Raw genomic sequence first — 72,089 nt, forward strand, 5'->3', positions numbered from 1 at the left:
AGGCTGGGTAACTGGAGATGGGAGTCTCGCAATCCACGTCCCCATAGCTTAAGCAGGCCTTTGATGGTACTGCTAACTGAGCGGGTCCCAGAATTACTGAAGGACAGATTGGTGGAAATCAGAGCGAGAGTCTGGTCCAGCTCATCCCTCCTACCACTCCCCACTTTAAATAAAGACGCTTAGTCCCAGAGAGGTGAGGTTTCTTGCCCAAGATCACCCAGGATGCCCTGGTTGGATGGCACTTGTGTGTAGACTTAGGGCTGACCAGCAGGCATTGGGCGTCTTGGAAGCCAGGCTGGACAGGCCCTTCAGTGGCTTCTGAGAGGATTCCTTTGAGCACGGCAGTGCTTTTGGTGGGGGGTGAGGGAGGTGCTCACCATATTTGCCTGCTGAGCAGAAAAACCTGGAGCCAGTGCAGAAGGAAATAAAGAACCACAGAATCAGGCCCCTCCTGGAGCCCCCTTGAGAAAGTTCTGAGGTGGAGGCTGATTTGTTCTAGGGAGGTCTGACCAGAAGGAGCAGGACCCAAGAGCCCGAGGGCCTAGATAGGGCCAGAACTATAGAAGGCCACCCTTAGGCTTTATCAGGCCTCAATCACAGACAAGCCAAGTGGACATTACATCCCCATTACCCTGAGCTCAGCCTGCAGAGAACCCAGCATTCCTTGGGGTGGCCCTGCCCCACACAGCTCTGATTTTTGCCAAAGGTGCTCACCTGTGTTCAGGACTCAGTCCTGGCGGCCACCTGCTACCTGTACTTCTCAAGCCCTGGAAGCCCTAGGCCCAAGAACCATGCAGCCACCTAGGCCTATGCCCCCAGCCTTAGGACAACACTCCACAGGCTTGTTGTGGGGATGGCCCTGTGAGAAAGACAGGGTACAAGCCTGGGCCCAGGTGCTACTGTGCTCATTGGTAAAACTTTTCAGATGCCTCCCTCTGTGTCTCAGTCTCTCTCTCTCTCTCTCTCTCTCTCTCTCTCTCTCTCTCTCTCTCTCTCTCTCACACACACACACACACACACACACACACACAACTACCATTTCTCTCAAGGTTGGTACAGTGCGGCTAAGATGTCCAGCACTCCCCTGTGCCCTGTCTGGCTCCCCAGGACAAAGACCAAACTCTCCCTTTCTCAGAAAGCACTCTCTGGTTTCTTTCAGGGGCTTTCTTAATTTACCTCTGTCAGAGTCACCCAATTATCAGGACCCCCCCCCACCATTCTTAAAGTGTAATGGAAGTGTCTTCCTCCCTGGGGCTTTATTTTCTTCTTCTTTTCATGTGGTTGGTGGGTCCAGCTAGATATGCAGGACAGGAACACAGCTCAACGCTGCGTTAGGCAGCACAGATCCCCACCTGGAGCCCAGCAGAAGCAGCTCCCTGGCTGGCTCACCACAGTGGCTTCAGGGCGAGGAGTGGGGCAGGGAGGGTGGCGGGGACAGAGGTCTGTTCTCTCTCCGGCAGTGTCAGACCCAGGTCAAATACCTGGGGGCCTCAAGGAAATAGCCCAGTAGTTACTTTTCTCTAAAGTCTTTATTAAAACTGTTGGAGATCAATCTAAGGTGGGGTTATAGTGTCAAGAGGAGGGATATGAACCCCCTAAGGACCATGGAGCCGTGGGAACAGCTGTCCATGGAATCCTTTTCAGAGTCTTCCAAACCACACAGGGCAGAGGTTGGCATGGAGGAGCCAGGAGAGCTGAGCAAGATGGAAACCCGCAGGAGATGGTCCCTGGCAAGCCACTGTGCAAAATGAGCCTTGTCGGGAAGGCCTGTCCCACTAGAGACCATGGGTGTCTGTGGCCATGAGCAGCTGGTGTCTGTGGACTGACTGTGAGTCAAGAGGCATGGCCTGATAGAAGTGAGCAGGAAGTGCCTCTGGGACCCATCTGGGTGGCCTGGCAGAAATGTGCTTCCTTTGAGTCAGAGGTCCCCAACGGGCAGGACCTGGCTCCCAGCCAGAACAGCAGAACAGTCCAGTTTCCCTTAAGGCTGCCCTGAGGCTCAGCTCTGCTCTTGATATTCAAGATGCCTGAGCACTAAGCCTCTTCTGAATCCTAATGTTACTTCATCCCACTGTGAGATTTTTGAGGTTCATCCCTGGGTTTAGCTAGTAGCTAGGGTCTTGATGGTCTCATTTACCTTTTTACACACAGTTGCTATGGGATGATACAGACATGAACAACATAAGCATAGAGGGGCTGCTGTGGTCTGGGTTATAAGGAAGCCAGGTCAGTGAGAAAGGAGGCCCCCAAGGAGAGGAGGGAGCAGAGGAGAGGAGCAAGGCTGTTACAGGTGGAGGGGACCAGCCAGTCTTTGAACGGGAGATGTCCAGTGTGGTGATTCACATGGCCAGACAATGCCTCTGGTGTGGCCATCTGCTGGAAACCCTGGTCCTGGAGCAACTCCTTGGTTAACATCTTGCCTTTATCAGGGAAGAACATGGGAAGATCAGAGAAGGCCCTGGGGCCAGCACAACGGGCAGTCTGTGCAGAGGAGAAACAGAGACTTGGAGGAGGAGTCATGATCCTAACTGATGACCATCAGCACGTCTGGCTGTCCCCCAGAACCTGCTACCTGTCAGGTAGCACCGGAGGCAGTTCATGCAGTGACTTATTTAATCTTTCTTTTCAAATATGTTTATGAGTGCATTATAGTTAAACACATTAGTGGGGTTCGTTTTGACATAATCATACATGCATGGAATATAATTTGCTCCATTTCAGTCCCCAGTACTTTCTCTTTTCCTCCCCTTCTCCCTCTCCCTGTTCTACTTCTTCTCCTCTACTGGTCTTCCTTCTATTTATTGATTGATTTTTTAAGTGGTGCTTTATAGATAGACACAAAGGTGGAATCCACTATGGTATATTCATATGTGTACATAGCATAATTTGGTCAATTTCATTCTGCAGTTCCTCAGTTTTCCTGTCGCTCCTTCTACCCCCTCAGTTCCCTTTGTCTGCTCCACAGATCTTCCATTTCCATGGGATCGCTCTCCCCCCAACCCCCCACTTTCCCCCCTTATTTTGCTTTAGCTTCTGCATGTGAAAGAAAACATTCAACCCTCAACTTTCTGAGTCCATCTTGTTTCACTTAGCATGATACATCCATTTACCAGCAAATGCCATAACGTTGTTCTTCTTTATGACTCGAGTAAAACTCCCTTGTGCATATATACCACATTTTCTTTATCCATCCATCTGTTGACAGGTACCTGGGCTGGTTCCATAATTTAATGATTGTGGATTGCACGGCTATAAACGCTGATGTGCTTGTATCACTATAGTATGCTGATTTCAGTTCTTTGGGATAAATACCAAGGGATGGAAATTTTATTATAAACCTGAGACACATACAAATACTTTCACTTTTTTCTTTTTGTAGATGGTGAAACTGAGGTATGGAGAGTCTAAATAAATTCCTTAAGACTCCAACAGAAAATGGTAGAAGCATATTCAACCCAGGAGCCTGATTAGAGTCCAAGCCATACCTAATCTGACCTTTAGAGGATCATAGAGCCTTGGGAACAGTTGTCCATGAAATCCTTTCAAGAAACTTTCAAACAATAGGCCTGAAGCAGGCTTGATGGAGCCAGGATAGCTGAGGGAAGATGGTTCCTGGCAAGCCAGGCTGCAAAATGAGCCCTTTCAGGGAGACTTCTCCCACTAAAGGTCATGGGTGTCTGTGGCCATGAGCAGCTGGTGTCTGAGGACTGACTGTGAGTCAAGAGGCCTGGCCTGATAGAAGTGAGCAGTATGTGCCTCTGGGACCCATCTGGGTGGCCTGGCAGAAATGTGCTTCCTCTGAGTCAGAGGCCCCCATCGGGCAGGACCTGGCTCCTAGCCAGAACAGTCTAGCTATTGGGGCTAGAAAACAAATAGCCCAAAGTGAAGGCCTGGGTACAGCCTCTTCACCCTTCTGCTCTCCTGCCTCTAACCCTTGATTCTGCCCAACACAAGTCATGGAGACTAGAATTCCTCTTCCCCAAGGCAGGTCATAGAAACCAGAACCCCTTTCTTCAAAGCTAGCCACAAAACCTAAAAATATGACTGTAACTTTCCCCCAACTGTCAGTGGAAGATCTGGCCATAAAGAAAGTCCCTTACTTTGTTTGGTTATAGGTTATAAAACCCTCATTCCAGAAAGAATGCTGCCCCATACCCTGAGGGAAGGGATGCCACAACTCAGGGGCCAAGAGGAATCCCAACAGACAGGCCTTGCTGCATTTTCCTGCCTTAATCTATTGCTGTTAGATCACATTCTTTTTGTGCAATCTTTTTTTTTTTTTTCTATATGGTTGTCCATGCTCCATGGAACCTAAGCATGAAAACAGCTTGGATCCAAAATGTCCCCGCAAAGGCCCATGTGTTCAAGCTGGCTTCCCCATGTGTTCAGCTTGGCTCTGGGGAGGTGGGGCCTAGTGAGAGGTCTTCAAGGATTTGGGGGAGGCCCTTGAAGGGGAGAGTTTCTTCCTCTCTCTTTGGCTCCCACATGACGTGAGTGGTTTTGCTCTGCCATGCAATTCCTCCACCATGTGCCTCCTTGTCACAGGCCACAGCGACAGGACTAACCATTCATGGACTGAAACTCTAAAACCATAAACTGAAATACAGCTTTCCTCTTTATAAATTGATCATCTGAGGTATTCGGTTTGTTGTCGTTGTTTTGTTTTCAAGAAAAAGGAAAAAGAAGGTTTATCGCTTTTCTAGCAAAGGAGAAACACAGGGGACTCCTGTCCCAGAGGCTGTGATTCTGCCCCTCGGCAGGGGGGTGTTAAAGAGGTGATTCAAAGGCTACATTCCACGTGTTCTCATTTCTGAGATCTTCTGGTGCCATCCCTAAGGTCTGGATCACTTCATCCCTATGGTGGGTGTGTGCTCAGGGACAGATAAATCTACCTTGGAGGGGGAAGAAAGGTGGTCCTGTTTCCCCTGAGATTAGGGAGCGGGAGAGACTAGGGAAGAGCAGAGAGAGAGGAAGAGAAAGAAACTGCATTTTAAAAATAAGTGGCAGTGGCAGAGAAGCAAGGGTTATATTCAAAGCATAAAGTGGACCACTGCTACATTTACCCACTGTCAACTCCTACATTCCATTTCTATGGGAAAATGGGTAACATTTCCAAGCTTCTTCCTGCTGAAAGAGTGAAGTTGGGGGGTGTAACCTAAAGTCCTTGCTCTCTACCAGGTGGGGTGTGGACAGTTGAGAGTATTCAGCATCAGAGCAGTCCAGATGTCCACAGTGGCAGATGGCAGGTGACTGGACAAGGCATACATAGGGCAGGGATCATGCAGATGGCCAAGGGTATCCCTATTTGCTGAGTTCAGTTTACTTTTTTCTCAAAGTGAACTAGGAAAGAGCAATCCGTACCATTCAGGGAGAGAAGGTGGGAATTCCCCAAAGAAAAAGGAGCTTTAGCAGCTGCTGAGACGAATACCTCAGTCCCTTCCTTTACTCACAGGAATAGCTCCTCTGGTTCAACCCTAGGCAAACTCCTGTCCCTAACTCCCATCTGAGGTATTTTTATAGTACCGGAAAGCTGACTAACACAGATAGTTCATTCTGGGTCTTTGGGTCTTCAGTTTGAAGGTTTCTACGTCATATAAAACCATGATCAAATAAATTTGTTCTGCTGTTCTCTTGTTAAGCTGTCTTTTGTTAACCTTTATGATGAACAAGAAAGGGATCACCTCCTTCACCAGTAGGCCAGTCCAGGACCTGGTTGGAGGGCTCTGGCCTGAGGGACAGAGTAGAGAGTGCACAACAGAGGGACAGATGCAGCTTTTCCTTTGGGACGTTGAAATGGATGCTTTTCACATGGATGATTGATTTGGTTCCACTCAAGGCTGGGCCCTAGAAATGCAAAGATGAACAAAAGTCCCTAAGAAAACTCTTAAACTTGAAACAAGTGTAGCATCTATGATTAGCTATTAATGTAACACATCATGTTCTAGCAGTACAAACACAGGCCTGTGGGAGTCATGTGTGGGCAGGGACTAGGTGGGCAGACCAGCACTTACCAAAGCCTGCCATGACCTGCAGAACAGAACACAAAAGGGGTCCATTCCAGGTCCAGGCTTGGCGAGCCCAGGTAGAGGTACAGCATGAGGCAATGTTCACAGGACTCAGAGACCCAGGTATAATGGGAAAATGGCAAATCCACAGTGTGGCTGGAGGGAAGGTTCTGTGAGGGGAGGGGATCAGACACTGATGCTCAACCAGAAGTTTGGCCTCAATTGTGAAGGGCTTGGGCCCAACTGTGCAGAGGAGCCAGGGCAGTGGGTGGATTGGATTGGGGTACCCTGGCTGGGGGATACACCAAAGGGACAGTGTAGACATCCAGCTATAGATGACACAGGTGGCCTCAAACAGGTGGTGGGGGAGGGAATCTTGGGGCCTAGGATATGGTTGTAAGAACCACATCCAAAACAATGAAGGCAACAAGGGAAGGGCAGTGAGGAAGAGGGAGAAGCCCGGCAGAACTTCCAGGCTTTTCAGCAGGGTAAACGGTGATGTCGTGAAGCAAGATGGCGGATGGGCAGAGGAATCCACGGGCCCTTGCAGGTTTGGTTCCTGCCTTGCAGGGTGTGGAGCACATTTCCCTTGCTTGGCTCCCTTACTGTTTCCATCATCACTGAAGTCATCAGCCTTGTTACAGATGCCGTTTCCTCAGCCCCACTCAGAATCTCTGGAAATAAAAGGTACAGTCCTAGAATTTGTAAAACACCTGGTCTTAGAGACTCATGAACTCCTCCCTTCCCTACTGTTCCCTTCCTTTAAATTTTGACATTGGGAACACAGGAAGAAGAGCAGGTTTTAGATGAATGTTTGCAGATATCCATTTGGCAATTAGGTATTCAAAGGTAGGGTTCAAGAAAGCCATTGGAATTGGGGTGGATAGATCTTTAGGAATATACGTGCAGGGATAGTTGAAACTATGCAATTTTTCTCTTTTGTCTTCATGAGTCTATGACCTTTACTCGTAGACTGCCCCAGGCAGCATATGTCTGGAAAGAGATTAGTACTTATTTCAGAAGGACTGCTTAGAAAAAGGCCAAGTTTATATCTGACTTTTATGTTCAAAAAAAGATTAAATGGCAAGAAAATAGTCTTTATTATGAGAGAAGATTCACTAAGTTCCTTTACTTGCCTCTTCCTTTACTTATCATGAAAAGCAAGCCCCCCTGAACCTTTTCTTTTTTCCCCAGCACTGGAGATTGAACCCCGGGGCGCTCTACTATTGAGCTGCATCCCCAACCCTTTTAATTTTTCTTTTTATTTTGAGATGGGGGCTCACTAAGTTGCTGAGGTTGACCTCAAACTTGCAAATCTCCTGAGCAGCTGGGATTACAGGCGTGCACCACTGTACCCATTCCTTGCCCTGTCTTTAAGGCTCTGGCAGAAACTGGAAGAGGGTAGCTGCGACATAAAGAAAAGTAGAAGAAAATTTGCCTCCTTCAAGGGAGAAGAGAAAGCTGAAGGATATAGGATGGGGCAGGAGGCTACCAGCAGTTAAGGTGGGGTCAATCACCCAAGGAACTTACCAGGCCCAGAATGAGCAAACCCTAACATAGACAACTATGGGTTCTAAGCCAAGGGCCTTAAAGCACCCACTGAAGAGGCCGGCCAAGACCATCTGCCTGGGAAGGAAATTGACCAAATTGTATTGTTTTATCATGCGCATGTACAGATATATAAAAATGAAGCCCACTATTATGTATAATTATAATGCACCAATAATAATTTTCTTTAAAAAAGACTACCAGTATGGAAAGTAAGGCAGCCTTTCAGAGGACTAGACAAGCACACCCAAGGCCAAAAGCCTCTCCTACAGAGCCAGGGCAGGTCAGCTGAAAGGCCAATCATCAGAATCCAAGAAAGATCCAGAACCTAGAGGACTTTATATAATGCAAAATGATAAAATTTCATTGGTTATAGGACCTATTTTAAAATTGTGCTTTTAATCTTATACATTCCAGTCATGATATGAGTTAGAATTTCAGTGTCACAGAGGAGTCACGTGGTAGAGCATAAGATGTGGGGGTAAGGGGAGGGACTAAGTAAGGAATGTGAGAAGGAGGAGAGCTATGGGCTGCAGAGGCAAGTGACAGGAAAAGCGAAATGCAGAAAAGAAGGTCAAAGCTGCAGGGGGAGAGAGTGGAGGGCTGGGGAGGGGAAGCCTGGAAACAGGTTCAAGAGGAAGATGGGGAACAATACAATTTCATGTTGTGAGAGGCAGGAGGACAAAGAAGGAGAAAAGGTCCTTTGCACAGTAAAGAGATAAAAATGACATTTAAGAAGCTGGATGAGGGCAGTGGTGAACCCTACCAGGTAAACCACTGGTGTCAAGAGTGGGTAAAGGACCCCCCCCCCCCAAAAAAAAAAGAATTTCCAAATTACCCATAAAAAAAGTGGGCAAAGGGCTTCTCATTGATGTTAATGAGAAATAATAAGTTAGATGACAATTTGACAATCTGAGTGGGGAGCATGGGGACCAGGACATGACTGTGGATGCAGAGAAGAGATCCCACCAAGGAGTGAGGAGTGAAGATGCTAGGGAAAGAGTGCTGTTTGAGTGTGGTGGGGGTGTTACTAATCAGCCCAGTTCCTTTGATCAATCTGCGGCAGAAATCGCAAGGAGGCAAGCAACACTACACCACTGAGGCTTCTTTGGGGCTTGTGCAGAAGGGAGACCGGCTGTAGACAGGGCCGCGCTGGGAGACCGGCTGCAGACAGGGCCGCACTGCGTCTCCAAGGCAGCTTTAGGCAAAGCTGTTATAGCCCTGCTGCTCCCTCGTGCAAGCCTCGTGCAAGGTGGCTATTACACATAGCCCTGCATTGCTGCACACGTCCAGCATTCTGATCAGGTCACCAAGTTTTGGATGACAATTTGCTCACTTGCATTTTGGTCTTTCTACACTAGGCTTGCAAAAGACATTAGAGTCACTTCCTACCGCCACTCTGGGAGGGTCATATATAGGGATCAAAGCTGGATATTCTGTGCATGTGTGGGTTGTGCGACAATATATGATGAGACAAAAGAAAATTTTGTGGAGTGTTTGGAGCCCTTTTTCCTAGTCTATCTCAGTTGAGTGGGACATCTAGTGAAGAAGAATGGGGGTGACGAAGAGATCCGATCGATAGAGGGACTGGCATTGTGAAGGAGGAAGGGAACTCCCTCCTTACCGAGGGCACGGGAGGACACAGGTGTCCTCAAGTGGAGACAAGGGTTTATTAATAGGAGACAAGAGATTGCCCCACCCCCTTTTATCTTCAGTAACTAACAAGTGAGGTTGTCTGCAAATGCCACAGCCAGAGGACAATGCGCATGGATGATAAGCAATGCATGTGCGGAACGGGCACTACTTCTTGAGGAATGAGCATGCTCCGTGGGGATGAGGCTCGTTTCAGGCTTTTCACAAAGGGCTGGGCCTTCTGAACAAGTGGATTAAGCAGTATCAGCAGGAAGACAACAGCAGAATTTTATAAATCAGAGCTAAAAAGAAGCTAGGCTTTCCCCAGGAGCAATTTCTGAAGCTTGTCAGCTTAATTCCTTGTTGATATAATTTTATTAATAGTTTTCTACTTACTGACAAAAGAACATGGTCAAAATAACAAATTTTTTAAAAATCAAGTTTTTTTTTTCTTCCATATTTCTTCCCAATCCTAGTGCTAATACTCATGATTTTTATCACATACCCGACCCTTAGGTTGCATTTTCTAAAAATGGCCCCAGCCACATTCCAGTCCTGCATGATCTGCCAGAAACCCAGTACCTGCCATCATAAGAAGGCATCATTTTTCCTTCTTGAAAACCAGAAGGGACTTTGTGACTTTCAATGAATACAGTTGGAATTGAGGCTGCATAATTTCTAAGACTGGGTCACATGGGGTCAATGTACTTCTGCCTAGCTCTTTCTCTGGAGACTTGCCCTGGGAACCTAGCCACCATGTTCTGAGAAAGGCCAAGGTACACGTAATATCCTGGCTGACACAGTGAGCCAAGATCTCAGTCAATGCCAACATCAATTGCCAGGAGTTCGAGTGAATGAGCTTCAGATGATTCTATCCCTAGGTGAGGCCCCAAAATTGAGGGGCCCAGCAAAGCCATACTGCTGTAATCTGTCTGAATTCCTGATCTGTAATAAATGTTTGTTTCATGGCACTGAGTTTTAGAGTCATCTCAAAGGCAGCCATAGTAGCTGGAATACACATAGCGTTCTGTTTTGTAACTTTTGCATTTATTAGCATGAGCATTCTCATGTTGTCTTATAATCATCATAATTATTTTATTGGTTGTGAAATATTTTGAGCTGATGTAGTATAGCTTATTTAAATATTGTGCTATTCTTGGCTATTTAAACAGCCTCTCATTTTTCAGCATTAAGTAATGATATTAAAAAGTTTGCATAAGAAATGTTTCTTTTTTTTTCTTCAAACTGCTTCATTGGGACACATTCCCAGAAATGGAATTACATTTGAGTATGAACATTTTTATGGCACCCCAAACATACTACCAAATTACTTCTCAAAATTGCATCAATAGATTCTGCCATCAATTGTGTTTGGCAAGTTCAGCACATAAAATCAACTCAAATTTGTTTTGAATTGAATTTGTGCATAAATAACTATATTAAAGAAAAACATTCATTGTATTGTCATCTGCAAAAGACAGTCTCATTAATTTTAATTTTTCTAATTTAATCTGTGGAAATTGCAATTTGTCATTGTTTAGGATTTCTATGTCTTGGGTGAGCACTGATGTGATTTTTTTGGGAAATTGTTTTTATTCCTATCTGAAATATCTTCATATATTCTTTATCCAATAATGTATTTATCAGAGCTCTTGATATCATTTTTAATTGTAAATCACAATCAATTAGTAAATTCTGAAATTAAGTGGCTCATGACCAGCATTAAAGAGAAAATTAGAATAGAGTAGAATAAAACAGAAATATCAAAGCATTCTGCACTTTGTAAGTTTTTTTGTGTGTAAAACTTTTGTTCCAATGTAAATGTGTATTGGGTCATGTTGTAAAATGTTTTTCTCAGTGCAATGAAATGTTTTTAAAAGATCAGCCTTATAAAGCTTATTTTAACCTTTTTTTTTCATATTGATGTAAACATTTCCCAAGTGGTGGCTTCCCTTTTGAATTATCTTTTTTTTTGCACCACTTTAATTTTTCATGCGGTCAGGCCAAGCAATCCTTTGTAATTTCTTATTTTAGTTAAAAACAGAAATTCATCTTTTTTCTACAAAAGTGATAAATGATCCATCCTATGTTTTGTCAACTCAAGTCTTACTGAAGCATTCTCTGATATCCCAAACATAAAAATTTGTGTTGGCTTAGCAAAATGCAAATGAAGAGCTCTGGTGCAAATACTATTATGCAGTGGGTAAATCGAGACTCTTCGATGATCATGAGAGCATGTGTCGTGTCCCTGTTCTCACTTTCAGTTATCAGCTTATGTGGCCTCAGCAAAATGAGTTCTGGTGCAAATGCTAGATAAGCAAATATTATAATAGTTACCCAAAGATAGCTACAGAATGATGAAAAAATTGAAGAGGAAGTAAAGTTGAAAGTTCCAGAACACATAAAAATACTCTAAATAAGACAAGAGAGATGAATTTGGGGACAAAACTGTCCTAGCAGAGACTACTCAAATGATGATAGAATTTTTTTTTTTTTTTTTTTTTTTTGTACCAGGGATTGAACTGAGTGCTTAATCACTGAGTCACATCCCCAGCCTTTTTTTATTTTATTTTTTTTATTACTTTCAATTTTGAGACAAGGTTTCTCTAAATTGCTCAGGGCCTCACTATATTGCTGAGACCTCCCTTGAATTTGCAATCCTCTGGCCTCAGCCTCCCAAGCACAGGGATTACAGACATGAACCACTGTGGTTGGCAATAATTTTCATTTATCATGTATTTACCAGGCTCACTCACCATCTATGGGATTCATCATGATTTCCATTTTGCAGATGAGAACACTGCTGGCCAGAAGGCCCACATGACTTACCCAAGGTCACCCAGGTGCCTGGAATTTGAACTTCAAGCCTATGCTTTTTACAACTCACCAATGTTGACTCTCATATGAGAACTAAGGGTTGCAGCTGACAGAATAAGGCAAACTCCTGGAGACAGAGATACTTATAATTTCAGAGTCTTTGATTTTTCTGTGGGAACCTTCCAGATTGCCCCTTCCACTGTAAGTAATTTCTTTCAAATAACTAGATTTAATAATTTAGAATAAAAGCAGTTCCTACCAAGATAAGGCTGATTTTGGCATTCAGTTCGGGAAAATCCCTCACATGATGTGATCTCGAAGAGATAGTGGCTCAGAGCACAGATTCTGCAGCCTGCATGTGTGGATTGGTTGCCCAGCTCGGCCTCTGTCTAGAGGATGGGGTGTAGGGCATGATTTCCTCCTTCCTCAAGTGAGGATAATACAGTCTCAACTTCTGAGAGTTGTTGTGAGACAAAGCCTGGCCCATAGGAAGGGGAGAATGAGTACTAGTTGTTGTTGTTATTATTATATGCTTTTGAAGCTGATATATTTTATATTAGTTATATTTGTTATTCCCAGTTGGAATTTCAGAGACAGTTTCAGCAGCAGCATATTTACAGATAGGATGAGTTTTTTTTTTTTTTTTTTTTTTTAATGTTGATTCTTGCTAGTTACATTTAATCACCTAGCGATTTGTAATCTGTTTCTTCAGTTTCCAGATTATGTGCTAATTGAATGGGTGGCCAAGATTACTCATGCTATCCAGTGTAATTATTAGTGATGCCCACTTTTGTATCCAACAATGTCCTGGCTGGGAAGTTAAATCACCATCGTCAGTCTCTTGAAAGAATTGCAAACCTCCCACTCATGGTTTCTGCTACATTACAAGAGGAGGGTCAGAGACCTAAAACTGGAATAGGATCAAGGACAGTGGCTTCTGTTATTTTGTATGCTAGGACACCTTTGGCAAACTGCAGAATCCTTTGGAACCCTTCTAATAATAATGTTTGTTAAGTGCATAAAAATCAAATGCACAGAATTACAAAAGAAGTCCATCATTTTGAAAAGCTGCCATCAAAATATTGAACAAAAAACAAATTCATGATCTAATAATAAATATGCTTTTATTAATGATCAAATAACAGGTCTGCTGACAGGTTTAATAACTATTATAATTTGAAAGCTGTAATAAGTATCAGAGGCACTTTGAGGAATTTGTAACAAGAAAACTGTGACTTAAAAATAATTGTGAATTCCTATTAGTGACAAAGTTACAGGCCCTGTTTCTGTTGGGTTTTGTTCACCAATGTTTTCCCATGTCCACATTCACACACCTCTTAAATGTTTGTTTTTTTGTACCAGGATTGAACCCAGAGGGGTTTAACAACTGAGCCATATCCTCAGCCCTTTTTAAAATTTTTATATTTTGAGACAGGATCTCCCTAAGTTGCTTAGGGCCTCACTAAATTGCTGAGCTGACTTTGAACTTGTGATCCTCCTGCCTCAGCTTCCCTAGTTGCTGGGATTATAGCCGTGCACCCTGGCACCTGCTAGACCTTTTGAATTCTTTACAGATCTCTTGTGGTTCCCAGTTTCAGAACCACTATATAAGCCTGAACATTCAAGACAAGCAGGAGAAGGGCAAATTGCACTGAGATCAAAAGAAAAGAGACTAAAATTAAAAGCATGAACCCACATTTGTTGCCTGTCACTGGAAAAGGCCAATGACTCATGGACAAGTTGATAGACAAGAAAAAAGATTTACTGGGAAATTCAGCAGACCCAAGGAGATGGAGGCCAGAACAATGACTATTTTGCTTAGGAGTGTAGTTACAAGGTTTTTATAGGTATTTTGAGGGAGACATATCTGATAGGCAGGAGCCAGGGCAGGTATAAAGTTCAGGTAGCCTACTTTAATGACACACTGGCTGCTGTTATCTGCAGATCACTGGAGGTTCTGGATTCTGTAAATCTAAAGAAAATTTCCTGATGAGCAGGTCTTACGACCCACGTCATTTTTCTTCCTTCCCCAAGGATAGTTAACTCTGCAGCTTATCATCAGGAAACAAACAAACAAAAAATCTTTCCTCAAAGAAAAAGGGAAGATAGCAAAAGATAAATATCCCTTTAAGAACAGGGGGAGGCAACTGTCTTCCAGGAAACAGGGGGAAATATCAGAAAAGCAACTGACCCCAGAAAGATAGTCAAATGAACCTTTCACATAGCAAAGCTAGTGGGAGAGTAATAATGTATTGCTCAGCTGAATGACCTCCAAAATCAGTAATTTTAAAAAATGCTTAAAAGCAAATGGAAATAGGAGGTTAATTTGGGTTTTCTCCCAGTAACAGAATGGTTGTAAATTTGATGCCAAGGGGACAAGAAGTGGGAGGAGGAAAATAATGTGGGGGGTTGCTCACATGTGGGTGAGCAACACCCAGGAACTTCCGGGCTGTCTGATGTCTGTCAGCACAGGGGTATCCCATTAGGATGAATCCCATTAGAAATATGAATTTTCACAGGGGCTCATAACATGGTCATTGAAGTCTGGCACAACTGGGTTTGAACCCCATTCCTGCCATTGACTTGCACATGTGTATTTTGCACAAGTTTAACTGCTCTGTGTTCCAGTTTTCTTCTGCTTGGTGGGAGCAATGATACCTCCCTCACTAACTCACGATGAGAATTAAAGACAGTGCAACCAAAGGCTTAGCCCAGTGCCTGATATATTCTAAAGCTTTCACTAGCCTCTCTGGCCACAGTGGTGTTACTATGAAGGTCCTCTTCCCTCTAAGAAGCAGACTCCTGATCAACCAAATTTCACTAAAAAAAATAAGTATTGATCAGCAGGGGGCAGCATAACACCACATTATAACCTCAGGAGGCTGAGCAAGGGAGTGGGGATTGTGGCTGCACACCTCTATGAATTCACACAGCCTGAGCTTGAAGATTGAGTCTTCCTTGGGTCTCTTTTCTTGGGTCAGAGTTCCCCAAAGGACATCCAGTACCCTTGCTCTTGGATGAAGCTCACTGAGACCAATGAGACACTGTTAGATGTGTTCTGTTGAGGCAGGTGGGCAGGCCAGGGAGCAGCCAGGGACCTCTGAATCTGTAACCCATTCTATTCCAGCAGAATTTAAATCACAAAAGTAGACAGAGCCTGTGTCTGAGGAAGAATTCTGCAGCCTGCAGTGGAGGTCATACTTCCTCCTTAAATGCATGTTATCTAATAGTTCACCTGCTTTCTTATTGGTAGAAATACTACCTGTCCTCCAGGTAGCCCCAGGAGCTATCAGGGATTATACAGGTTGTACCTAACTCAGGAACTCTAGATCTGAGAATCCCATTTTTCCCTCCTCCCACCCACCTCTCATGAAGCAGTTATTGCCTCATGTTATCCTGTATGAAATAATCTGAAAAGGATTTGAATTACAGCTATGCATGCATACATAGAAAGAAGTCTCTTCTACTATACGGCAGAAGGGTAAAACATCATAGGTATCAAGTTTTATCATCCTGTTCCTATTCCACCTTCTCCAAGGGTTTCCAGAAATGTGATGTAATTAATTAGGATGATGGGAACATTGTGAAATAGGCAAGCCAAGGGATCATTTATAAAACTGATTCTGGCACTACCAGGTAACTGCAAGAGGAATCCTTTGTAGATCACCTGTCTTTGGGAAATGGAGTGATCTCTTTTTATATGACCCTGAGGATGTGCCACAAAGTTGGCATGTAATAGGTCTCCAAGTATACTTACTGAATGGCATTAAAATATGGGAAATGTACAGAGAGAGCCTAAGACATCCAACTTTCTTCTCCATGGAAAGATTTTAATATTTCTTAAACTTTTACTAAGGATCGGAACACTTTTTACAAATGTATGCATAATTCCACAAACAAAGCAGCTAAGAAGGAATTTGCTCTGGTTGCAGGAGGCTAGGGAGGGCAAGAGAAAACTTGCATACCCATAAATGATGTATTCAGACTACAGAGACACCAGTGTAGATGACCCATAGGAAAAAAACACTGGGTAAATATCCACAGACTCAATTCTAGTCCTGGCTGCGTAGCCAAAACCAGCTGGCTGATCTCAACAGAGTCACTTAACCCATCCTGCACCATGAAATCAAGGACCTGGCAGGGGGCGGCTGGGGTTGTGGCTCAGCGGTAGAGCACTCGCCTATCATGCCTGAAGCACAGGGTTCGATTCTCAGCACCACATAAAAATAAATAAAATAAAGGTCCATCAACAACTAAAAAATATTTAAAAATATTTTTTAGTTGTTGATGGACTTTTATTTAAAAAAGAAAGCAGGGACCTCATGATCTCCGAGAGCCCCACCAGGGCCAAAGTTCCAGTCCAAATCTGCTGATTCAGGCCACTCAATTCTCCCTGGAGCCTGGGCGCAGGCCCGGAAGCCTCTATTGCAGGCTCAAGTAGACTGTGAAGTGGGACTGTTACAGCCATCCCTGCTCGCGGCTCACCCACTCCATTCCCATCCTCTTCCTACATTGTGGCCCAGGGCCTCACCCTGGGCTGAGCCACTGAGGCCTGTCTCCTTTGGTCAATGAACCATTGTGTGATCCCTTTTGACCCTACACTCCAGTTCTATTAAAACTTATCTGACTCCTATCCTGAACCCAAAGGCTGGTCTTCCCTTCCGTGGTTTCCAGCTATCTACAAGGTTGGAGAGCTGAATAATTTAAAATCTGTTGTTTCATCTCTACACACCTCTCTTATTTCCTCATACCACTGAAATTGTTCCTACCTTGTAAATCTGGAAAATTTTGTTTATCATGAGTGAATTGATGTCATACCTAGAAATCCAAGAGAGATTAACTTTAAAAAGCAGTTATATTAAAAGGTCTTCCTGGGGCTGGGGATGTGGCTCAAGCGGTAGCGCGCTTGCCTGGCATGCGTGCGGCCCAGGTTCGATCCTCAGCACCACATACCAACAAAGATGTTGTGTCCGCCGAGAACTAAAAAATAAATATTAAAAATTCTCTCTCTCTCTCTCTCTCTCTCTCTCTCTCTCTCTCTCAAAAAAATAAAATAAAATAAAAGGTCTTCCTTTCCCACCCTTCTTTTTGTCCAATAAAATGTAATTGACCACTTGAATTTCTCTTTGTCTTGAGTTAAGACAGCAGAAATAGTTATAATTAACTTTAATGCAACTTGGTAAAGAGGTCACAGCATTAGGAGGAACAATTGACTAGCTGTGAGATATTTGGGCTATCAATGAATTTTTCTTTAAGTTCATCTGTAAAATAGGAATTATAAGGGCTTGGGATGTGGCTCAGTGGTAGAGTACTTGCCTAGAATGTGCAAGGCCCTGGGTTCAATCCCTAGCACTGCCCAAAAAGAAAGAGAGAAAGGATCATGAGACATAAATATCACAGGATTGGTGTAAGAAAATTAGATAATTTATGAAAAAAAATTTCATTATATAATATATATTCAAAAGAATATATAAGATTTCTGAATATTAATCAAAAGATTTACAATAAAATAAACACACATGTTCTCAAAACCCAGGTTAAGAAATAAGCAGTAACTTTAAAGTTGTTTTAAGTATCTCCCTGACAGCAAGACTCACACCCTTAGATGTTGAATAAATCCTACTCTTGTTCTCCTGAATAATTTTATGAACTATGATTGTATCCTTAAAAATATGCTATTCAGTTTCCCTATTTTAAAACTTTATATAAATGGAATTTTACTGCATAATCTTTCTGTGACTGGTTTTTTCCCCTTCAGATTCTGTTTTTTCAATTCATCCATGTGGGAGCACGTGGCTGTGGTTTGTACAATTTGAGAAGATGCCATGATAGTTTTATGTCAATACCCATGTAGATGGCTTTTATCAGGTTAAATAAATTTTGTTCTTTCACTGCCTGGTGGTCTGATGCCACTGCCAGTATGGCCACTGCCTGGGAACCAAGTGTGTGATTAGGCCACAGTCTTCAATTCAATGAGTAGACAGATGCCTCAGTTCTGGGGTGCTCTCGGGCACACATTTATGGAGTTTCTGAAGGGCACTGGAGCTCACTGCCAGAAACAGCACAGCCTCTATGCAGACAAGTGAACTGTAGAAATTCATTACAACGCCACCAGGAAGCCCCCTAGAGTGGTCAACCTGGACAGAGAAGTGTTGGATTGAAAGCCACAGAACATTTTACAGGAGATCTCACCTGGACGGGGTAGGCCTCGAGTACTTTCTTTATATTGCTTCCGTGTTCCTGGATTGAAGAGTTGCTGATTCGTATCGGCAGCTCATCTCATTTCCCATTCCTCCCAACTTCATACTCAAAGCTCTGAGAATATCAAGTGGAGAATATTGAAGTAGACTTCTGTTACTTTGCATCATTTCTGTGTTCAGTTTTTAAAATTCTTTCATAACCCTATTGAGTGCTTTTTTTTAAAAAAACTAAATTAATATGGCTCGAATGAACGCCTTTGCTCCTGTGGAAGTTACATATAAGAACATGAGATTCCTTAAGCCACACAATCCAACAGACACAACCTTAAACAAATTTATAGAGTAACTTAAGAAGTATGGTGTTATTACAATAGTGAGGGCATGTAATGCAACCTGTTGCATTATTGTAGAGCGAAAAGGCATTCGTGCTTTTTTTTTAATTTGTTCTTTTTAGTTATACATGACAGTAGAATGTATTTTGACATATTATACCTATATGAAGTACAACTTCCTGTTCTTCTGGTTGGATAGCATCCATGTTCTTGATTGGCCTTTGATGACCGTACACCGCTATCTAACCAGATTGTTCGTGACTGTAAAAATTAAGTTTCATAAAGCACCTGGTCCTTGTATTGCTGTCCCTTATGTTGCAGGCCTCAGGAGAACTTCAGTGCTTGTTGCCCTAGTAGTCATCGAAGGTGGAATGAAATATGAAGATGCAGTACAATTCACAAGATGAAAGCAGCATGGAGCTTTTAATAGCAAGCAACTTTTGTGTTTAGATAAGTATCATCCTAAAATGCAGTTGCACTTCAAAGATGCCAGTGCTCATAGAAACAACTGTTGCAGCCGACAAAACTCAAAAATAGCACCTCATGCTATTGCCTTGGAAGTGAAACATTAGACAGGATCTAATATGTCGTACATATTAGCCAACATGTTGGTAAATAAGTCTGATGACGCTTCCATGGGATTATTGAAAAGCAGTCTTACCAGGCCACAAGCTTGCAAAATTTCAGCTTTTGTGTTTGGGTTGTGTTTAAGCTGTTTAGATGCTTAGCAGTCTTTATTCTTGCCGTTCAGCATTTAAAAGGTGCTTATCATTTGTACCAATTGACCTTTCCTAAAATCGTGCAGTGTTGAGTTACTGTCTTTATATCTATTTCCATGCCAGAATCTTATATAAGAAATTTAGAAAGATTAGATGCCCAAATACTCAGCATAATACTTATATATTTGTAGTTTAATACAAATCCAAAGTTCCACGACCTTATGTGACTTATTCCTTCAGTCATTTCTAACATTGCAAGGTCTAGATGGTCATTTGCCTGCTTACAATTCCCACGTACATCCCGGTATGCATTGGGCTTGCTTGTAACCGTTGGTTTTGGGCTTTATTTGTTTTGTTTTTTGTTTTTGGTTGTTAATTTTTACCAAATCTTATGTTGATTATTTAATGTCTTTCTATAAGTCTTATTTTTTTGCTGCTATGGGAAACCTCCATTTTGGAAATCTAAGTTGTTACAGAAGCACACATCTTTAATTAATCTCCAGACACCCCCCCCCACAAAAAAAAAGCCTTACAGTTAATTTAATGTTTGCACTCGAGGTGCAACTTAACAGGGAGGGCCTGAAAACAATGGAAGGGGGCTATTAAATATTTTTAATAAAATGTTGCCTTTGTCTTGTGCAGAACCTGTAGGATATGATCTTTAATTTAGTAAATATTTTTTAAAAGTAGACATGCTTTGTTATTGTAGCTAAAACAATTCTCAATCATAAAATTTCTGAAATTCTTATAAATTTTTTCATAATTATCAGAAATTGTTTACCAATTTTGTTTGAAGTGTTTTCTTCCTTTTCTTCCCAACCTCTTGCAAAAAAAGAAAGAAAAGAAAAAAGTGTGTTTCTGTTAATGAATCGAGTAGACATCTAATATTTTAAATGCCTTTTGAGCTGTGTAACTTAACATTTGGATACATGATAATTTTGTATTATTATGTAATTGATAAAATGGTGATGAGTATGGATGTGAGTTCAACCATATATTTGTACTGTCTTCAAATCTATGGCTATAGTTCTGTGGAAGAAATAAATTGTCAGTGTTCATTAGCTTGTAAAAAACTTAGTGCAAAGGCTTAAATATCTAAATAAATAATGAAATGCAAAAACAAAAAAGAAAAACGAAATTTTCTTTTTTTCCTTATTGCCAGAAGATGTTATCATGAAAAAACTGAGTTTTATCAAATATCTTTCCATTGTAATATGTATATAATTTTTTCATATAGTGTATTGCATTATTTTCTAATAGTAAATCAACAATGATTCCTGAGATAACATCACATTGACCATTTTTTATAAAGTATTGAGTATAGCAAACCCTATTTTATTTGGGATATTGGCATCTGTATTTTTTGGGGAGATTGGTCTACAATTTTCCTTTCTTGAACTGTTCTAGACTGATTTTAGTATCAAAGTTGTATCGTTGCCTAAAATGAGTTTGAAAATATTCCCTTCTAACCTGTTTTCTGGAACAGTTTGTGTGAGATGGCAGTTCGTACCTGAAATGTCATATACAATTCTCCTATGTGGCCATCTTGGTGTGGTATTTTCTGTGTGGAAAGGGTTAAGTAGTTATTCAATTTTTTTTAATGGTTATAAGACTGTAAGTTTCCCTCTAACTACTGCTTTGGCTACATCACAAAAGTTTGGATAGGTCTTACCTTTATCACTCTGCATGTGTTTTTTTTTTCACTTTGTATTAGGAGAAAGCCTAACAAAATTGAATTATGAACCTCAGAGCCTAATATCTATGTGTAAATACCAACTTCACCACTTTTTACTTGTGTGACCTCAGGCAGGTGGTTTATCCTGTGTGGAACCCCAGTGTTTCATCCATCAAGTACCAATCTTATAGGAGTGGAAGAGAATTTAAAACTCTCAGTGTTTGGGACATTAGCTAATTAATGAGTGTCACCTGTAGTGTTTGCTGTTACTTCTTCTTTAAACCTTGAGTTGGTTATCTGTTTCAAAATATCCAAATGTCAAGGGGGCAGTTTCTAGTTAATTTTGTTATTGCTTCATAATTTTGTGTAATGGTGGCCAAAGGATATAATCCATAGATCAATTTGTTGAAATTCATTGAGGCCAACACTTTGGCTAATCATGCCATTGATTTTCATGAATGTCCTACATATGCTTAGAAATATGTGCTCTCCAAGAATAAGATCATTAATGATGCCATTCAATTCTTTTCCTTTGCTGGTAATTTTGTCTGCTTAATCTAAGAAAGGTATGAGCATCCTTAAAGCAGATGAGTAATCGTTGAGTGTCTTATGTTTTGTTTTGAAATACGGGGGGGTTTATTCTCTGGCAGCTCTGGAGGTCAGAAGTCTAAAAGCAGGTTGCAGTGGGGTTAGTTCCTTCTGAGGCTCTGAGGGAAATCTGTTCCAGGCCTCTCTCCTAGCCTCTGGTGGTAGCCAACAATCCTTATAGACACATCGCTCCAATCGCTACCTGTTACATGGTATTCCCCTGGGCGTCTCTGTGTCCAAATTTTCCACTTATTATAAACATACTAGTTGTGTTGGATCCATTGTTATCCATTGTTATACTTCATTTAACTTGATTGTATCTACCACTAAGCTTACACTTCCAGATTCTAGGTGGACATGAATTTGGGGGGATACTATAAAATTCAGTATGGGTGGTGTAGAGGTAGAGGGAAGTGTTTATATTCAAGAGATTTTTTAGGCAGAAAAAACAACAAAGGGGCATTGATCTACTCTAGTTCTTTCTCTATCCAAATGTATTTTAAAAGCTGTTATCTTGGGTCTCTGGTGACCTTTGTTGCTGCCAAGTGTTCTTGCTGACCGAATCTATTCTACCAAAAGCAAAGAAAGCCATGGAGAGCAGGAAGCTGCTCCTCAATGTCCTTGGAGGAGACACAGACTCATCCATTCTTTGGGTGCATTTGCATTCACAGATTGGGATCCCTTTGGACCATCACTCCATGTCCTTAGATCAACTTGGCTGCAATGCATAATGTGCTTGGTGTGCTCTCCTAAAGATCTGTTCTTTATGTTCTCATTTTTAGTATCATGACTCTTCCTGAAATAAGAATATTCACATAGCACAGTTTCAGAAGTTCAGTTCATGGCTGACTGACTCCGTTGCTCTTGACCTGGAGTGCTCTGCCGAACATCATGTGGGTAGAGACTGGTGGAAGAAGGCAGCTCGTTTCATGACAGACAGGAGTCAGAGAGCTCTAAAGTTATCCATCATTTTGTTTTAGAATTTACATAAAAATTTTGAAGGTACTATAGAGTTCCCATATACCCCACACCTAGTTTCCTGTTGTGAACATCTGACATTAGTCCAGTACTTTTGGCATCATTAGTACACCAGTATTAATGAACTATTATTAACTCTAGTGTGTGATTTATTCAGATTGCCTTGGTTTTGTTGCTATTTCCTGCTCTCCTGTCCCTTACTGGGGATTGAACCCAGATATGCTCTACTACTGAGCTACACCCCTAGCCCTTTTTATTTTGAAACAGGATCTCACTAAGTTGCCTAGGCTGGTCTCCAATTTGCAGTTCTCTTGCCTCAGCCTCCCACAGATTGCTGTTTATACCTGATGTCCTTTTCCATTCCAGGTCCCCATACACATTAAATTTAGTCATCCTGTCTCCTTAGGCCATTCTTGGTTGTGACAGCTCTTACACTTTGCTGGTTTTTGATGACCTTAATGGTTTTGAGGAATTCAGATCCATATTTTTTAGAATATCCTTCCATTGCTATTTGTAGATGTTTTCCTCATGATTAGACCAGAGTTTTGGTTTTAGGGAGGTAGATTGTAAAGGTTGAGTACATTCTCATCATATAAGATTGAGTTCTGCATGATCTATCACTGTCCATGTTTACCTTTATCACCTAGTAGTAAAGTTTTATGCATATTACTTTGCTTTTCATTCTAATGGAATGTCATTATAATAAATATCATGATGTAATACAAAGAATCCAGAGTTCTGGATTCTAGGCCCATTTCTACCACTAAATTGCTAGTTACTATATAAGCTTTGGTTGGTTATTTCCCCTTCTGATCCTCAGAACTTTTATATATTCATAAAATTTGGTACTGGGCACTGAACCCACCCATGCATTACCCCTGAGCTACATCCCCACCCCCCTTTTTAAACTTTGAGACAGGGTCTTGCTAAATTGCTGAACTTGAACATGAAATCTTTCTGCTTTAGACTCCCAAGTTGCTTGGGATTACAGGCATGCACCACCTAAAAATTTTAAATTTTTTTATTGGTGCATTACATAATAGTGGGATTTGTTGTTTCATATTCATACATGCACACAATATAACAATATAATTTGGTCAATTTCCTTCCCCAGTATGTCCCTTTTCCCTCTCCTCCTCCCTTCCCCTGGTCTCCCTCCTCTACTCTATTCAATCTCCCTTTTACTTTCACGAGATCCTACCCTACCTTTGTTTTGTTCTTTCTAATTTCTACATATGAAAGAAAACATACAATCCTTGACTCAGTTTGGCTTATTCTGCTTAGCATGATACTCTCAAATCTATCTTCTTTTGAAATACATATCATGCATATAGGTCCTTCTGAAATGCCTTCTAAACAATATGCTGCAACTCAGGTTGGAAATCACAGTAGCTAGCGCTCAAGGTGTCCCCAGTAAATAGGGCTGACCAATTGTAAGATATTGTAAAAAAAAAATCATGCTGTTCGACTTTTGAGGTTAGATAATGAGTCACTGTGGTTTTCACTTTGTGCTGTATTGGACCACTGTATTGTGAACACTCCAGTAGCTTTAGGAAAAGGTTCATGTTGTGAGGAACTGAGCCTTCCTGCCAGTGCCAGTATTGGCTTCCCTGTCATTGAATGTACCATTTTGGAATCAGATCCTCTGCCCTATTCAAGCCTTTGGACAATTGCTGTCCTAGACATATTGACTGCATGTCTCATGAAAGACCTCAGTTCAAAGTCTACCTAGCTAAAACATCCAGAATTCCTGAACACCAGCAACTGCATGAAATAAATGTTGATAAATATTCATTAAAAACAAACAAAAAATAGCCTTGCATCCCAAAACTTTGAGACTCTTTCAGGACCCTCATGTATGGGAGAATGTGGGAAGGAGTGCTGACTGGCTTGTTTCCCAGGTTCTTCTCCCACTTAAACCACAGCAGCTCTGCCTTCATCTGAAGTTTACATATTGAGGGTCCATGTGGGATTTCATTTCAAGAATGGAGTGTGCTGCCAAAGATAAACTTGAAGTGGGGGAGTCACGAACTGAAACCTATTTCTATGCAAGTATGAGTTTGTCAGGATGAAGCTACTACTATGTATAACCATTAAGCACTCATTTTAAAAATCCAGTGTGTGGTTGGTAAAAAAAATAAATAAATAAACTTGAAAATACTGGTTTAGAGAAACACTAGATCAGATGACCTCCAAAGTCATTTGTCTCTTACATTCTGATTCTACCTAGATCATGGGCAGCATTTCCTTCACAGCTTGCTCCTCCTGCCATGAAATCAAATCCTAGAGGTGGGAGGTAAAAGCTCATAGTGTGCTGTTCACCAATAAGTTTATCAGGAAATGTCTCTCCTGTTTGTGAAGCCAAGCAGAGTTCAATCCTGGACAATGTTTGCAGGATGCAAGGGGACAGGTGTTTGCTTCTGTTGTCAGCATTTGATTATAATGACAATATTAACAACATGACCAATAATGGCCAGAATGTTCAGCACTGTGTGGAAGGCCTTGGATGGGGGGTTTCATATTTATTCTCTCATTTTAATTCTTATGACCATTATAAGGTAGGCATTTTAGAGATGGAGGAAAAGAAGGTTGATAGGTTAAATGATTCTCCAGTTACAAAATGTAGAGCTATAGTTACAGAACCCTTGGCCACCATTTGAATTACACGGGCCGGTAGTAGAATGGAATGGCTGCTCTGGGTCTGAAATATACAGATTTCACACTAGGGAATCTTTTAACAGTCACTATAAGAAAAGCTCTTCACTCATTCACCATCATTCCTGAGAGCTTACTCAGATCAGGAACTGCTCTTAGAAGCATGTAGGAAACCCTGACAGTCCCTCAGGCTGTGCTAAGATATTCAAGCAAACCTGAGAAGCCATAAGCTGCTTCCACTGTTGTTCCCAGGATGCAAAGACCAATGTCTTACCTGGAAGTACAGTTAGGAAATGCCTTCAAGAAAGAAGACAGGGGTGGTGACACATACCTGTAATCCCAGCAGCTCAGGAGGCTGAGGCAGGAGGAGGATTGTTAAATTCAAAGCCAGCCTCAGCAATTTAGTGAGGCCCTAAGCAACTTAAGTGAGACCTGGTCTCAAAACAAAAAATAGAAAAAGGACATCGGATGTGGCTTAGTGTCTCTGGGTTCAATCTCTGATACCAACAAACAAAAGACAAGTGTTGGGGGGCAGGGGGATAACCACCATGGATTCCCAAAGAGAGGCCCTATAGGAAAACCTTCCTGGGCTGGACCCAATCCTGATTGTGCCTATCCTGACTGGGTACTCTATCACCCTCCCCTCTACCTGCTGCAGGGGACCAATAATGAGCACCACAGTATCCCACACTGGCTTCTTCCATAGAGGACAGCAAGAACATTCCATTCAAACTGTTTGTGAAATTTTATCAACACAAAGAATATAATGTGTTGACAAATCATTGAGAAAGTCCATGCAAACTATGTACAGAGATTTTCCAGTCCTTGTCTTACTTGTCTGTGTGATCTAATAAAATGTAGTTTCATTTTTTTCAATTATTATAAACAATTCTACTCTGGTTACAATGTTGTTTGGGTAGAACCCCAACTGTTTCACAAATGCATGTTATATCAGCAACTATACAAGGGCAAAGCTTCTCAAAGGTGGAGCAGCACCAACTTATCTTCCACCAACTTGGCCCCCTGGAAGGTCGCTTCACTCCTCATGGCAAGTTCACCTACATCCCAAGGCTGGGATGGAACCTGCCCAGGAAGGTGTAGAAATTTGGTTCCACAAAGAAAAGTGGAACTTCATTGGCAAAGCAGCACCATCTTGATCCACAGACCCTCTCAGATCCATCTGCTCCCTTGGATGAATTGTTAGTGGAATAGAGCTGACCCCGCGAGCTCAGTCTGCTGCTCCTCACAGCCCACTTCCCAGCCTCAACATCATTCCACCTGAGCCTGAGCCACCAACTGCAGAAAACACTCCTGCTGGAGTTTCAAAAATGCAGAACCAGCTGTTCTACCTCCCCTTGTATTGGGCCTCCTCCCCACTACAGGCAAGGCTCCTTCACAGGGACAGTCCTTAGACCGGAAGTTTCTGCAGGAAAGCACAAAGGGAAGGTTATGCCAGCTTGCCTTTTCTCTCACTCCTGGGTGGAATTCCACATTGTCTCACTGAAAGAAAAGTGACCACAACACTCAGAGCGACCAAGAGAGCTTTATTGCAGCAGTGCAACAGAGGAGAAAAGAGAGAGAGAGCAAGAGAGGCAGAGAGAGCAAGAGAGAGAGGCCCAGCAGGAGGGAGTTTTTATAGCCCAAATCTAATGGGGTCTCTGGGTCTGCAAGCTGCCTTGTTGGCAACAAGGGGGTTAAGTGTTCGGCCTTGAGCGGCAGGCTGAGTGTTCAGCCTTGAGCAGGGGGGCAAAGCGCTCAGCCTTGAGTGGGGGCTTGGGCGTTTGGGCTTGAAGCAAACAGGTGATAAAGAACCAGACAGAGGGTTTGAGTGGCCAGGTCATCCTGCAGCTAACTTTGTTTGGCAAGCCCTGCAGACAGCTTACTCAGCCTGTCCTGCACCTAACACTCACCACATCTTAAGCAGGGATCTAGAAGGCAGGTAAATTGATTTAAAAACTACTAGCACTAGGGATGTATCTCAGTAATAGAGCACTTACATAGCATGTAAAAGGCCCTGGGTTTGATCCCCAGCTCTAAAATAAACAAATAAATAAAACACCATTTCTTACTGGTGACTGCCTTAAAAATTTTCCAAAGTATAAGGCCAACTCTTCACCTAGAGAAATAGGGGCTGGGATTAGTCAGTTGATTTGGTGTATCTGTTAAGAGTCTGCTCTTTATTATCAGGAGGTGACCTAGACTTGCAGTTTAACTTCGATAAGATGGGATGTGCCTACTCCAGCAGGTGAAATGAACACTGTGAGGGACAGACACCAGGAAAGGGGCTCAAGCCAAAGGCCACCAGGTAGAAAGGGCAGTCTACACAGGTGGGGTTCTAGATCCCTCACACGACCTAGTCCCAGTTGCTCAGGGGTTTGGTGATTTCCTTCGTCCCAGCAACCACTACTGGCCAATTAATTATATCTTTGGGGCACATTTTAAACTCCAATAACCTGCTGGGTGGGGCCATGCACCCATAATCCCAGGGGCTTAGGAGGCGGAGCCAAGAGGTTCAAGGCCTGCCTCAGTAATTTAGCAAGACCTCAGCAACTTAAGAGACCTTATCATTCTATCTCATTATTTTAAAAAAGGAAAAGTGTGTGTATGTGTGTGGCGTGGGGAGCACTGGGGTAAAATGCCCCGGGTTCAATGCTCAGTACAAAACACAAAACAAAAATCAATATCAATAACCTGCAAAACAGTTAATGTGAGTTGTTAGAGGAAATGTGTAATCACCCAATCAACAGTCACTAACAAAACAACCTGACTTTCAGGTTAACACTGTATCCCACAGCGGCGGTGGTGGAGGCGGCACGAGAGGTTCCTAATAAAGATGCTAAGAAAGAATGTAAGACAGGAAAATAATTAAATATTTTTACTGTGTTGTCAATGGATCTTCATATACATATGCGGTGCTGAGAATCAAACCCTGTGTTTCACACATTGCAGGAAGAAGAGAACATGAGAGGAGTCTTTGGAGCCAACAGGAGAATTCAATTGTTTGTGAAAAGCAAGGAATCCATGTCCTCTATTGCTGAGGATCTCCAAGTCACTCACTGGTTTTGCTGAGCCGGGTCTGGGTGCCATCCAGAAATGGAAAATACATTCTTCAGGAACCATTGAGAATAAGGGATGTGTTCATTGATTTTTCTGAAGAGGAATGGAAATGCCTGGACCCTTCTCAGCAGATTTTATATGGAGATGTGATGTTAGAGATCTATAGAAACCTACTCTTTATTGGTATGACTTTATTGGTATAACTTCTAATCAAAACCAAGAATTTTCAGGAGAGCAAGAAATAAATTATTTTTTGCAAAATTTGATAAAGCAAAGTGCAGTGTTCAGCTGCAATTAAGGATGCACCTCTGGGCAGGGCTTTTTTGACTTTTTTTAGGAAGGCAGGTGAGCGCCCAAGTCCCAGGATCCAGGTCAGCCTTTCAATGCTATTGGAATGTGATGTGATCCAATCGTACATCCATTCAGCCAAGGAGCAGGGACAGTGTATGTGTATCCTAATGGGCTGCATCAGTGTCATAGGGCTCTCATAAGACAATGAATAGATGGAGTTACACAGATATTTATTTGTCTTAATTCTTGAAGTTTTATATCAAGGTACTTGCTGGAATGATTTCCTTTGAGGCCCACTCTTTGAGATGTAGATTGCCATCTTCTGTCTCCATGTTTGCATGACATTTTCCTGGGTTTCTCTGTGTCCTTAGAATGTAGGTTGCTCTAAACATTAAAGCTTCAGATACAATTGATTATACCTGCTGGCACCATTTGCATATTAAATGAACCAATTAAGGTTACCAATATTTTGAAAAGAATATCCTCATCTAAGAGTCCTCAGTCTTTAATAAAGAGCTATTTTGAGAATAGCTTGGTTATTTTTCAGCCCATGCCCATTGAATATTATTCTTTGCAGCTCATTGTTCCATTCTTCAATGATGTTTAGGTGTCACTGTTATCCCTGAATTGTGTCTAGCTTCTAGCACTGATTTGGCCAGGCCTGTTGTTTACTTGGGCTTTCCCTCCTTTTTTTTTTTTTTTTTTAATTGAGCTGTGTTTTATCTTACTTTCTCTAATGATGAGTCAGTAATCACTGCTTATTTCTCTTTATTCTTTTATCTTATCAGTTTTATTTACTTTTGTCTAATTAGTGGCAATCAGTTTTATTTACTTTTGTCTAATTAGTGGCAATCTATTACAGAATAGTCACTTTGTGATTAGTTAAGCATTATTTTAAAGTGTTCTTGCCTATCTCACATTCAAAATAGTTATAAAATGCTAGACAGGTTTTCTTTATTTGGAGATTTAAGTTGTTAACAAGAATATTTGGTATATATTTTAAAAGTATGTATTTTTAATCTAAAGTTGATATTCTGAATATAAAGGTTAAGGATAATAATTTTCAAGAGAGTCACGAAAGCTTCGATTAAAATATATTTATGCAGCCAAGTGGCTGCACTTATGTAGATTTATGAAGAATTTTTATTTAAGAAGATTTTGTTGTGTTTTGTTGTTCAAAGGGGATATTTCTAAGAATTTGCTGAATAGATTTTAATTAAAATTATGAAAGTAAAAAACAACAACAACAAAAAACACACTATCCCATCCTTCTCCTGGGTGAGCAAACACTAGGAAAACAACCAATAGCATTCAGGCCTCCAGAGCCTTGACTCTTGTAATCTTGCTGAGAGTACTCTCCCTAGCAAATCAGATGCCATTTATTTATGTTTTCCTCTCACCTTGTCTAGACCATGGGCTTCAGGAAAGCAGTTTCTCTCAGGTAGAGCTGCTTAGTAAACATCTGACTTTGGCTTTCACAAGTAGGAGGATCAAACAACTCATGAAATTAAAAAATGAGTGTATGTCCTGGCTTGGCCCCAAAGCTATGGTTCTCACCTCTGGTTGCATGTAAGAATCACCTGAAGTGCTTGAAAACTCTTGATATCCTTGGCTATAACCCAGACCGAGATTCCAGGGGCAAGGTCCAGACATTACCTGCTTTCAAAGTTCACCAGGTGATACCAGGATGCAGCCACGAGACCCACTGCCCTAAAGCTTAACGGCAGAGCATGGGGAAAGGGTTCCCACTGGAAGGAAGCTAAGCCCTCAGTCCTGCTACATGGGTCACTGGCTGGCTCTATGGGTATCCAGGGAATGAAGGTTGGAAGTGGGATAGAGTGATTTATTGTTTCAAAAAACAAGAACAAAATGAAACAATATCAAGTTCACAAAAAGACTTTTTATTTGAGGCAGAGAAGTCTGGCTGAAAGGATTACAGTTCCAAGCAGCCAGAACACAATGGTTAGTGGCACTATTTTAAATTTGTAGCTTTTGCTTCTCTTTAGTCAGAAAAGTGTTCTTAGGCTGTACTTTCCCAGATGAGCAAGAAGAAAGGCAAAAGAAGATTAGAAGAGATATCTAATCTACTGAGGCTGCTCTTCACACCCAGTGTCAAGCTAGCAACCCACAGTGTCACACTAGCTTGCATGGAAAAATGAGGCAGGAACAGGTGCAACCTTGTGGAAGAGCTGGCATCCACAGCTTCAAAACTCTGCGTGGAAGGGGTAATCCTTGTGGGTAGCACAGCTGTCAGAAGAAAAGAGAACATTTGTTTTTCAAGGAAAAGGTATGACTGTGACAAAATTGCCAGCATAAGAGGTAGATGTCTCGTTATGGGCACATATAGAAATCTTGCTGGCAACAAGCCAGTTTTAAGTCTTCGGGTAATGGATCTGCAGCTTGGACAAGTAGCCCAGGCTCCAGTCTCCTCTACCAGACTGTCATCAAGGAGCACACATGTGATAGATCCAGTCCTCCCCACATGCCCAGCACTGGGCCTGGGACATGCAGCATGGCCAGGCCTGATTCCTGCCTCCTAGTAGAAACTTAGTCTAACTGGGAGAACCAAATAAAACTTCATGTCTTAAACAATACAAGGATGAAAAGAGCAAAGAGATAATAATAGAAGTGTGAAAAGGCTGAATGAGACTGACTCTCAAAGGGTTAGTGAGACAGTAATTGCTTGCAGGACATGGAGAGGGAGGACACCACTCAGTGGGAGTAAACTGAAGCAGATCCCTGGAGAACTATCTGCTACAGGACACAAGGGGGGAAGGAGCAGGATGGACCAGTGTGTTGCCAAGGCTCATAATTCAACTGATGGGGTCAACGGCTTTTACTGGGGAGATGAAATGGCAAGAACATTGAAAAGACTAGCCAGGAAGGGCACACTGAGCTTGGAGCACATAACTCCTATTTACACATTCAAAATCACTCAAGAGCTGGGTACAGTGGTGCACGCCTGTAATCCCAGTGACTCAGGAGGCTAGGCAGGAGGTAGCAAGTTCAAAGCCAGCCTCAGCAACTGAGATCCTGCCTAAAAAAACAAAAAACAAAAAACAAAAACAACAACAACAAAAAAAAAAAACAAAAAAACACACACTCAAGAAATATGACACCATCACCAGCAATACAGGCTTGGTGTGGCAGTATGTGCCAGCAAGAGGTCTGGGACGTGGGCAATTAGGAAAAGCTTCCTGGAAGACCTGCGAACATCAGAGCCAGCTCTTCCTCCCCACGCCAACCCTAAACCATGTCCACAACATTCCTAGCACGCAGGATAACCACACAGCTGTTTCTTGAATAGCCCTGGAGGGTGGGGAGAAGGCATCAGGATGTGAAGGGACCACACAGAAAAGCACTGAGGTTTGCCAGCCCTGAGAGAGCTTCAACACAAGGTCAGCACTAGGAGGAAGAAAAGGTTCAAAAAGGATGCAAGTTGGCCAATGACTCACATTCCCCTCACTCCCACCACTAGATCCAAAAATGATTTTCATGTTGAAAGGTTAAGAGCCATGGACACAAACAGGGACATCAGACAGGGTCTTGGTTGGGGTTCTTATTTAGAACCCGAGGCCTGTGTGACAACAACATGCTAACAAGCATGCTTATGCCTTTATCACAGGAGTTACAGTTGGTGGACACCTGCCTGAGGCAGTGGCTGCAATCACCATGGTGAGAACTCTGAATTGGAGGGACAGCGCAGAGGTTGGGAAAACAAGTACCCTACCCTGTCTTAGTGAATGTCTAATTTGTGCTTCAGAGAAGTACTAAACGAGACAGAAGGGAAACAGCTCAGATAGGAGTAAGGGCGGTGAGAAGGTAGAGGCCTGTCTCCACTGCCAAAAGAGAAGCTACTTCTTAAAAGCAGAGCGTGAGTTTTAAGCGTTGTCACTGAAATGGCAGGAAAAGAAAAAAAAAAAAAAAAAAAAAAAAAAAAAACTCCAAACCCCACCTTACTGTGCTCTTCTGTACAGTCCAAACCCCATGTCAGAGGGAGCATAGGTACCCCTTATATTCACTCATACAGAAAAGGTACAACTGGTTTTCTCAGAGTCATGGGCAGCTTTTTCACATCAGTGCTGGGATAGACTTGAGCCTGACTCCGGGGTCTCTTACTAGGGTCATCAATAAAGCCACATGCAAATTCACAAAGATTTGCAAACTAAATAAATGCCCAAATTTGCATTTTTTCTTTCAGTTGGGTGACAATGTCCTTGGGCAACAGGAGGAGAGCAGATGTCTCTTGGCCAAGGCTTTGTACAGTTTGACTGATACAAGTGTAAATGCTTCCTACTGCCTGTGGATAAGAAAGCAAAGTAATGTGCAACAGAAAGAAGGGCTGTGATAAGAAAGCCTGGCCCACTGGGGCCTGCAGGGGTTACTGCTGTACAACACGTGGTGGTCTGGGAACTGGTTATCACATGGGAATTCACTCACCTCACCAAGGCACACACCCTCCAGTTCCTGTTGTAGCTGAGTAAGATGGTCATGTCCTCACTGCTCAGTTCAAAGTCAAAGACCTTAAACAAAAATAAATCAACAAATTCTGCAAATAAAAATCAGAGCTGACCTGATGGCACATGCCTGTTCCAGAGACTTGGAAGACTATGGCAAGAGGATTACAAGTTTGTGGCCAGCCTCAGCAACTTAGTGAGGCCCCTTCAACTCAGTGAGACCCTGTCTCAAAATAAAAAAGAAAAAGGACTGGAGATGTGGTTCAGTGGTTAAGCACCCCTCAGTTCAATCCCCAGTACCAAAAAATAAAATAAAATAAGAATCAAACAATAATGCAGGACATGGATGGGAAGACTTCTATTGCCTTGAGTGGGGAAGGCAGTAAGGTAAACTGAGAGAACAGTTAGTACATTTATTACTCTTCAGAGAAAAGTACATTTTTTTGCTAGATCTGAAACAGTCCTTCTCTTTCAGAACTTCTAAGAAAACTGACACTTTTCATTCTATGTATTTTGTTTCAAAAATACTTTTGCACACTTCTCCTATGAAAAGCACCAGGGGAAGAATATAATAATGGATAAGATGTGTCCTTGCCTTCATTCACCACGAAGCAGAGAATGGAAGCATCTCAACAGTTGTAATTCAAGGAGTAACTCAGTAATCACACACTATTAAGACACAAAACAAAGCTCTTGGGGAGCTCAGAGACATTAGGAATGGCTTCTAGCTGGGACACTGAAGGACGTGGCCAGAGAGTAGTATTTAAGATGGCCTAAGAGGACATGGAAGTTTTGACAGAGTAGACTGTGAAGAAAAGAACCACTTGTGTGAAGAAAACAGACTGCATGGAAGAACTCAGTCTGTGTGGGGTAGGCAGGCAGGCCAATGGGTCCACAGCAGTGCTAGGTGAGACCCAGAAGGGCTAGGACACAGACACAGAAGTGGGGGTGGTTTGCTTAGCTTCTGATGATCACAGAATGTGCAAAACAAGGGTCTGTTATATACTCTATGACTACAACTATGGAAAAAATGTGCAAAGAATACACAGTAAGATGCAAAAATAAAATAATCTGGTTAAAATTTTGAGATTGTCATTTATATATTTTTGTTTTATAATACTTTAATAAAATGTGAAATGAAGGCTCCATCTCTAGTAGGATATGGCTTTCCCACTGTTTTGTTACTTTATTTTCTGTAGTTAAAACACCTACACAGATGAAGAAAACTACTTCCTCTATAAAACAATAAGCTCTCCTCCCTCTCAGAGCTCACCCTCCCCCCAGTCTCCTTTGTGATAAGTGGTATGTGTTAAGGCCACAGACTCTAGCCAGCAGGACCAAGCAAAATTAGTGCTTGCTGTGAAATAAGGGCCATCCCGAGCCTGGTGGAGCCTGCAGGGGGTCTACTGGGGCTGGCTACTGGAGAGCTTCACACCCATGCCTGTGCCATGCTCTGAACAAGACCTCAGGTGAGCATGGGGTGCCCCTGGCAGAGCTGCTTGGCTCAGTGACCATCATGACCACCCTCTTCTCCCTCCTGGCCCCCTCACCAGTACAAGAGGGAGGTGATGCCAGGCAGCCTGAGCTGCTCTCCAGGGCAATGTGAATGCCCAGACTCCTGGTACTGTGACAGATACTGTGCTCTGCCCATGATATGGGCTCTTTACAGAATGAATGTGAGTGGCTGGCAGGGGCCTTTGCAGTTCATGGACTTAGCACAATAACATTTCCTGAGTTCTTCTTTTTTTTTAAATATTTTTTTTTTAGTTGTAGATGGACACAATAACTTTATTTTTATTTGTTTATTTTTATGTGGTGCTGAGGATCGAACCCGGTGCCTCACACGTGCAAGGCAAGCGCTCTACCACTGAGCTACGACTCCAGCCCTCTTGAGTTCTTTCTATGTTCCCAAGCATTGTGTGAAGGGCTCTGTGCATCAGCTTATCTAATATTCACAATGACCCTAAAACTAGGTATTATTTTACAGATGGAAAAACTGAGACACAACACAGTTAAGTAACTTGCTTAAGGTCATACAGCTGATAACTAATGGAGTTCCCGTGCAAACCTAGGCAGTATTGCTTGAGTGACATTTTCTCAGGGCAAACTCCAGACGTCCTTGAGGAACTTCAGCAAAGATGTGTATTTGGGTGTCCAGTGTGGAGCTATTGAAGCCCAACACCCAGCACAGGGGACTCCACCAACAGGGGTCATAGTCTTAAATCATGGTTTTCTCACCATAGCTTACTGAGGTTGGCCCACTGGCCTGAGGTGGGGATCCCACAGATAAGACTATATACAGAGACAGGATGAAGGTCCCTGTAAAGAGACTCTGCCCCATTCTCTACTAAGGAAAGCCTGGTTGACCAGTTGGGATCTTACCTGAAAGTTCTCCGCAATCCGTGCAGGTGTCACAGACTTGGGGATCACCACCAATTTCCTCTGCATGGGGAATCGGATCAGCACCTGTGGAGTCAGAGGTGCTGACTGTATACATGTGCCAGGCACTCTGCATCATCATCTCCCCTGATCGTACATACACAACCCAAAACAGACACATCTGCTGGAACTGCACAGGTGAGAAGAGGGGTTCAAAGATGTCCACATCACACCTAATGCACAGGGGTTGCATTCAGATGCAGATCTGACCTGAGTCCTTCTTTTAATGTCTCCAGGTACAATAGGAGGCCACAGGGGGACCACTTATTGCCTAGGAATGCACACTATGTATGGTTGGTAGTCAGAGCTCTCTCATCTACAGAGACAAGCTTCCACGAAAATTAGTAAAAGAACTATGCTGATCCTGGAGCAGTTTACAAAGATAGTGGTGGTGGTACTATTATTCCAAGATAGCATGGCAGCCAATCTACCTCAGGGCTCTCCCTACTCACACTCCAGGATCCTAAACCACACTTTCAGGGAGGGCTTGATGCTTAGTCCCCTCTCTTGCCTGGCTAACAGTATCACCTAAAAAGCAGGGAGTTCTGAGCACAGTCAGGAGTGTCTGGAAATGACTATACCTGGGCTGTCGTTTTATTGTACTTGTCTGCAATCGCCTTGATCCTGGGATCCTCCAGGAGGGAAGGGTCCTCAGGCTTGGCCCTGGAGCAGAAAGATGGTTCAGGTCAACAACCATCAATCACTGCTATTTGAGGCAGCTGGTGACTCTGACCCTAACCCTCCTATAGAGCTCAGGGAGAGCGGCCAGGAGTCTCCTGGTCTGAAGCTGAGTCACGGATCATGAACCCTTTGGGAAAAGTACAATCACCTTGCTGCTGAAATTCTGACCTCCCAGGAAACCTGAGGCTGTGGCTGCTCATCATTCCAGAAGCATTTTCCTTGATGTTCAATTTTTCTTTCTAGCCTAACTTCCACCAAGTGAAAGAAAACATGACCTCATAGAAAACTCACCAGGGCCTGTCAGGAGAGCCAAGGGGGCTATAGGCAGTCACCACAATGCCTTTGGAATGGCAGTACTGGATCAACTTCTCCTGAGTTAGGTATGGGTGGCACTCAATCTGCAAATGCAAATAGGAGAGATGACATGATACTACGACATAAGATGAGGTGAGGCAAAGTTTCTCCTGCTAAGTCATTTCCTTTGCCGCACAGAAAATGTCCTACTTTCCAGAGGAGCCATAACAACTTTCTATACTTCCCATCTAGTGTCTGTGACATTAAGAACAGTAATCTTGTTACCATGTTCCATGGCCATAGGCCCTGAGGGCTTTCTCTGGCCTTAGCCATTTATCAACTGTCACAGGTCTGAGGCTCTCGCCGCCTATGCACTGCTCATGTGTTAGATCCACATCATCATGGGCATCAAACCCTTTCCCACAAACTTCACTCCCAGATGTGCCTATCTTGATAAATCAGAACTCAGGGCTCTGCCAACACCCAGGATCTGCCTCTTAGCCATTCCCTGGGTGATGCAGACCAGAAGTAACTGCCAGGATCAAATAGTCAAACAGGATGCCATCCATACCATCTTCCCCAGTGGGAGTCTACCTGGTTAACTGCTGGCTTATATTTCAAGCCAGGTTTGCTTAAGAGCCTCTCGATCTGAAGATGATTAAAGTTGGAGATGCCAATTGCTTTCACCAGCCCTTCATCTACCAGCTCTTCCATGGCCTAGAGAGAAAAAAAGTATGTTTAGTGCTGAAACAAACCCAAAAAAGACTAGGATCAGAAGCAACTTTTGTACCAGGCAGTTTAACAGATCCTACTCTCACTATTCAGTTAATTACATCTTTTATAAGTGAAGAGACAGCAAGGTGAAAGCCAGCCTGGCTTTTGTGGGATAGGAATAAACATGGTGATAAAATAACAAATGCAACATAAATAATGACAGAGCAGGTACTCACACTTGCCATACACAAGGACAGGAAACCTGCAATGAAGGATAAAGTTCCACTGGGGACCATCTTACCGTCCAGGTGTCCAAAAAATCAGTGTCACTGGGAATCACGCTGCCTGCCGCATCCAACGGAAAATACTCTTCACCATGCTGTCATTACAATTGAAAACAGACACACAAAACTATCAACTATAGCCCTTCATAGACCTGCTAGGAAGCGATGTATAGGAAAATTATTCTAATTGTCTAAGATTGTGGAAGATGGTAAGAGGCACATTTGGTAGCCAGTGTAAAAAGGAAACAGGCAGATGACCCCTAATGGCTCCAGGTACTAATTCTACCAAACAAGTTGTAGCTAGTAGCTAAGTCTGTCAGATGGAGATCCAGACAACCCTCAGTCACTGAGACCCAGCTAGTCCTGGCTAGCTCACTGGCCTATAAAACTATCACCATGCGCAGCCTTACTGGCTGATTATAAAAAAATGAAGGATAAGTCATTACTATAACTAGTGGAGTTCTAGTGCAAACCCTTTAGATCCTCTAAATTACCATGCAATAAAACAGCTACAGGATAAAACTCACATGCTTTCAACCTGGCTGACCAAGTAGAAAACCAAACCAGGGGCTAGAAAGAAGGTAAAAGAAGTAATATACTGCTGCTGGTGTGCAAGCCACACCTTAAGCAGCAGGGACAGGGAGAGTCTAGCACACACAGTGTGCTAATAAAGGAGATCAAAACAGGTCACAGGTTGCACTGAGCCACAGGATTCAGTCTGAGCTTCATGTGCCATACCTTAAAGCCCGTTGGCCAGTGAATCAGGTAGAGGTCCAGGTAGTCCAGCTGCAGGTCACTAAGGGTCTTCTGGAAGGCTCCCTTCACCAGGCTTTTGTCATGGAACGTGCACCACAGCTGAAGCCAGTGAGAGACATCTTACCACCGCCATGCATAAGGCTATTTCCTGGCCAGAAGCCAGACAGCTCCAAGAAGGCTCACACTCCTCTCCCACAACCCAGCCAATTCAACACAGGAGTGGTCTGAGGGAGTTTCCAGTTCACACATCTTTCCCAAGGAAGGTAGGATGTCCAGGTCAAGGAAACCTCACAAGGACCAAACAGAAAGCATAAAATAGGACAAGCCAGCCAGCCAGCCCTAGATACTAAAGATGAGTTCTCAGGGCTGTTGTCCACCCTGGGTCCTTTGTATACCCACAACCTCCAGGTTAAAAACACAGGCCAGCAGTGGAGAGCTAATCTGCAGAGGGGAGGCAAGTTCCATCCTTGAAGGTTAACTCCCTGAAAAAGGACAGCCAAACCACAACCTCAACCTCATTAACATAGAGCTCTCACCCATCAGTCTGGGGGAATGACCATCCAACAGAAAGGCAGGCAAGCTATGGGGCCCTCTGTGGGCATGAGTAACCAGACCTGAAAACAGACCTGGAAAAATCGCCTGCCCTGGGGTTTATGGTCATTGTATAAAGAGTATGGCTCTGGCTCCTAAGCTGAGCCACCATGTGTAAGTGAAGGAGAGCCTCCAAGCATCCAACAGAACAGTACCTTGCTGACGATGAAGAGATCTTGGCGCTTCACCACCTGCTCCTTTAGCTTCTCCTGAAGGGCCATGCCCACCTCCTTCTCATTCTGGTACACTTGAGCACAGTCGATATGGCGGTACCCAAGATCAATCGCTACCTTCACAGCCTCAGTCACCTGGCCTGGAGATGACTGAAAGGAAAAGGAACATAAACCAGGGGTTTAAAAACAAAACACAATACAGAGTTTGCATAAAGCCAAGGAAGCAGTGCAGTGTGCTGGTCTTGGAGGATGGTCCTGGTTTGAGGTTTGACCCAGGCTAGCTAGGGTATGCTTATTTAAAAAAAAAAAAATTAAGACGTTGATGTACCTTTAATTTATTCATTTATTTACATATGGTGCTGAAAATCCAACCCGGTGCCTCACACATGCTAGGCAAGCACACTCTACCACTGAGGCACAACCCCAGTGCTCCCTAGGGTATGCTTCTTAAGCAGGGTTCTGCACTGGCAGTCCCTGACATGGGGAGCCAAGGTGATATGCCATTTTCCATAACCTGACAGCCACTCACCAGCTCCATAGACCACTTTTAAAAGATGTGAAGTCGTCTCATTTCCTGCTTCTTCACATTTACTGACCAAACACTGCATTAAAAAATCCCTCATGGGGCTGGGGATGTGGCTCGAGCGGTAGCGCGTTCGCCTGGCATGCACGGGGCACTGGGTTCGATCCTCAGCACCTCATAAAATAAAGATGTTGTGGGCTGGGGATGTGGCTCAAGCGGTAGCGCGCTCGCCTGGCATGCGTGCGGCCTGGGTTCGATCCTCAGCACCACATACAAAGATGTTGTGTCTGCCGAAAACTAAAAAATAAATATTAATATTAAAATTCTCTAAAAAAAAAATGAAGATGTTGTGTCCACCGAAAACTAAAAATATTAAAAAATTCTCTCTTCAAAAAAAAAAATCCCTCACTTCATGAGCCCTAAATAATAGAACTATTTCCTTCAAACAGCTCAAAATGCTTACAACAGCTGTACTATGTACCTTAATTACCTTAATTCCCATTTGTTCCTAATTTCAACCAGAAATGCCTGCCCTTTGCTTTATCCATTCACACATGGATTCAGATATTGACAATCACTCAATTTTAAGCAGGACTGGGAAATTATCACCAGTCAAGGATGCAACTGATGCTGATTCAAAAGCCTGTGAGTCAATTCTCAATGTATGAGAACCTGCTTTAAAAAGGTGAACACAGCTCTCTTCTGGGGACAGTGAATAGAGGCACTCAGAATGGTCCAGTGTTTGACATACCATCAATAGGCTTTTTTACAACACAGCCTCTAACAAAACTCGGCTGGTCTGCCCCCCTGGTAATAAAGAAAGGGTTTGCTTTTATAACAAAAAGGTCCAGAAAGCACCAAAATCTGGATGTGGTATGTGTGATCCAAAGTTCTTATGAGATTGCTTAAAATGAAAAAAAACATGTCAACAAGGACTATGGTGGTTCCACGTGTGCTAAACATGCCTTCCCTATTGAGAAACAGAAACTATCATAAAAGTGTTGAAAGTGCAAGCATAGTCAGGAAGCTACATTTAAAAAATGAAGCTTGAGCCAGGCTCAGTGGTGTATACCTATAATCCCAGCAGCTCGGGAGGCTGAGGCAGGAGGATGGTGAGTTCAAAACCAGCCTCAGCAACTTAGCCCTGAACAACTTACCAAGACCCTGTCTTAAAGACAATGATGACAGATGGGGAGATGACCCCTCAGAGGTATTGCTAGATAGAAATATCCTGAAGGGGAAGGGAGATGGAACCATGGATGATCACCATTTGCTGGGGTCAGCACTGCAAAACCTCCGAGCAGTAAACAGGAAGCCTGGCTAAGGAGGAGTGCCTGCATAGCCACTGAGCTTCACTAGCACCCAGAGTGCAGAGATACCTACCCCATATCTCCTCACCACTCCTGCTTAGATCAGAGAGCTGAACAAGAAAAATGTGTGCAACGAACTGTTGAATGAACGGGGCACATTCCTTTGGAGAGCTGGGTAGAAACAAATGGAAAGAAAAACTCTCCAGGGCCATCAGGAGTTGCCGACATTTGCTGTTTTGACAGGAGCTCTAGTGAACAGCCTGGGGGAAGAATGCAGACCAGCAGAACAGGTCCATTATCAGAGCCTGTTAACAGTGATCCCCACTACCCACTAACTACTACCAAGGGAAGGGACTGGCATGGGGGGCAGCAAAGCTAACCTCAGGTGTGAATTAAGAGAAAACTTCAGATTAACTGCCAATCTCCTGTTTCCCAGGAGAACCACATACCTGCAGTCTTCCCCACCCTTGTGGTTAAAGAAACAATAAAGGGAAGAAAATCTCAGCATATCCAGAATACTTTACCATGTGCTTTCTGTGGCATCCAATCCTATACACAGGATGAATGAAGTGGATAGTGAGGGCAGAGCAGAGAACACCCCTTCCCAAGAAAGGGGACTTGGTGGGTTGGGGCTACCATCTGCCTGGCATATCCTTAACTTTCTTTAGGCTTTAGGACACCCTGATTGATTCTTCTAAGGAGCTGCTTCTGCATGCCACGTATCGGGGCTACCTAGCACCCTGTAACCCCCAACCCTGGGCAGAAGGGTGGGCACATGGCACAGGCCCAACCTAGCCACACACCATCTGCCACAGCAACTGGTACAGGGGCATGACCAAAGCCAGGCCATGAGATACCCTCTGTGGATTTGGGATGAATTGCTAAGACAAGCTCTTGTTCTGCTGGAGTGACTTGCTAGAAAATGTGCACGTGCAGCTGCTGGAGAAATGAAGCTGAGAAACCAAAGCCTTGGTGACATCATTTATAACCCAAATCCCCAACACCTGATGCCAGCAACTGTTATTTGGGAGGTCAAAGATTTCCCACCCCAAACATGTATCTTTTTTGTTTTGAGCTTAAGATTAAATTGGTTTTTCTGTTCTTTGGAACCAAAAACTAGGATAATCAAGGATGCCAGACAATTGACACAAAACTGGAAAAAAAAAGGTAAGTCTGTGTGATATTTTTATAGAAAGATAAGGACAGGGGGAAAAAAAAGACAAGGAGAGAGAAGACTGAGAGTTCAAAAAGGAGCTACTGCTTCCTGACCCTTCAGTTTTGAATAAACAAGGCTTAAAATCTGCCACCCTCACAAGACTCTGACAAAATAAGCATCAGGGAAAATCCAGAGAATGATTACAATGTGCCACCTTTCATGTACTACCCACAGTCAACAGAAAATGCAACTTTCATTGTTTGACACAGAAAAACCAACCTCACTTGGCCTTTATGGTCCAAATTCATATTACAGCTTAATAATGTAAACGTTCCACTGATTTATCACAATGAAAACACAATAAATCTGGCCAATATTTTACGTCAAAGTTCATAACCATGTTTAACATCGAAAAGACAACTGAGACTCATTTCCTCTCATTCTGCTGTAATAACTCTGTTCTGAATTTTAAAACACTGGTATCTCGAACTTGGGTAAGATATGGATGTGAACAGGACTAACGGAAATACATGTAGTTCAGTGGCAAAGCACTTGGGTTCAATTCCCAGTATTATAAAAATAATTTAATTAAGAAGCTTTGATTTTGAAGAGAGATGGAGGCCTGCAGAGAGCCTGGCAGGTAAAAAGTAAACTGAGCTCCCATGTCAACTCCAATGCCCATAGTATAGCTCCCTACCCCAGGATCTTGGGCCATCATCACAAGCTTGCCCCACTTGGGGAAAATGGCATGAGATCTTCCTTGGCACATTTTCTTCTACCTCATGCATTCTTTTTTTTTTTTTGGTACCAGGGACTGCACCCAGAGGCACTTAAGCACTGAGGCACATCAGGGTCTCACTGAGTAGGGCCTTGCTAAATTGCTGGCTTTGAACTCATGATCTTCCCGTTACAGTCTCCGCAGCCAATGGGATTATAGGCATGTGCCAACATGTCCAGCTACCTCATGCATTCTTGAAGGGAGTTCTATTGCCCCCAGAGACACAAAAATTGGTTTGGAAAAGCCAAAATAATAACAATAATAGCAACACAGCTTATAGGATGGCTTGTGACTTCCCCCTCCAAAAACAAAAACAAAAACAAAAACAGATATATAGTATTAACTGTGATATCAAAATTTTATTGGGGGGGGCAAGTAAGGAAAAAAGTGTCTCAAACAGCTTCTAAGTAGAAGGGACAGGGAGTATTAATGAGAAAAAGATTGAGAACACAGTTGTACCTCTACTCCTAGGAGCATTCCTTCCTATCCTATGTGTGGAAGTTGTGACCACATCCTACCAACAATTTCCAACTAGGTCAAAAACATTATCAGTAATAGGACACTGGCCTACGTCAGAGATCAGCTCTGTCTTAATTTCTGGTAATACAATACCACGTTCCACAAGGAACGTAAGACTGCCAGAAAGAAAGCGCATCTACACCTCATGGGGTCTGGGGCAGTGAAGGTCCCCTCATGTGAAGAGAAGCAAGTTTGAGGACCTTTAATGGAATGGTAGACCAGAGCCTTCTAGAGCCCTGTTTTCAGTCTGCAGGGTACAACACAGCCACCGACATGGAAAGTTCCAATAGAATAACAACTGCATCCACATGTAGTCTCTTCCAGTTCACTATGACAAGCAAATAACCACATCTTTTGTCAACCATCTGTGAAGGAATATGTATACATGCAGGGAAAAAATATTATGTTATTAAAACGTTTTTTTTTTTGAGAAAGGAAATCTATTCTGAGCCCACACATAGCCATTTATTTCACTTCCACACCCCAACCCCCTACCCTGTCCCTATCCATTCAATTCTACACCAACTTCATCTCATTCCCAGAAATACAAGTGAGCATTTTCACTACATAGCTATCTCTGAGTGATTTTACTTCTTCATAATCCAATACACATCTTTTGGAAACCTACTATGAGCACTTTGAGAAGTGCTAGAAACACCAGTGGATAAGGCAGACACTATCCTAGTTCTCAGCCATAACGAATAATCTAAATAGATTTTGTAATGTTATTCAAACAAATACACAGCTTTTCAGGGCTGTTACATACTTAAGTAGTTGATCCGAAGTCCTCTTTAATAAATTTCAGTCCTTATTTGTCCTTGAGTAATATTGATTTTCAAATGATGGGTCATGAAATCAATTTCTGAAGTTATGATCATAGTTTTCAAAGAAAATGAATAGAAAAATATCAGAATGCGTCCCACAAAGTAAGTTAAGTACTATTTGTGAAACTTTTACTGCAATAGCACATGTACATCCTGTGCATCACAATACAACTGTGTTTGCTGCAGCCAAGAAAGAAGCATCTTTCACATTCATCCCAACAGATGGCATTTAACTTGGTATCATGATTATAATCCAATTATCCCCTCAGAGTCGGCACTGGACTTTTGGAAAGAAACACAAATTATATACGCTGATCATTTTGGCTAAGAAACACTTTCTGTGGGAGGCAAATCTATGACCCTCTTCTATTCACCTGCAGGCGAAGGTAACCCCAACTGCTGTCCTTTTTCAAACTGTCTGCACTCAATCTTTCCTAGTTTGTTTTTTCTTTCCTTGACTGTTGAGTAAATATTTAATGCCCAGGCCCATATTCAAGACTCCTTTAAAACAGCAATGGAATGTAATATGCAATACTCTGAAGCTATCTTACAAGTGGCTTTAAAATACTGAATTTTGCCTCAGCACCCATGATACCATCTTTCTCTGTTTTTACTTACCACGTTTAAAAAAAAAATGGGGGGGGTGGTATTTGTTTTGCTACCAGGGATTGAACTCAGGGATGCTTTACCAATGAGCCCTTTTTATTTTTATTTCCAGCCAGGGTGTCACTAAGTTGCTTAGGGCCTTGCTAACTTGCAGAGGCTGGCCTTGAACTTGCGATCCGCCTGCCTCAACCTCCCGAATCGCTGGGATTACAGGCGTGTACCACGGCGCCCAGCTCTATAATTTTTAAAACTACTGTTTTCGTGCCACATTATCGTTTTTTCCAAGTCCTATCAGATTTCATGCCCTATAGTCATCTTCGTCCGCCAGCGCGGTGCTGAGTTTCCTGCAGAGCGTCGGCCCGGCGCCCGCTGGGTCCTCGGTGGGCGGCCACGGCAGTGGGGAGCCCAGATTCTCCGCCGAGCCCCGCCGCCCTCGTCCTCCCCGAGTCCTCCCGAGGCGAGAGGCGGCGCGGGCTGAGCTCGCAGCGCCGCGCCTTCAGGGACCGCGAGAGGCTCGCATCACTTAATTTCATTATCTACGGTCTGGGGCTGGTCTCCCGAGGCTTATCCCCGAGAGGGTCCTCCTGGGTCACAGGAAAGCGAGTCGGGAACTCGGCTCGTGAGGCACACGGGGCCGGGGGAACGCGGTGGAACTCGGCTTCCTCATTCGCGCTCGGCTCCCAACGTCCCCCCGGGAAGCCCCCTCGCCTCGGACCCTAGTAATGGGCTTCCAGGCGCGGCGCCCGCTCAGCCGGGAGAGCTGCCCACCCCGAGTCGCCGGCGGCCTCGGCATGCGGCTCCCCAACTCCACCCAAACCCCGAACGCAGGACCCCGGGCCCGCCTAGCCGCGCCGCCGGGGCCCCGCCAATCCCAGTCTGGTACCTCAAGCCGGGCGTCCCCGGCGCCAGCGCTCAGAGTCCTGCCTTGTCCCCGCGGAGCACAAAGCGAGCGGCGAGGAACGCGCTACCCAGAGCACTTACCTTCCAGGTGCCCAGCCCCAGGAGGGGCATCTTGGCGCCGTTATTGAGCTCGACATGGCTGACCATCGCTGCAGCGCGTTAGAGACCTCAGCCCTTAACCGTGGGGCAGTGGCGCCGGTGCGCGTCTTTAAATAGGCCTTGTGTTCTGCAGAAAGGGCGCCTGCAATTGGTCCGTGGCCGCACGAAAGCGCCTTCTGATTGGTCGCTTCTGGACGGTTGCTGCTCCCGCTAGGTCCTAGCGAAAAGGAATTCTTTCTTCACCGCTCGCTGATGCCCCACGTGGCAAAAGAGTCCTCTCCAAGTGCTGTGGGAAATCAGCCAACTAAAGTAACAGGCATCCTATAAATAGACTGGAAAGAAGTTTTGGTTTAAGAGCCCAAATGAAGGCATCTACTGTCCAATATCAGTGTGATGCATTTTGGAAATTTGAAAAATGGTTGATCCTTAATTTGTACCACTACGGTGTAGTTTAGCACAGTTTATTCTTAAACGAAGAGGCATATCAGAGAAATGGCTTGTAGTCATTATTTTGCAGAATACCTTCATGAAATTGGGTTTGCCTAGCCTGTGAGTAGCCTACTGGAGACATCTTTGCAACTCACTTGAGGTACTGCATGTCTGTACACATTGGATGTGGTTCAGCAATCTTGCTAGCAAAGCCAGCAGCACTTGAAGTTGGGAAATCTTGATAAGCTTCATCCAGAACACACAGAAGACTTAGTAATATGACTCCCGACTCAGACTCAGTAAGACTAATTCCATTCAGTCTTTGAAAAGTAAGACTATTGAAGGGGCAAGTTCCAATACTTGGCCAAACTCTAGAAGAAAAGGCAGAAACCCGCAGAAGAAAAAGTTAACTATAGTATTGTGGCTTCAAGTATTCCAAATTAGGAGGCACTAAATAATATATTAACGAGCTCAATATGTCAGGTAGAAAAACATTATTTTCCCAAGATAATCAAAGGAAAGTTGCTCCAAGCATCTTGAAGATAATTTTGATTTCTTTCCAACAACCTCTCTCTAAAATGCTCTATTTCACCCCTACCTTCTACTCCATCATTCTCCAATCTTTCCTCTAATTATGCAAGATTGGAAACTACAGCCGTGCAGTAATGACTCAGGAACCAGACCTCTCTAAACTCCATTCTGGTGATTTTCCATTTGGTGCCTTCTTAAAAAGTGCCCCCCCTCAGGAGAAATTTACACAAAACATACTAGCCCAGATATTTTTCCATTTGACTTTTGCAAAAATTTTGCTAGTGGAGAATTTTCATGCTATTTTTCCCCAAATAATACAATCTAAATTTGAATTATCATTTTTTTCCAAGTCTTCCTCCATGAGATCCCTCCCGGCATAGAGGCTGCTCTGCTTAGTTGAACCTCCTGTGTCCAAATTCAAAGAGTTAATGTCTTTTGAAAAGGATTCACCTGCAGGGCATGGTGGCTCAGGTCTGTAATTCCAGCGACTTAGGATGCTGAGGCAGGAAGATCATAAGTTCAAAGCCAGTCTCAGCAATTTAGCAAAGCCCTAAGCAACTTAGTGAGACCCTGTCTCAAAATAAACAATAAAAAGGGCTGGAGATGCCTGGTACCAAAAAAATGGGGGGGGAGGGGAAAGGAATGATGCACCTTTGGTGACCAGATTGGTATACACAGAAGGGTCTTTGACTAGGAAGATGGACTCCATATCAGAGACTTTGTCGTTTTGATTATAATTGAGTATAAATGTTGACTGTGTAAGAGTAGAGTATCTTGCCAGGGCTACACAAATGTGAAAAGTTAGGTCTGTGGACTTTCTATAGCAATAATAGTATTATAGTTGGGGTGCACTATTGTGATAGTCCCCTCACAGCACCTGAAGCCTCTTTAATTTTTGTAAAATTTATAATCAAAAATGTACCTTCTAATCTTTGTAAAATGCCATTATGCACATATCAAAATTTTGCTTAAAAAATAAAAATCCTTGAATGGAATCTTCTGAGAAATACTTTGGTAATTGGAATATTAACATACTTTGACCAATAATCTCTCATCATAAGAATTATTTCCCAGGGAAATAATTAAAAGGTAATTCACACACTCACACACATACACACACACAAAACCGTACACACACATACACTATACCTATACGGCTGGGACAGAGTGAGGCAAATTAGGTACATAGGTGCAAAATTTCATGCCACAGGTAGATACTGCCTTAAATTTTATACCTTCAGCACTTTACTTGCCTCCCCTTATTTCCAGCCACGCACACATGTGTATATGTGTGCAGGTCAGTTCTATGTATATAAAGTCACACTGTGAATATACAACAATAGCAAGAGATATCAAAATGAAGAGAATATAGACATAGAGAAAAAGTGTACTTGAAATAACACTAAGGTGAAAGTAAAAAAAATCATGGATCTGTGATAATTAGCATGAAAAACTAACATTACATTTGGAAAAAAATTTGGAAGGAGGCAAAGGAAATTGACGAATATCATTTTTCCTTATTACACATATTTTTTAAATGTGTATAATGTATAGCACCTGATGCCTCTGTATTCTTCCGGGTTTGCCCCACAATAAAAAAAAAAAAAAAAAAAAAAAAAAAAAAAAAAAAAAAAAAAAGAGTACTGCAGGGTCTCAAATGAGCTAGCAATGGCTCAGGCTTGGAAATGGCACATGCTTTCACCTACCATCTTTTGGCCAGGCCTACAGATGACCCAGCCTATCTGCAATGGGACAAGAAAGTGTCACCACTATGTTCTAGAAAGCAGAGAGGAAGCGAGAGAGAAGCACCAGAAATCTCTTGTATAATGACAAACAACTACTGCTCCTTTTTTTTTTTTTTTACATTTCAGGCACTTTACATATATTATATGAAGATGTTTGCTACTGCAGTATTAGCAGTAATGATCAGCACATAGCTAATATTTACTGAGTTTAAGATGTAGTTTAGATTAGCCCTAATCTCTGAGCCTTATGAACATTAATCATTTAATCTTCATAACCAGTCCTCACAGTGAGTACTATTATTCATCCATTTTACATATGAAAAACCTGAGGCACAGAGAAGTGAGATACATTGCTGAGGTGTCTGTCACGCTTGGTGGCCGCAACCTGTAGCATTTGTCTAAAATGCCTTGTGCGGCTCTGGTTGAGAGAGCTTTAGCCAGCTCAGGGAACCTCTGTGCATGTTTGGACCCCAAGAAGTGACACAGCAGGTGGCGGCCAGGGCTGCATCAGCAGAGGCAAAACAGGGCCAAGGCCGCAGGTCCCTGAGGCGTGAATACCCAATGGGCCTGGCGTGGCACCTTGATGTGGGGTAAGACCCAGTTGGAGGTGCCTGGAATGGCGGACCTCTGGCCATGTCAGGGCTGGGCCTCCTGACAGCCGGACTTAAATGAATGTGTTGACGCCTTGATTACCTTGGAACAAAAAATTAGCAATACAGATAATTTGCTAACAGAACATCAAAAGAAATGTGATGATATTTGATATTTAACACCCCCTACACACACAGAAAAAAATAGCCAAAGAAGATACCAGGTCCGGAGCATCTGAGGAAGATGGCACTCTACCTCCACACATGGCTGTCCTCTCAGGGCCTCAGATGTGCAGACCTGCCTCAAAGCTGTCCATGAGACGGAGGGTGACTTTGCTTCATGTAAGAGTGTGATAAAGAGAGGCCCAGCAGAGTAACCCATAGTGTTGACCATGTTTCCGATGAGGATGGGAATATTAAGGTTTCAGGGCAGATTTCTAGTGATGTGACAGGACTGACTTATCTGACCAGAGTCATAAGAGCTGCTGGGATTACAGGTATGTACCACCATGCCTAGCAGGTCTTAGTTTTTTTTTTTTTTTTAAGCAAAAAAGAAAAAAAGAAAAGAAATATTTATTGAATTTACTCAAATGAAGGAAGTTTACATGATACAGAAATGAAAAGTATTAGTAATCCATATATAATAAAAAGTGAATATAATAATATGAAGCTTCAAGCTGCAATTGACTTCTTCAAATTCCCCCTTCCTCTTCTGTCTCCAGTACTGTCACTGGCTCTGATGGCATCACACCCCTGGGCTGATTACCTTATTCACTGGCACCTGGTCTGCTGGGGAGCTGTCTCTAGTGTGTCAATATTAATTCAAGCTGTGAGCTAAGTATAGAGGGCAAATGTCATTGAGATAACTTAAACATTAACAGTTCCAATAAATATGGGAGGATAACAAAAAGGAGAGAAGATCAAACGTACAAACAAACAACAAAAAAAAGCTGTGTCACTTTCAACATAGCTATTTGGTAGATTCTTGTGAATGAGAACATCTATTTTCTGAGTGCCTTTCTGTATCAGGGACTTCAGATACAATAAAGACTTTATGCTTACAACCTCCCCACAAATACAACTACCTATAGGAATGTATTCCTTTCTTGATTTTTCAGTTGAAGAAATTGATTTTTGGTGATATTAATTACCCAACACTAAGAAATTAGTAAGTGGCCCTTCTTTCAAATTTTGATATTTTGTTCATCATGGAGCTTTTGTTTTCATTTAGATTTTTAAAAATTGCATTGTAAGCTGGACATGGTGGTGCACACTTGTAATCCCAGTGCCTCAGGAGGCTGAGACAGGAGGATCACAGGGTCTAAGCCAGCCTCAGCAACAGTGAGGCACTAAGCAACTCAGTGAGACCCTGTCTCTAAATAAAATATAAAATAGGGTTGGGGATGTGGCTCAGTGGTTGAGTGTCCCCGAGTTCAATCCCCAGTACCCCAACCTGCAAAAAAATAGTTATATTACAATTTTATTTATCTTAATCATTGAGATTTTTTTGTGCCCCCCACCCTTAAATTTTGCTCTGAGGCAAATACCTCACTCGTCTTGCCCTGCTTGAGATCATCAACCCGCAGCAGCAGCGTCATTCACACAGCAATAATTTGTGACCGAGACATTATTAACAACGCATGCCTGAGCATGTCTGCGGTGTTCCCAGCTCCTGCAATCAAAACCGCCTCCTTTTACTTCCAGTTTTTCATGAAAGCCTGGGACAATGCAGATGAATAAGGGAAGGATTCCAACAGAGATAATAACTTGAAGGTACTCTAATTTGTGAGATGGGCTGATGGCATTCATAAGCTCTTCTCTATTACTAGAAACCAGTGACTGTGAGCCTACCTATATCTGTTGACATGCACGAAGGTCCTATGGCTCTGTGGCTGAGAACCTCAGGGGTCTGAACTTCTTCCTGAGTGAGGGGGCTGAAGGTGCCTGTTGGCCAGAAGAGAGACTTGCTCAGACAATGGTACAGAGAAATGGGGCTTGCAGGACAAATCAATAAGTACCCTGCACTCTGATTTAGGAATAGGTTACTGCTGAGATTGATGGATCTCCACACATATCTGGGGTTCTGGTTTTTTGGTAGGAGCAGGAGGGTTGGAGGTTGGCAAGCCAGGTACAAAACCAAGATGTTGTTGACTCTGGAATTGCTAACATGAGTCCTGTTTTTCTTTATTTGTTTTGTACCAGGGATTGAACTAAGGGGCGTTAAATCACTGAGCCATATCCCTAGCCCTTTTTATTTTTTTTTATTTTGAGACAGGGTCTCCTTAAGTTGCTTAGGGCCTCCCTAAGTTGCTGAGGTTGGTCTCAAACTTGCAATCCTCCTGCCTCAGCCTCCTGAGCTTCTGGGATTACAGGTGTGCACCGTCATGCCCATCAGGTCTTAGTATTTCTTTTTAAGCAATAAATAAATAAATAAAATTGAGATATTTATTGAATTGACTCAAATGAAGGAAGTTTACATAATACATCAATGAAGAGTATTTGAAATCTATATATAATAAAAAGTGAATATAACCGAGGGGCACAGTGGTGCACACCTGGGATTACAGGTGTAATCAGGAGGCTGAGATAGGAAGTTCACAAGTTCAAAGCCAGCCTCAGTACAAAGTAAGGTGCTAAACAACTCAGTGAGACCCTGTCTCTAAATAACTTACAAAAAATAGGGCTGGGGATGTGGCCCAGTGGTCAAATGCCCCTGAGTTCAATCCCCAGTACCCACCCCCAATAAAAGTGAATATAAACTAGCCAGCTCCATAGACATTTCCAGTTAAACACTCATATGAATACATATTCATCTTTTTCTTTATAGAGATCACACATGCATACATGACATGAACATTCTGGCAAAAAAATTTGGAGCTTCTAACATTCTCAAATTCTAAAAAAAATAGTATGTAAAATGTTTTGATCACATTTTACATACTATTTTTAGAATTTGAGAATGTTGTTAGAAGCTCCAAATTTGAGCATTCTACATGAATGTAAACTCTTGATTTAATTAATTCTGTGATTTCTATCATGCCAGAACTATAGTTGTTTTTAATTTTTATTTTTTTTGGGGGGAGGGGTAGTGGATGGGTATTGAACCCAGGGGTAGTTTACCATTGAGCTCTATTTCCAGCCCTTTTTATTATATATTTTGAGATAAGGTCTTCCTAAGTTGGTGAGGCTGGCCTTGAATTTGTGATCCTCCTGCCTCAGCCACCCAAGTGACTAGGATTATAGTCATGCACCACGGTGCCTATAATGGTTATATTATGATGTTGGTATCATAACACATTGGCTTATTAATAATAAGGCATTTGTATACATAGTATCTCAATGTGGACAAAATCTTTCTAATATTGATTATTTACTAGGATGTTTTAAACTTTGAAAGTCTATTCAACATAAGAAAATAGCTGCACACATTCAAGTGTTTTTTAGGTTCTGATATTTTTAAGCAGGCCACGTAGCAGCTTCTCTTTCCTTATTAGCATGGAGTTAGATGAGATGATTGACATCTTTCTGACTGCTAGTTCCTGTTTTCCTCCACAATGACCAGACCCATACCTTTAATGAAGCATTATAATCTCGGGAACCCCTTTTGGAAACTGCAAGGGCCATGGTTACCTTTAGATGGTGAAAAAGTACTTTGCTAAGCAAATCTAGTAGAGGATAAACTCTCTTCTACCGAACAGGTGAAGTGTGGTATTAGCAAGTTTGGCACTTTTATGGAGGAGGTACATCCATTTGATCATTCAATAAATTCATTCATTTATCCAACAAGTATTTATTCTTTTCTATCAATGGAAACTGTATTAGGTCCTGGGAAGGCAGAGGTGAACAGGAAAAAGACTCTGACCATATGTATTCTCTTCTTTTCTAGAGAAAGAAACAGGTAATGGACATATTGTAAAACAAGCAAATGTTGCCAGGCCCAGTGGTGTATGCCAATAATCCCAGTGACACGGGAGGCTGAAGCAGAAGGATCACAAGTTCAAGACCAGCTTCAGCAACTTAGAGAGACCTGTCTCAAAATAAAAAATTAAAGGGATGGGTATACAGCTCAGTGGTTAAGCAGCCCTGCATGCCAAACTATGATAAGTGATATGAAGAAAAGCAAAGGAGATTATATAAGGAGACAGAGATCAAAGCAGGGTTGGCTGCTTTGACAATGTGACCTCTGAGCAGAGATCTGGATGGAGTAGGAGAATGAACCACCTGCATTACTAAGGGGGGTACATTCCAGTGCAGGAGAAGAGTTCTGAAATGGCCTTGAGGGTAAAATGAGTTGGTTTCAGTATAGTGATAAGGGTGGGAGAGAATGGGGATGGAGGATAAACCAGAAAGTCTGCGTGGGTAAAGCAGAGAGAGTTGGAAGTTCATGGGAAATGCAGTTGGAGCTAAACAGGAGATCCGGGCATGGACCAGATTATGTGCAGCCTTGAAGGGCCATCACAAAAAGAATGGGTCTCATTCTGAATGTGACAGAAAACCATCGCAAGTTTTGCTGCAGGGTACTGTCATGAGCTGATGTATATTCTAGAATAGTCCTTCTGGCTGTTGTGTGTAGATGAGAGTCAGGGATGCAGGAAGGGGTGCGGAGAGACCCGTTAGTGGCCTGTTGCAGTGGTCTAGGAAAAAGAAGCTGGGGTCTTGGTCTTGGATGGTGTCACACGTTGTGTTGCCCAGTTCAGCATGTGGGATGTCTACTCAGGAGGGCCCTTGGGATTAACATCTGTGAAAGGGAAGGGACTGAAGTAGGAGTGAACACCAAGAGAAGTCAGGTCACAGTCTTGGCCAACTTACTGGCACCTCTGTTGCTATCAAGGCTCTGGTTGCACCGAGATGGCCAGGTATTCAAACCAAACCATAAAATTGATGGGGCATAATTTGGTACTCAGTTGATGGGCTGGTGCATCCATGGGGGGATGGTACCTTAGAGGCTTTGGTGTTGGTCTCCACCTCTAGCAGATGGGACACTGATGATGGCAGTACTCCTATGAGTCTCAGTAAGTAGTAGTCCCCACTCCTGGACCTGGGTACAACCTCCATTGCTGCCACCATGGCTGCTTTGCGTACACGCCCCTCATACCAGCACTGACATGTGTGGCTGCTACAGGGCCTGAGTTGTCTTGTCTGCAGATTACAGATTGCATCTTCTGAGATGGATGATCTTTCTGGGAGACAGTATTTGATATGAAGATCTTTTTTTTCCCTAAAAACAAGACATAGATTTACAAAGACAAAATGTTTCCTGTGGGTGAGGGGTTTTGTGGGGGTTAGGAAAAACCCCGTCCCCCCATCCCAGGGAGAATAGATTAACCACTGAAGGCAGTTATGACCCCGGGAGGATTTCTATTAACCAGCTTTACTTTCTTGCCTTTACAACTGCCATTCGCTTGTCTTTCCTCCCAAGTTGCTGCCAGTAGAGACTCAAGGTCCTTTTCCTTTGTGTTGCCACCTCTCTAGAAGGTTCTTTGCGGAAGATGCTACATGAGCCAGAGTTCTCAGTCACTGCTGCTGCATTTGGTTACTTTTCGCTGAGATTTCTCATGCTGTGATAACAATGAGAAACTTAGAATAGGATAGTGGGATGGAGAGCACTTGGGGTGGGGGCAGGGCTACCTCAGCCTTGCAGGAGGTCCCACATTTCATTATAAATTTCAAGCACTCTGCGAAAATCAAAAATTGTGAAAGAAGTCTTGTTTGTTGTTGTGAGAGTCATCAGTTTCATCAGAATAGGGCTTTGAGCCACCGTTTTTCAAGGCCTTTTTTTTGTTGTTAAGAAGTGAGAGCAGACGCCCAAGAAACTCACTGACTGTGCAAAGGCCTTCTAGAAGCACGGATCTGGACTTGGGGAGCTTTTCTCTTTTGTTGGGAGAAAAGGAAAGATCATTGTCAAAACAATTTTTCAAACTCGAACATTTATGAGAGTGAGTCATAAATCATTGTAAATATTGTACGATCTTTGTCAAGTATATTTCTAATGCAAAAATATCCATAAGAGGCATAATTTTTGAGTGCATATATTTATGTGCATTTATTCCAAGATGAGCTCAAAACTTTCTTCCACATCCTTGAATGGGTTTTTTATTAGAGAGCAAAAGTACCATAAATCATAAATTATAGATAAGAATTTTTATTTCTCACAGTTTTTGAGGCTGGGAAGTTCAAGGAAAAGGTGTTGGCAGATTTAATCTGATGAGATCCCATTTCCTAACAAGTGGTATCTTCTCATTGTAACTTTACATGCAGAAGGGGCAAAGGGTCTCTTTTTATAAAGGCACTAATTCCATTCGTAAGGGCAGAACCCTTATAACCTAATCAGTTCCCAAAGGCTCCACTTCCTAACATTATCACTAGAATTTCAACATATGAATGGGGGGTGGGGGGGACAGGGATATAAACAGTCCATCGAAATGTCTGTTATTAAAAAACTCTCAAAGAAATCCACTTTTGAAGCCTAGATAATTTTTATACAAATCATTAATCTATTTGTTGCCCTCATGATTAAAGTTATATTTCTCTATTTTAAGACTATCAGAGTTTATTTCTATTAGCAAAATATCATAATGTATGTTCATACACGTAGGAGTCTCTGGGAACACAGTGTAAAAGTCATTTTGTATTTATCAGGTTCTATTGAAGTTTAAAGAGGCCTACTCTTCCTTCCTGAGTTGAGAATAAATTGAGCAACAGGCATAAGAATCAAGCATATAAAGATCAAATGATCATCTTTACCCCAAAGAGCCTCCCATGGGGTCATTTGGATGAAATATGATGTGAAAAGAAAGGGATTTTATTAAAACTCCAAATAAAAAAGGGCAGATTCTGCTCTGGTTGGAAAGCAGATTTTTAAAAATGGAGGCTGCAGCCACAATCCCACTCTAAGCTATTTTAAACAGCATTGAACATGAAAATCAAGATTTTCTTTCATACTTAGAGAAAGAAATGCATCTCCTTTACAATTTTAGCCCCTTTAGCTCTATTCTTGTTACAACTCTCATTAACCTCCTTCTTTCTGAATTTTACTTTCATCAATTTAAGTGGGAAGTATTGAGCAAGAGACTTTTCTTATATTTATTGTATTATGCTGAATTGCATGCTATGAGAAAAATATCAAGGTTAATCCATAGAAATGAGTTTATTACATAAAAAAATATCAACTCTGTTTCTAACAAGGCCAAATTGGAGTACATGGTTTGATCTTTACCCACAGGCTCCACATCACGCTCCCCCGCTCCAGGATTATGTGTACCCACCAGTGTCAGGCAAAGCTGGATACTGTGTCTCCTGGTTGGGATGGCTCATTTGTCTGGTGAAAATATGTGCAACCTGCAGACACAATTCTGTCTCTGAGAAAGAGAACCAGGGAACCTAAAAGAGGCTGTGCCAATGTGCACAATTCCTTGTCCTAAATTCACCAGGGAGGTCACTCCACCTTCAAGGGAAGGTCACTGAGGGGGTACATGAAAGGACATGAAAGTTATCCTTAAAGATTTCCCCAAGAGCAGAATGTCCTATTTTATTGGAATAAAGTAGATTCTAAAAAAGTTCATCCAAAAGGTCTCACTAAAATGAGCCATGTGAAAAGCAACAGAGTGTTTTACACAGCCAGGTGAGAGGTAGTGAGAGGTTCCACGTAGAACTCCATGGGGCATGGACATCTCTAATGCCGCAGTCTTGGCTGGGCACAGAATCACGAGCCACCACACAGCTTTGTAGATTCAAACAGCAATTCTTTATTCCCGAACTCACACCGGCCTCCACACACGTTCTGGGGCAATCCCAGTTCTGCTGCCGCCCAATTCACCTACTCCACGAGGCTTTTTTCCCAAAATGCTCTCTGAATCTCACGAGAACTCAACGGGAGCTCAGGCAGCAGGAACGCCCTATTTCCAGCAGCAATAATCCTCAACATCGAACTTCCCTAAAACCCAAGGTCTTAAACTGGGAACGCCCTAAACCCAAGGACCGGGATACTATACTTCCTCAAACTGCAGGATACACCCTAATCCTGGATCCACCCTCGTCCTTGAGTAGGGTCATCTTTCTCAAACACACATGCAAGGTCACAGCAAATTTAACATGGGGTACGCTGGCAAGGAAATCGATGCGTCATTCCTACTTGATAATGGCCCTCAGCATCTCCCCCCTTCTGATTAATTAAACAACAAGCAATGTGGCTATGGACCGTGCCTGGTAGGTTGTCCAATTCAACATATGGTTCTTACCCGTCATGGGAAAACTGACCTTTAGGCGTCAGCCTCCTGTCTTAGGTTGAATCCACTGCAATCAGATCAACCCGTCACTGACTACCGGTCCAGCATTCAGCCATGCTTGTGGATAGGCCTATGCACCAGTGGGGGGGGTGAGGTTCTTGCCTCACCTCTGTTGGCCCCCAAATTTAGCCTTGGTGCCAGTGGGGGGGTGAGGTTCTTAGCCTTACCTCTGTTGGCCCCCAAATTTTAGACCATCACTAGTAGAAGGGAGGAAGATACAGAAATGCCACGACACCAAGCCAATTGACGGCTCCTTTGGAAAAATTGCGTCACTGGTGACACCATCAGCAAAGATATGCCAGCAGTACCACAATTCGCTGCACCAGACGATATTTCACAATGCATGCAACTGATATATAATCCAGGCAAGTTCTGCAGGCAGTTCAAATCGGAGGAGTCTATCAATATGTCCATTTCCTCCCAAAGTAAATCAAGTCCTTGATTGAGCATTACTTGTTGAGTTATAATCATTGATGCATCAGTTTATACAGTTTACTGTGATGGCTATCATAGAAGCTGTAGTTTGGTTTTATCTTAGTCTTCACTGGCACTGGGATGGAGATGGGAATTCTGGCAATGACGCTAAAGAGACATTATCCTGAACAGAATTATTAAATATAATGAAAAGGAAAGGTGAAAGTAAACAAACAGATCTGTTAACCTCCTTAAAAAACAATCCTTAACAGCTGTTTACCTAATTTAAATTAGTAAGCAAATAGATCTGTTAACCACCTTTAAAAACAATCATTAACAGCTGTTTACCTAATTTAAATTAAACCATTTAAATCATGTGAATAAAAAAAAATTTGGATCCATTTTTTCATGAGCGCTCCTCATAAATGAAATATGGACATACACACATACAGACATACAACACAAAACAGAAATGTGCACAATAGTAAATAAAGGCCTTGTAGCTATACCTAGGTGAAATCTCCATTGCAATGTTTAAGAACTCCACAGTCAAAAAATAAAACACAGTCAAAAAATAAAACTGATCAGAAAAACATTAACCTAGGTTTGTATGAGCTCAAAAAATAAAATAGAACTTTATGATGTGGGAAAAATGCAATAATAAAATAGATATTGAAAAAAGCACCGTGGTTAATCACTGTCGCAGATGTAAGAATAGCCAAGCTGGAGCTCTGGATATCAGCTGTTATGTATTTGAGTCAAATCATCTTCTTTTTGGTCTGTAGAAATTGCTTTAGTTAATCTCTCTGGAATCAAAATCGGCTGCTGTTCTCCCTGTGGAAAAACACAAACGGAACCCCGATTCCAGACAATAACTGGGTCGGGACCTTTCCATTGTCCTGTTAGAATATCTTTCCAAAGTACCTTAGGCTTACGTACATTTTTCGGGTACATATGTCTTTCTGCAGCACTAAGTCCTGATGAATCCAAATTTAAAAAGTTTAGAGTAAAAAGGGTTATTTTAAGTTTATCTTTGGGGGAATATACCCCTTTAAGATCCTTTTCAATTTAAGTCTTTCAAAAGCATTCTGCCTTAGTTTTTAGAATTACTTTAGTCCTTTTAATTTTTTGATGTGGTTTTAAACCATAGTTGTCTTAGCCTCTTGCATTTTCTATCTGAAATACCTTTACTTGACATTTTCAACCATTTTCTATCTTATTTCTATCTTCTAGTTTTCTTCTAAGGTTTTTATATTTACCCTTAGTTGCTTTTTTCTCTCCTATGTTTCTTTTGTTTCCTATTTTGTGGGTTTAAAATTCTTGTCTTTCTACATCTTTTTTATCTTCCTATATCTTTTTTATCTTTCTACATCTTCTCTCTTTTTTTTACCTTTCTGTACTTCTGTTTTTAAAGTTTTTCACTTCAAATTTTTAATCTTCTTTATCTAAATATCTTTTATCTTATTATCTTCCCATTTTCATGTTTTTTTTTCCATCCATCATGAAGGCATCTTAACCACCTTCAATTTAACCTTTTAAAGCCTTTTGCAATTTATTTAGACATTTTACAACTTTTTACTTTACCACACAAAGATTATCTCATCTCCCTCTTTATAGTTTAATAAGTACATTTAAATAGTTTGATGAGTAAAGCAATCTTTTTTCCTAATCCTGGATCCACCCTCGTCCTTGAGTAGGGTCATCTTTCTCAAACACACATGCAAGGTCACAGCAAATTTAACATGGGGTACGCTGGCAAGGAAATCGATGCGTCATTCCTACTTGATAATGGCCCTCAGCACTCTAAGCCTAAGAACAGTCACCCTTGTGCCGAGCTTAATTGGGCACCCATCTTATCCAAGGCTGTTGTCATGCACATCATTGTTCAATGTATACTTCATTCTCTCCACCCTCAAAGTGAGGAGTCTGAGCAAAGATGTTCAGAAATGAAGGAGGGAGTATGTGGAATGGTCTTCTTTGTGCAACACGATTTCCAACCAGATTCCATTAATTCTTTCCATAGCTGGCAAGAGGGCATTATTGTTGTCTTATAGATGAGATTGTTAAGACTCAGGCATTGAGTAACTTGTCCAAGACCATACAGAGTTAGTAAGGGACTGGACACAGGATGAATAACTTTAGAAAGTCTCTAAGGTCACTTTTCATCTTATCTCATGCACCTGAGAGCTTGAACCAAGTTGGAGAGAATGTGCATCTTAAGACTCCTCAGTAGAAGAGGTTATGAAATCTATAAACAGAGACGGGCTGTTCAGGGAGCTCTGCATATGTGAAGAGTTTGCAATTTCTTTCTCTTTTTTTCTTGGCTCATTTAAGTGTCCAAACAGAAATGCTTTTCTCCTTCTGTGAAATCTTCAGAAAAATTGTTGATAACTATGTGATAGTCTTGAGCAACAGGGAACAATAAGAATTCATATCTGTCAAACACAGATAACCATAAATTTTTTGTGATAGTGGCTTGAGGGCCTGATGTTTCAGAGTGACAGGTCCTTGATGGGACAGGAAGGATTCAGTCTTTCTCTGTCAAACTAAAAGAAACAACAGTGATGTCCAACAAGGAACATGGATGTAGATATCACTGAATTGAATTGGGGGTGTGGGGGCCATTCTTCATTTTCTTTCTTTATTTAAAAGTATACATTTAGGGCTAGTGGTAAAGTGCTTGCCTAGAATATGTGAAGCCCTGGACTCAATTCACACACACACACACACACACACACACACATACACACACACAATACAATATACATTTAGCCAGGCATGGTGGTGCATGCATGTACTCCCAGCAACTTGGGAGACTGAGGCAGGAGAATCTCAAGTTCAAGGCCAACCTCAGCAATTTAGCGGGACCCTCAGCAACTTAGTGAAACTATCTCAAGATAAAAAATCTAAAAGGGGGCAAAAGAAGGGCTGGGATGTAGCTCAGTGGTAAAGTATGTCTGGGTTCGATCCTTAGTACCAAAATAATTATAATAGAGTAACATTTAGGCAGCTAATTGTGAATTTAGTAAAGAGTTATATTTTTATAGCAAGAAGAAAGCACAGGCTTTGAGAATATTTGACAGACAATGGTTATATATTATTCTCCTAAATCTTCACAAGAACCTGCAAAGGTAGCCTATAATCTCATTCTCTTTCTCTTCCCCTCTGTCTTTCTGATCTTTAGCCCATGAAAATCTTCAGACACAAACAAGATTAAGTAAACCAAACACACAGGTCTAAAACCACACTCTTTCAACATATAACAATACATTCCAATAACTAGTGTGTCCTTAAAACACCACAGAGTTAACAATGAGCACTTCATATACATTATCCTCTTAAGTATTCCCCAATCCCTTTTGGGTGAGTTCCCTGTGCATACAAAGGAGCTGAAGCTCAAGATGACTTCTTAGAGTCAGTAAGCAGCAGAGCTCTCATTCAAGTGCAGGTCACCTGACCTCCAGTCTCAAGCTCTTCCTGGGATTCTGCCCGGCTAAAACCTAAAGCACCTTCTTTTTCACCCACAGAAAGCCTTTCTGTTTGAGTGAAGGCTTCAAAGACAGAGCAAAGCTGGCTGATAAGGGGGATTCATGTGCTTAGACCTTGAAAATCAATCCACAAAGTGAGACTAATATCATTACTTTGAAAAAACCCTTTAGGTGCAATGACCCCGGTGGCAGCTCTAGAGTGCATTATTAAAGGAATCTAGAACCCGTGGCATCCATCCCTAATCAGTGGCATAGCCTCAAAGGGAGCTTCCACCCCAAAGCCTCTTGGGAGAGGCACAACTAGACAACAGTCAGTATATTTGTAAAGTCCGGATTTTTGCACCGACTTTTAACTTTCTTTTTCTCTCCCACTGGCAGTTTGTTCTCTTCACACATTTCTATTAAGCTGCTTCATGATTCCACTTGGTGGCACTTGTCCAGCCAGAATTATGATTCAATTTAATTTAATTTAAAGAGGACAGCATGATGTGGAAGTACAAGTGGCTGGGATCCAGAGGCTTCAGTTTGGATTCCAGCTTTGCTTATTTTTTAAAAAAAAAAATTACTTTTTTTCTCTAATTTATTATAAATGACAGCAGAATGCATTTCAATTCCTAGTACACATATAGAGCACAAATTTTTCATGTCTCTGGTTGTTCACAAAGTAGTGTCACACCATTTGTTTCTTCATACATGTACTTAGGGTAATGATATCTATCTCATTCCACTGTCTTTCCTACCCCCTGACCCCTTCTTCCCTTTGCCCTATCCAAAGTTCCTCCATTCCTCCCATGCTCCCCGCCCCATCCCATTATGGATCAGCATTCACATATCAGAGAGAACATTCAGCCTTTGGTTTTTTGGGTTTGGCTTACTTCATTTAGCATTATACTCTCCAACTCCATCCATTTCCCTGCAAATGCCCTGATTTATTTTTTTTAATGCTAAGTAATATTCATTGTAATCTATACCATAGTTTTTTTTAGCCATTCATCTACTGAAGGGCATCTAGGTTGGTTCCACAATTTAGCTACTGTGAATTGTGCTTCTATAAACTTTGATGTTGTTGTGTCACTGTAGTATGCTGTTTTTAAGCCCTTTGGGTATAAACCAAGGAGTGGGTAGCTGTGTCAAATGGTGGTCCCATTCTAAGTTCTCCAAAGAATCTCCATACTGCTTTCCATATTGGTTGCACCAAATTGCAGTCCCACCAGCAATGTATGAGTGTGCCTTTCTCCCCACATCCTTGTCAACACTTATTGTTGTTGTATTCTTAATAGCTGCCATCCTGACTGGAGTGAGATGAAATCTTAGAGTAGTTTTGATTTGCATTTCTCTAATTGCTAGAGATGTTGAACTTTTTTTCATATATTTGTTGATTGATTATATATCATCTTCTGAGATGTATCTGTTCAGTTCCTTGACCTATTTACTGATTGGGTTGTTTGCGATTTTTTTGTTTGTTTTGTGTGTGTGTGTGTGTGTGTGTGTGTGTGTGTGTGTTAAGGTTTTTTGCGTTCTTTATATATCCTAGAGATTAGTGCTCTATCTGATGTGTGTGTGGTAAAAATTTGCTCCCATTCTGTAGGCTCTCTATTCATCTCACTGATTTGTTTCTTTTGCTGAGAAGAAGCTTTTCAATTTGAATCTATCCCATTTATTGATTCTTGATTTTATTTCTTGTGCTTTAGGAGTCTTGTTAAGGAAGTCAGGGCCTAATCCCACATGATGAAGATTTGGGCCTACTTTTTCTTCTATTAGGCACAGCGTCTCTGGTTTAATTCCTAGGTCCTTGATTCACTTTGAGTTGAGTTTTGTGCATGGTGAGAGACAGGGACTTAATTTCATTTTGCTGCATATGGATTTCCAATTTTCCCAGCACCATTTGTTGAAGAGGCTATCTTTTCTCCAATTTATGTTTTTGGTGCCTTTGTCTAGTATGAGATAACTGTATTTATGTGGGATTATCTGTGTGTCCTCTATTCTGTACCATTGGTTTACAAGTCTATTTTGGTGCCAGTACCATGCCATTTTTGTTACTATTGCTCAAAGTCTGGTATAGTGATGCTACCTGCTTCATTCTTCTTGCTAAGGATTGCTTTAGCTATTCTGGATCTCTTATTTTTCCAAATAAACTTCATGATTGCCTTTTCTATTTCTATGAAGAATATCATTAGGATTTTAATAAGAATTACATTAACTCTGTATAACTCTTTTGGTAGAATGGCCATTTTGACAACGTTAATTCTGCTTATACAAGAGCATTTGGTAGACCTTTCCATCTTCGAAGGTCTTCTTTAATTTCTCTCTTTAGTATTCTGTAATTTTCATTGTAGAGGCCTTTCACCTATTTTTTTAAGTTGATTCCCAAGTATTTTATTTTATTTTTATTTTTTGAGGCTATTGTAAACAGGATAGTTTTCCTTGTTTTTCTTTCAGAGGATTTGTCACTGATGTACAGAAATGCCTTTGATTTATGGGTGTTGATTTTATATCCTGCTACTTTGCTGAATTCATTTATTAGTTCTAGAAGTTTTCTGGTGGAATGTTTTGGATCCTCTAGGTACAGAATTATGTCATCAGCAAATAGTGGTAGTTTGAGTTTTTCATTTCCTATCCATATCCCTTTAATTTCTTTCATCTGTTTAATTGCTCTGGCCAGTGTTTCAAGAACTATGTTAAATAGAAGTGGTGAAAGAGGGCATCCCTGTCTTGTTCCAGTTTTTAGAGGGAATGCCTTCAATTTTTCTCTATTTAGAATGATGTTGGCTTGGGGCTTAGCATAGATTGCTTTTACAATGTTGAGATATGTTCCTGTTATCCCTAATTTTTCTAGTGTTTTGAACATGTAAAGGTGCTATATTTTGTCCAATGCTTTTTTTGCATCTATTGAGATGATAATATGATTCTTATCTTTAGTCTATTGATGTGATGAATTACATTTATTGATTTCCATATGTTGAACCAAACTTCCATCCTTGGGATGAACCTCGCTTGATTGTGGTGCACTTTTTAATATGTTTTTATATTTGATTTGCCAGAATTTTATTAAGAATTTTTGCATCTATGTTCATTAGAGATATTGGTCTGAATTTTTCTTACTTTGATGTGTGTTTATCTAGTTTTGGAATCAAGGTGATATTGCCTCATAGAATGAGTTTGGCAGCATTCCCTCTTTTTCTATTTCTTGAAATAATTTGAGGAGTAATGGTATTAGTTCTTCTCTGAAGGTCTTGTAGAACTCAGCTGTGTATCTGTCTAGTCCTGGACTTTTCTTGGTTGGTAGGCTACTGATGGTATCTTCTATTTCATTCTTGAAATGATCTGTTTAACTTATGTATATCATCCTGATTCAGTTTGGGCAAATCATATGACTCTAGAAATTTGTTGATGGCTTTGATATTTTCTATTTTATTGGAGTACAAATTTTCAAAATAGTTTCTAGTTATCTTCTGTATTTCTGTAGTGTCCATTATGATATTTTCTTTTTCATCATAGATGTTAGTAATTTGAGTTTTCTCTCTCCTTCTTTTCATTAGCATGGCTAAGCATTTATCAATTTTATTTATTTTTTCAAAGAACCAACTTTTTGTATTGTCAATTTTTTCAATTATTTCTTTTGTTTCAATTTCATTAATTTCAGCTCTGATTTTAATTATTTCCTGTCTTCTACTGCTTTTGGAGTTGATTTGTTCTTCTTTTTCTAGGGCTTTGAGATGTAATATTAGGTCATTTATTGGTTGACTTTTTCTTCTTTTAAGGAATGAACTCCATGCAACAAACTTTCCTCTTAGTACTGCCTTCACAGTGTTCCAGGGATTTCATTATGCTGTATCAGTGTTCTCATTTACCTCTAAGAATTTTTAATCTCCTCTTTAATGTCTTTTGTGACCCACTGTTCATTCGATAATACATCATTTTGTCTCCAGGTGTTGGAGTAGCTTCTATTTTATCATTGATTTCTAATTTCATTCCATTATAATCTGATAGAATGTAGGGTAGTATCTCTATTTTTTGTATTAAGTGTTGCTTTGTGGCATAATATATGGTCCATTTTAGAGAAGGACCTATGTGCTGCTGAGAAGAAAGTATATTCATTACTTGAAGGATGAAATATTCTATATATGTCTGTTAAGTCTAAGTTATTGATTGTATTATTGAGTTCTGTAGTTTCTTTGTTCAGCTTTTGTTTGGAAGATCTATCCAGTGATGAAAGAGGGGTGTTAAAGTCACCCAGAATTATTGTGTTGTGGTCTACTTGACTCTTGAACTTGAGAAGAGTTTGTTTGATGAACATAGATGCTCCATTACTTGGGACATATATATTTATAATTGTTATGTCTTGTTGATGTATGTTTCCCTTAAGCAGTATAAAATTTCCTTTATCCCTTTTGATTAACTCTGGCTTGAAGTATACTTTATTTGATATGAGGAATGAAACCCCTGCTTGTTCCCACAGTCCATGTGAGTGGTGTGTTTATTCCCAACCTTTCACCTTCAGTCTGTGGATGTCTTTTATATGAGACGAGTCTCTTGAAGGCAGCATATTGTTGGGTCTTTTTTAAAAATCCAATCTGCCAGTCTATGTCTTTCAATTGGAGAGTTTAGGCCACTAACATCAGGGTTATTATTAAGACATGATTTGTATTCCTGGTCATTTTTGTTTATTTTTGGCATTTAACTTGACTTGGTTTCTCTTTTGATTGGTTTTTACTTTAGTGTAATATCTACCTTTACTGATTTTTGCCGCAATCTGGCTGGGCACAATTCAGGAGCCACTTGTCAAAAGAAACGAACTTTATTTTTAGAACCACACGCCAAACAAAACAGCTCCTCAGGAAAAACCCTCAGAGCCCAACTGCCACCACCGGCTTCCCACAAGCCGCTCACACAAACACAAGCCTCACCACCTCCCACAATCCTCCTGCTCTTGAGGCTGATTGGCTGGGTCGCGTAGGCGGAGCCAAAGAAGTCCCCTAATGAGCATCACCACAGAGGAGCCAATCAGCTAAATGTTGCTGGGGCCGCTGTGAGCCAATCATCAGCTGGCAGTCTGAAAGTTTGCTGGCAGCTGGAAGTTTGCTGGGGCCCCTTCAGCTGTGACTCTCAACAGATTTTCATTGTTGTTTTTCATTTCCTCCTCATGGAATATTTTGCCAAGTATGTTCTATAGTGCAGGCTTTCTAGTTGTAAATTCTTTTAACTTTTGTTTATCATGGAAGGTTTTTATTTCATCATTAAATCTAAAGCTTAATTTTTCTGGATATAAGATTCCTTTTTAAAAATTTTTATTTATTTATTTATTGGATATACTTGGTTGGCATCCATTTTCTTTCAGAGCTTGGTGTATGTTGTTCCAGGATCTTCTAGCTTTCAGGGTCTGGGTTGAAAAATCTGCAGATATCCTAAATGATTTACCCCTATATGAGATCTGATTTCTTTCTCTTGTGGCTTTTAAAATTCTATCCTTATTCTGTATGCTAGGCGTTTCCATTATAATGTGTCCTGGTATAGATCTGTTGTATACATTTGGTGTCCTGTAAGCCTCTTGTATTTGATTTTCTAATTCATTCTTCATGCATGGGAACTTTTCTGATATTATATCATTGAAGAGATTGTGCATTCCTTTGGTGTGAATCTCTGTTCCTTCCTCTATCGCAGTAAACCTTAGATTTGGTCTTTTGATGTTATCCCATAATTCTTGATGTTTTGTTCATGGTTTCTTACCATCTTCACTGTATGGTCAACTCCTGCCAGCTGGCCAGGCTGACAAGATGAGCTGGGTTCAAAGGAGCTGGCTGCAACAATAAACTAAGAAAACAGCAAAGAAATCGTGCAACATAACTTATGCTCATAACATGAGCATAAGTTTTGAGGATGGGACTGCTCTGTGACCCCAAGGGTCAGCACCATGCTGGATAACACTGGAAAGAGCAAGACAGAGTGCACCTGGAATCCCTCTATGCCGCGTCCGGCGAAATGGACCAAGTCCGGCGAGAGATGTCGGGGTTAAAAGAGTTCACAGGACACCAAGGTTCTTCATCCAGGAGGAGGCATGTGTGCCTCTTTATTATCCAAGTTTGTTCCCTTATATACTTTCTATAACTGCAGTGGAAATTTAGCCAAAACAGGGGAGGAATAACACCTGCTACTCTTGGGTTACCGTGACCGTCCCTTATCAGGAAGCTCCGAGAAGGCCAAGATGTTCCCAAAAAGGCACATATGTCTGAGGCAGATAAACATGAAACCGCAAGCCTGCATCACGACCCTGTGAGCTGGCCACTTTGACATTCAGAACAAGGAACTGGGGGCTGGGCCCCGGGGGCCAGGGAAGGCCTGCTACCAGCACCTCTATTTATTGGGAAAAAGACATTCAGTAGAATATTCCACTCAAATAAGGTAAGGGATAGTATTACAAGAAACAGGGGGATAGCCCAATCCCTTAGGTGACATCCAAGCCCAGAGCTGAGGCACTTCCTTGCTGAGTGAAGGTAAGGCCACTTGCTTTGCACAGTGTGCGATGCCAGTTCAATACCCTCATTACTTAAGGCTGAGAGGGTGTGCTTAGCTTGTGTGCAGGGTGGCCTTTGACAGTCAACTTTATTTTCAAGATTGTATGTTTTGTCTTCATTATCTGATATTCTGTCTTTCAATTGATCTAGTCTGTTGGTGGTGCTTTCTATTGAGTTTTTTATTTCTTTTATTGTTTCTTTCATTTCAAGGATTTATGATTGGTTTTGTTTGTTTGTTTCAGAATCTCTATCTCTTTCTTGAAGTAGTCTTTTGCTGCCTGTATTTGCTCCCTTATCTCTTTCTTGGTGTGATCAATAGTTGCCTCTATTTGCTCCCTCATCTCTTTGTTGGAGTGATTAATTTTTCCTGTATTTGCTTACTTAGATCATTCTTTAATTCATAGACCATTTTAATTGTGTACATTCTGAACTCCTCTATAATTTCATCAACTGCACTGTCCATGGATTCTATTATTGTGGTATCTTGGTTTGTTTGGGGCACTTTTCTCCCTTGTTTTTTCTTGTTGTATATGTGTCTTCCTTTCTTGTGATGCAAATCTGAGTTATTACATTTTCTATCCTATAATCTTACAGTGTCCCTACAGATTACCTGTACCTCACCTTGGTGTTGGACTTCTAGACCCCAGCCAGTGTCCCACAATAAATGCTACTGCAACTAAAGGTGGTGGTGGAAATAGTGTAGATAACTCAACATAGCAGTGGGAGTGTCCCAAGATGAATGCGACCACTTTGAGAGATGGTGCTGAAAGGGTGGGCCTTACAATGGCTTTGGGCTGCTCTGAGATGCAGCTGCCTGAAGGTTCTATCTGTTGTCCCAAGGTAGAGACTACAGCATGGGGAAGGCTATGGTGATGGCTGCAGGGTCCCAAGATGGAGATGGGGTAGGCCTGGGTTCTGTCATGGGTCTGCTGATAGGCATGAGCAGTCCTGTGCTGGGCCTAGGCCTTGGCTCCTGTGTCAGTGGGGTGGTCCTGGGCCACGCCAGCTTTGTTTATTACTAACTAATACAAAACCCAACCATATACATTTGCAAATATTCCGTTTTGTTTCAAATATAAACAATGGCAACTTTGTGTGGCATCACTGAGTAATGAAAGTCAGAGTGAGCCATGATACATGTCATCTCATGCAGTTCTCAGAAAGCCACAGGAAAATAGGCTTCTTGTTATCATGGTTTTACTGATGTAAAAGCATGTGGAGGCTCAGAGAGTTTGTCTGAGGGTGGTGAAGCCAGTGTGTGACCAAGCTAAGATTCTCACCTGGTCTTTCAGGTTCTACTTCCCATATTTTTAAGGCCTCACTGCCCACTGATGATCTGGACAAGTCACTTAAGTCTTGTTAGCCTCAGACCTGATGTCTCCTATTTAGCCTGTGCAAGAAGAAAGAGGCTTCTTTTTCCACCAGTTATCATTCAAGCGGAGGAATCTTGAAAATGGACACAATTTATAATAATTTTGAGGCTCTGTTTCAAAATAAAACATACAAAGGGCTGGGGGTGTGGCTTAGTGATAAAGTGCCTCTGGAATCAATCATCAGTATAAAAAGAAAAACAAAAAAAATCTCTTTTTCTGGCTTTTATCTCCAAAGAAATTATAATACATATTGCCTTTCTCAATATCCCTATACTTATTTTCAGCACTGAGTGTACCAAGTAATTATGGTTATCTCAGCCCACAGACAAATTTCTCTAACAAAAATTCTTGAGCTAGGCACAGTGGTGCATGCCTGTATTCTCAGTAGTTCATGAGACTGAGGCAGGAGAATCACAAGTTCAAAGCCAGCTTTAGCAACTTGGCAAGGTCCTACGCAACTCAGTGAGACCCTGTCTCTAAATAAAATACAAAAAAAGGCTGGGGATGTGACTCAGAGGCTAAGTGTCCTGGGTTCAATTCCTAGTATCCCAAAAATAAAATAAAATTGTTGAACTAATGATTGAGTATAAGTGACTTCAATGTGGGACAAGTCACATATTTGTTTACATTCACCCATCAAATGTAAAAAGCAAATTATTCAGTGTCTTGCAATTTGAGACAGGAGAACCCAACCACGACTGTTCCATTATATACATAGTAACATCCATACGCCATTAAAAAATCCTAACCAGAGTGTTACATTCTTAACTTGTGGGTAAATTTCTCTGAAGAACAATCTTTTTAAAAAATATTTATTTTTTAGTTTTTTTAGGTGGACACAATATCTTTATTTTATTTTTATGTGGTGTTGAGGATTGAACCCAGTGCACCGTGCATGCAAGGCGAGCACGCTACCGCTTGAGCCACATCCCTAGCCCTGAAGAACAATCTTAAAGACGTTAGTAAATTTGAATAAACTAAAACCACATTACGGTTCACTAAATTTAAGTGTTACTAATGAAAATATTGAGAATTGTGATTCTTAATTTTGGTGAGGTCTTTGTTTGAGGGTGATAAGGGACCTGTGTTCCTTATGTGTCCTAACACATGGATCTGTGTATGTGTACATATATATACATAATTTCACTGTTCATAGGAAGGTGGTCATAGATTTTGTCATATTTTCTGAAGGACTTTGGCAAGTGGATAAGACAGGCTGCTAATTTGATGTGAGAAAGAGTGGACTGAAGAAAGGCAAATGATATTGCTTAATACTTGAGACCATGCCTTGAATGGACCTTTCAGATCTATTCTGCAGCATTGAAAGACATTTTTTCTTAGAAACGAAAATATTTAAGTCATGCAGCTGAGTCTCTCCCATGAAGCCATAATTGTCTCAGTCATTTGGTCTCTGAAGTTTCTAGAGATAAGGGTGTTCCTGCTCCCAGTAGCTAGAATATTTTTATGAACTCCAAATCTACCCTCTTTAACTTTCGCTCATTATCTTAATAAGTCTTCCCTTTGGAGTAATATTATAATATTACCTCATTATAACATTCTTCTCTACATAACACAGCAGCTCCAGCATTCATAAACTACTTTAAAATCTTCCCGAGTCTTTTCCAGTTTAAACAAATATAGGTCTTTTAAAACTTGATTCAGAATTGTCACATGGTTGCCTGGCTGATTATTGGTTCTTTCTGGTTTGGCCACACTTGAGTTTGTATCTTTCTGAAAGTTGTTTCCAGAACTGAAAATCATATATAATATGTAGTTGAAACCATTCAGTTATTTTCCTGACCTGAAATACATGTCTATTAAAAAAGTTTTAGATGTGTCTGCTGTTGATTGACCAACATTCCCAGAATATTTTTATCAGAATGCTTGTCCCTTCCTCTAATTTTACTTTTCTTTTTCTTCAGTGCTTGGGATAAAACCAAAGGGCTACCACTGAGCTATCCTCCCCAACCCTCTTTTTGAAACAGAGTCTCACTGAGTTACTGAGGGTCTCACTAAATTGCTGAAGCCTCCAGCGGCAAACTTGGAGATCTTCCTGTCCCTGGAATTACAGGTGGGTGCCATCATACCCAGTTAATTCTACTCTTGAACAACGTCTTTAAATTATTATGGAAGGGCCAGGGTAGTAGCTTACACCTGTCATCCCGTGGCCCAGGAGGATGAGGCAGGAGGATTGTAGGTTTAAACCCAACCTCAGCAACTTAATGAGGACCTCAGCAACTCAAGGAGACCCTGAAAACACACACACACACACAAACAAACAAACAAAAAAAAACCCCAAAACTTAACATGGAAACCTTTACATTTAACCGGATTCAAAATCATTTATTAGTTTAATTAACTTTAGATAGTACAATGTTCCAAAGGAGGTTGATTCCAAATTTTGTTCCTGTGACAAATCTCACTCCTAGTTTTATATCATCAGAATATGGCACAACAATCACCTTTGATTTCTTTGTTTTTTTTAAAAGAAAAAATCCATTGTTTTTAACTATGAAGAAAGTCACTAGAAAAATCTTGAAAGACAAAAGACAGATGTTGTAATTTTTTTGTAATTTACCTCACAAAGGGATAATTCTTTTTTTAAAAAAAATTTATTGGTGCATTATAATTATACATAATAGCAAGATTCACTGGGATATATATGAACACTCACATAGTATAACTTGGTCCCTTTCGTTCTCAGTACCTCCTCTCCACTCTTTCCTACCATTGATCCCTATCCTCTGATCGACTGGTCTCCCTTCTGTTTTCATAAGATCCATTTCCCTTGTTTCTCATTTCTCTCTCTCTTTCTCTCAAGCCTCCACAATGAGAGAAAACATGTCCTTATCTTTCTGAGTCTGGTTTATTTCACTTAGTACGATGGAGAATGAAACCAGAGCTCTATTTCTTACCTTACACAGAAGAAAATACTCCAACTGATAGGTGCAGATAAGGGTTACTCAGTAAGACTCCTAAAGCTCAAGAAATAAAACCAAGCTAAGCACAGTGGCTCACACCTATAATCCCAGTGGCTCAGGAGACCGAGAGGCAGGAGGATAGAAAGTTCAAAACCATTTCTCCACTTCTATCATTTCCTGCAAATGACATCACGTCATTC

At 41.7% G+C, this 72,089-nt stretch overlaps 1 protein-coding gene and 1 pseudogene across 2 annotated transcripts; one reads left to right on the forward strand and one right to left on the reverse strand.

Moving 5' to 3' along the window:
- The first annotated feature begins 18,440 nt into the window (after positions 1-18,440).
- Positions 18,441-19,106, forward strand: LOC308643488 (protein tyrosine phosphatase type IVA 1-like; annotated as a pseudogene). Its single transcript has 2 exons — positions 18,441-18,627; positions 18,734-19,106. The product of its transcript is annotated as a protein tyrosine phosphatase type IVA 1-like (transcript).
- An 11,271-nt stretch (positions 19,107-30,377) lies between these two features.
- AKR1B1 (aldo-keto reductase family 1 member B) lies at positions 30,378-45,740 on the reverse strand. Its single transcript, XM_081284728.1, has 10 exons — positions 45,584-45,740; positions 38,869-39,036; positions 38,105-38,221; positions 37,384-37,461; positions 36,963-37,085; positions 36,366-36,472; positions 35,975-36,056; positions 35,337-35,420; positions 32,938-33,020; positions 30,378-30,744 (listed from the first exon to the last, which is right to left on the reverse strand). The coding sequence occupies exons 1-10, from the start codon at positions 45,647-45,649 to the stop codon at positions 30,702-30,704; spliced, it is 951 nt and encodes a 316-aa protein (XP_081140854.1). The 5' UTR covers positions 45,650-45,740; the 3' UTR covers positions 30,378-30,701.
- Positions 45,741-72,089: the final 26,349 nt, after the last annotated feature.

Source organism: Spermophilus citellus, assembly GCF_964194105.1.
Source record: "Spermophilus citellus genome assembly, chromosome: 3".
Lineage (NCBI taxonomy): Eukaryota > Metazoa > Chordata > Mammalia > Rodentia > Sciuridae > Spermophilus > Spermophilus citellus.

Coding starts and splice junctions, on each gene's coding strand:
- AKR1B1 (XM_081284728.1), bottom strand. CDS start 45,649: ATGGTCAGCCATGTCGAGCTCAATAACGGCGCCAAGATGCCCCTCCTG. Junction 35,421..35,974: donor ACAATAAAACGACAGCCCAG/GTATAGTCATTT, acceptor CTGACTCCACAG/GTGCTGATCCGATTCCCCAT. Junction 33,021..35,336: donor GGATTGCGGAGAACTTTCAG/GTAAGATCCCAA, acceptor TTTTTGTTTAAG/GTCTTTGACTTTGAACTGAG.